The 72,089-nt window shown below is 37.6% G+C and overlaps 3 protein-coding genes and 1 long non-coding RNA gene across 7 annotated transcripts in view; 2 read left to right on the top strand and 2 right to left on the bottom strand.

The window, feature by feature from the left end:
• LOC128625161 (eukaryotic translation initiation factor 4 gamma 1-like) overlaps positions 1–9,665 on the bottom strand; it is a 19,360-nt gene extending 9,695 nt beyond the window's left edge. Inside the window, 9 exon segments of the mRNA XM_053653277.1 lie at positions 1–681; positions 826–865; positions 1,050–1,142; positions 1,549–1,691; positions 3,253–3,352; positions 3,467–3,640; positions 8,785–8,868; positions 9,169–9,289; positions 9,404–9,665. The exon segment at positions 1–681 is cut by the window's left edge and continues 42 nt beyond it. Coding sequence (XP_053509252.1) covers positions 1–681; positions 826–865; positions 1,050–1,142; positions 1,549–1,691; positions 3,253–3,352; positions 3,467–3,640; positions 8,785–8,868; positions 9,169–9,289; positions 9,404–9,423 — 1,456 coding nt within the window. The 5' untranslated portion in view covers positions 9,424–9,665.
• Positions 9,666–19,646: 9,981 nt separating this feature from the next.
• Positions 19,647–24,962, bottom strand: LOC128625356 (uncharacterized). 2 transcript variants are annotated; one of them, XR_008388915.1, is made up of 4 exons: positions 24,247–24,260; positions 24,004–24,055; positions 22,432–22,508; positions 19,647–22,306 (listed from the first exon to the last, which is right to left on the bottom strand). It is a non-coding gene; the product is annotated as an uncharacterized LOC128625356 (long non-coding RNA). The 2 variants fall into 2 exon arrangements; XR_008388914.1 differs by having other exon boundaries at positions 22,432–22,496; positions 24,004–24,962.
• Positions 24,963–39,380: 14,418 nt separating this feature from the next.
• On the top strand, positions 39,381–41,165 carry LOC128624814 (red-sensitive opsin). Its single transcript, XM_053652571.1, has 6 exons — positions 39,381–39,483; positions 39,621–39,917; positions 40,062–40,230; positions 40,338–40,503; positions 40,591–40,830; positions 40,954–41,165. The coding sequence occupies exons 1-6, from the start codon at positions 39,381–39,383 to the stop codon at positions 41,053–41,055; spliced, it is 1,077 nt and encodes a 358-aa protein (XP_053508546.1). The 3' UTR covers positions 41,056–41,165.
• Positions 41,166–44,178: 3,013 nt separating this feature from the next.
• On the top strand, positions 44,179–60,067 carry gnl3l (guanine nucleotide binding protein-like 3 (nucleolar)-like). 3 transcript variants are annotated; one of them, XM_053652569.1, is made up of 16 exons: positions 44,229–44,266; positions 44,356–44,396; positions 45,176–45,281; positions 48,061–48,177; positions 48,643–48,759; positions 50,869–50,952; positions 51,051–51,186; positions 51,394–51,497; positions 52,628–52,772; positions 52,857–52,944; positions 53,030–53,204; positions 58,067–58,209; positions 58,381–58,517; positions 58,624–58,772; positions 59,082–59,250; positions 59,454–60,067. In XM_053652569.1, exons 5-16 carry the CDS (start codon positions 48,691–48,693, stop codon positions 59,519–59,521), a joined length of 1,467 nt encoding a protein of 488 aa, XP_053508544.1. In that variant the 5' UTR covers positions 44,229–44,266; positions 44,356–44,396; positions 45,176–45,281; positions 48,061–48,177; positions 48,643–48,690; the 3' UTR covers positions 59,522–60,067. The 3 variants fall into 3 exon arrangements, with proteins under 3 accessions (XP_053508543.1, XP_053508544.1, XP_053508545.1); XM_053652568.1 differs by lacking the exon at positions 45,176–45,281 and having other exon boundaries at positions 44,179–44,266; XM_053652570.1 differs by lacking the exon at positions 44,229–44,266 and having other exon boundaries at positions 44,366–44,396; positions 45,137–45,281.
• The last annotated feature ends 12,022 nt before the right edge of the window (positions 60,068–72,089 follow it).

Genomic DNA, 72,089 nt, shown 5'->3' with positions numbered 1-72,089 from the left:
CCCCCCCCTCCTCTTCCTCCTCTGCTGCAGAAGCAGGTGTTTTTGCATCAACTTCCTGAACCTCAGCCGCCTCGGGTTCAGGTTCTGGTTCAAGTTCAGCAACCGGCTCCGGTTCCGCCTCGAGTTCCTCACCTTGCAGCTCTTCGGGCTCCTGAGGCAGGCCGTTGTCCACAGGGACGATCTCCTCCTCAGAAACAGGTGTGGCTGTGGGTGCTGGGGTGGGCGTGGCCTCGGCAGATTCCGTCTCCCAGTTGGCTGCTGCTACAGCAGTGAGCGCGTCCTCCTCGGCAGGCGGAGTGTTAGAGGCAGACTCAGGGAGCAGCATTTTGGCGTGTGGCTCCGTCTCCTTTTCTAGCTCGGTGTTCTCGACGTGAGCGCACGGCTGTCCTGCGGGGGCGATGTTAGGCTCCTCCTCTTCCTCCTCCAACTTTTGGGCCATGGTTTCAGGAGGCACAGGGGCATCCATGGCGTCACTTGTTGTTGGCTCCGCGGGGAGCGCTGTAGGAGCGGGAGACGAGGACGGAGAGGGCTCTGAAACAGTGTCTTCGCTTTGTCCAGGAGGCACAGGAACCGCCGGAGGAGCGAGCACGTCTGGGACAGATTTAGGCTCAGGGGAAGGGTCTGAACGAGGTGGAGGAGTCGACACAGGAGCCACAGGGCTCGGGGACTTCACGCGATCATCTAAACAACACACATGAGGAGAAAGTCTGGATTAGAGAAGCTGGATTAAAGCAATTTTTTATAAAGGTTTGATGTCAGAGGAATAATGTAATAAGAGCAGGATATTTTATTTAAAAGCGTTAGCTGCAGGAGTCACGCTTTCACCGTTCATCTGGACAAAACCGCTGACCTCAGCGCCTACAGACTGACGAGAGAAGGGGAGGAGAGAAGGGGAGGGGAGGAGAGAAATGAGAATTACTTCTCTTCTACGACTTCCCAGGTTAACACAAACTTGAAGATCTACATTTTCAAGCACAAAACTAACTCACCAAAGCACCACGAGAAGTGCACTACAGAATCCAAACGTTTATATTAAAAACTACTCTTACGTGAGGAGGCGTGGGTGTAGACGTGGTCTTTCCTCCAGACATGAACTCTTCCGTGATGTCACGTCCTCCCTGAGTAGGGTCTCGTATTCTAATCTGTAGAACATTTAGTGTTTAATTATATAATATAATATAATAAAGTAATCCAAAAATAAATAAATAAATAAATAAAATAAAAACAAGGAATCCAGGATCCCAACACTGGACTTAAAGCATGAAGCATTCAGAGACAAGATTTAAAATAAATAATAAATAAATCTAACTTGAATATTACAACAAAACTTCAAGAAAATTTCATGATGTAGATTAAAAGTAAATAATTTTTTTTTGCACTTCTATTTAATTTTACATCCATACTGAAGTGTTTTGTTTCCTTATTTTCTTTACTTCTTTAAATATTCAAGTCTGACATCTTCTCTTTAATTTTTCCCTTTTAAAGCACTTTGAACCGCCTTTTTGTACAAACGAAGTGTTTAGAATATTACGCTTTTAAATTCATTACCGGTTTGCACTCCCTTTTGTGCTGCTGGGACAGGGCTAGCTGCTGAGGGGGTGGAGCCTGTTGCTGCTGGGTGGGGTTTATCATAACAGGTGCGACGGTCACTGAGGGTTGGTACTGAGCTTGAGCGGGATAATACGCTCCAGCTGGAAAAGAGAGGAGAAAGAAAAGCACACAAAGAAAACCCAACCCAAATCAGAAATATGACATTTTTGTTTTATTTTTCCCCTCCATTAAGTCCCCCAACACTAAATAAATATAAAATAATTTATACACGTCCAGATTCAATCCAAGTCCACAAAGCACGGCTGCTCATTCGCATTTCAAAATCAGTTGGGGGCGGGGGATTTTAATAATAAAAAAAAAAGAAGTTGGGTTCCACCTGCATCAACCACATGCAAGTGACGAGGTCAAACAATTAAACTCAATTTAGTCAAAATAACTCGTAATAATTATATCACTTACGTTACAGCAGCTATAAACACTCGTTCCCTCACTGGACCTCCGAAACCAAAGAAAATGTCGGAAATAACTTAGCTTTACCTCCGACACTGGAGACTCCTTCCATAAAATGTTAGATAAACAAACATCTCCTTACAGAAGACTCCACCGCATCGACGATTTTTTAAAAATCTGTTCATCATCAGTGACACGAGTCCCTGTGAACGAGCCGTTACCATGGAAACGATGGTGTATCAAAACGAGCGAATTAATATAAACCTGCGCTACGGTCAGAGCTGCTGTTATAGAGAATTAAATCAATACCTTCTGATTCTGACCAGTCACAATCCAGAACTCGATAGCGCTGTCAGATCGCTCAGTAACGACGCCAGTTCAACTGGCTACGGGGATCAAACACAAAAACATGCAAAAAAAAAAAACCAAAAATAAAACAAAAAGAATAATAATAACAATAATAATAAAGAAGAAGATCTATGACTCCAAACTCATGAGGCAAAGCAACACGTACAAGAGTGAATTTAAGATTATACCTGTATTATCCTAATATTTTTTTAAAACACCTTCTTTAAAATGCACAAATATAGCACTCTCACTGAATATGCTGAATATTATGGTTTTTGTGAGTAAATCATTGAAGAAAAAAAATATAATAAAATAATAATAATAATAATAATAATAATAATAATAATAATAAAGGAATTATATATTTAAAATCAGCCTCATGTGTCTTATGGGAGTCGGACAGCGAGTGAGTGTGGCCAGAATATAATTTTTTTACTAGTTTAGGGTTTGGTGACCATGCCGTTACAAATAAAAATAAATAAATACATACATACATACATACATACATATTCATATAAATAAAACCAGACAGCCCTGCATCGTGTTCCACACTCACTGGAGTAGCGGTGGGAGGTGAGAGGAACGGCGTGATGAGAGAGACGGCTGTTCGCTCGAACCGCGCCTCTCCATACACCCCCCCGCCCACAGAGCGGCCTCTGAACTCCGCCCAAAGCGGAAAGGCGAGAGAGAATAGAAGAGAGAGTAGAACATGAATTACAGGATATTAAAAATATTTCAACAGCACAACCAGCGACTGGAGAACCTGCGACAGTCAGACAAAACAAAAAATAAAATATGCAAAAAAAAAAGAACAGAAGAGCGCAGGGCGGTGCTGGTAGTCCGGTTGAGATGAGAGGAACGAAGGACAGGGGTGGAGTTCGACAGCATTGAAGAGCTTCTTACCATACGTGGAGCTGTAGTCCGGGTTGATTCCGTGGTAAAAGCCTGCGGGCGCGCTGGCCACAGAATACTGCAGCGTCTGGTGAACGTACAGTGCGTGGTACTGCGACATGGAAACACAAAGATACAGGTTTCACCGCCATTAACTAGAGATGTCGCCAAAGTGGGCCATGAGGACTCAGGTCATAAAGGTGTATTACATGGAGGCGTGTCCTACCTGTCCAGACTGGATGAAGTAGGTGTGGCCCTGAGAGTTGGGCTGGAACTGGAGCTGTTGTTGCTGGATCATAATCATCTGCGAGGACGAGGGGTAGACGTGAGGGGGAGGGACGGGGCATGGCGCGTTACTCCGTGGGGTGTTACTTTGCAAACCGCCCCGAGGGTAATGCGACTGCAGAGAGAGAGATATGTGGGGGTTAGCCTTCACAGCTCTTTTAATGCGATGAACTTTCAGGTCTTACATATAATTGGGGGAGGGGGGGGGGTGAGGGGGGGGATAAAAAATAATAAAAAGAGAAACCGTCTCTAAACATGCCGTTTTAAAAGGCATTGTTCTGTAATTTTTGACGTGAACCTTCAAGAAAATTCTGTTTTTAACAGAAATACGAAAACGTAGCAGGAAAAAAGGGATTTGGGTTTTAAAGAAATTCAGAAATACAAGAAAGATTAATAATATTTGAGAAACTTTTCTGTTGAGATCTACATATGTGCAAAAACAATACTGACATCATGGTATTTAATTTTTTATCTAACAAGGTGGCCACAAGACTACAGAAAAGTCCAAAGAAATTGTATTAAAAAAAAATTAAATTAAAAAAATATATTTTTTTAAAACCATGCAGAACAATAACAAATGCTGCCGTATCATCCAGCTTAATGTAAAGGTGGAATTTATTGATTATCTAACATTCAAGAAAAATTTTATCAAGAAACACTGGACTTCACTTAAATTCTTGTAACCCTGAATATAAATAAATAATTACCCTCTACCTTTATCACATACAGAAGCCCTGAAGTGCAAGAAAAATGTATTTTGACTCGTTTAACATCCCAGATTCACTCAAATAACATTAAATTCTTTGTATTAATTTTAGCCTAGTATTAATGAACACAAGTCAAAATTACAATGAAGCACTTCATGTTTTTTATTTTTTAAATTACTTGCAGTTCCAGGCTTCTGTAAAGACGTGCTAGTTCTACTGCATGCACAAAAACCGCCACAGCAAGCGTCCGGAGCGTCGTTTACCACGAGAGGAGGAAAAGCAAAAAGGAAAGGAAGAAGTGACAACAGAAAATCATTTGTTGTTTTGGGGTTTTTTTTTTTTGTTGTTGTTTTTTTTTTTACCTGCAGTGACCTGAATCCACCCTTCAACCGTAAACCACACAGCAGAAGACAGAGCAGAGCGAGAGAGCGAGAGAAAGGAGGACAACACGGAGCAGTGGTTAATCAGAGAGCGGCGAATCAAGCAAATGTGCATTTAAATAAACAAAAAAAAGCCTAAAATCTATACACAACTAACATGTTTTTGGAATTTGCACAATAAATCAAGACTTTAATTTGAGATCTACGCAAATTTACTTTAAATTCTTCATTTCTGATTTTAAAAAATAAATGAATGAAAAAAAAATTATAAATAGGAAGCGGAATTCCAACATCTGTCCTTTCATCTGGGAAGACCATTTCAAAGAGCAGATGAAGTGTCGTCCTACAGTCACGCTTTCAAACTAAAATTGTTACTTTTTAAAACCACAAAATTTTTAGCAAAACAGTAAGTGTAAAATAAATAAATATTTTTTTAAATAAAAGTGCAAAAACATCCTATGACTACAGTAAAAATAAATAAATAAAAAGTAAAAAGAAAAAAAAAACCCTGTAAATAAGTGCTGAATCAGTTCTTACACAAAATGTAAAAAGAGCCATTTAAATCAAAAAACAAAAATAGTAGCTTTTACAGACGTTTAACTTCAGCATTTTCAAATATATAAAATTACTCTCCCACAAAATTCCTACTTGATATGAGAGATCAAAAGGATTCAAATTAGCAATGCAAAGTGTACAATTCAATACCCAACATTATCCTAACAATAAAAAACACCAATTAACAATTAATGAGAAGTGTAATTGGATCAGGGCCGGATATTTATCAGCTAATTAAGATGAAGAGCGACTGCAGGACCGGCATCTGGGTCGAGATCCGTAAACAAAAATCATCCTAAACGTTAACAATAAAACTGGCCTCCCCCCAAAACGTGGTATCACTAACAAGTCATATCTGAGAGATGTGTGTGTGTGTGTGCGCGCATGAGACTTAAACGTGTTAGTACCTGCTGATGTAAAGCACGAGGCCCTGGTGCAAACTGGAGGACCACAGAGGAGAGAGAGAGAGGTCAAAAGGTCCAGACAGGGAGTAGAAACCGAGGAAAGACTATGGTCCAGCAATGGACAAAAGACGCCCTCGTAACAACTCGGAAGTGAACGAGAGGATTTACACGAGAGAATGAACACACACACACAAACACACACACACACACACACACACATATACACACACACACCACCATTTCACTTACAAACCAAATTAAAGACTATTCCGATTCAAATAAGCTTTATTGCCAAGTACACTTACAAGTGGAAGGAATTTGCAGGAATTTGTCAGTATTGCAGTATTGGGGTGTTTCTCCTAAAGTCCACAAACAACATCACCGTTTTGAGCGTGTTCAGACAACTATTTAATCTCCATTCTGTATGCAGACTCATCGTCATCTCGGATGAGGCCGATGACCGTGGCGTCATCTGCTAACTTCAGGAGGGTGATTGGTGATGCAGTCATTGGTGTAGAGGGAGAAGAGTAGTGGGGAGAGGACATTGCTGGGGGGCACACCAGTGCTGGTTGTACAGGTGCAGGAAGTGAACTTCCCGAGACTCACAAGCTGCTACCTGTCCGTCAGAAAGCTGGTAATCCACCGACAGATAGATGTAGGAACAGACAGCTGCTGTAGTTTGGTCTGGAGTCTAGCTGGGATGATGGTGCTGAATGCTGAACTGAAGTCCACAAAAAGGATCACTAGTCTGTCTAGATGTTACAGGATATGATGCAATCCTATGTTAACTGCATCCTCCACAGACCTGTGAAGGAGATCTAAAAAGGGTCCAGTGATGTCCTTGAGGTGAGTCAACACCAGTCTCTCAGATGACTTCATGACTTCAGACGTCAGGGCGACAGGTCTGTAGTCATTAAATCCTGGGATTTTTGGTTTCTTCAGGACAGGAGCGATGACTGGGTGTCTGAAGCGGTATGGGACTTCACACTGCTCCAGTGATTTATTGAAGATATGTGTTTTAAAATGGAGGCCAGCTGGTAAGCACAGGATCCAAGACACGCGGGTGAAACGCCATCTGGGCCTGAAGCTTTCGTAGTCATTTGTTTCCAAAAGACATGGCACACCTCTTCTCCACAGGTCTTAAGTGCAGGTTGAGTATCAGGAAGTGTTGGTGTTTGTGTGAAGTGAAGCTCGGAGCAGGTGTTGGGTGTGAGATTGGGCCTTTCAAATCTACAATAGAACACATTCAGGTCGTCGGCCAGTTGTTGGTCCACCACAGGGTTGGGTTGGTTTGGAGGTAGGAGTCCTGTAGCTTGTAAGTCGTCTCATGCCACTCCACACTGATGCAGGGTAGCTAGCTGTCCAGCTTCAGTGTATCTTCTTTTAGCTACTCTGATATCCTTATTCAGCATGTTCCTGGCATGATCATAAAAGACTTAATCCCCACCCCTCTAAGCATCCGACGAAGCTGCCTGAGCTTTTTTTTTCTTTTTCTTTTTTTTTAAAAAACAGGCTTAAAGACTTGAAGCAGGCTGGTAGTTCCAGCTCTGCTTCTCTGGTCCATCTCTTTACAGTCCTCCCTACAGGCTGGGCTGATCTTAATTTCTTTCTGTAGGTTTTCAGAAGAAAAACCAGACAGTGACCGGAGAGTCCCAAAGCTGCTCTAGGGACAGAGCGATATGCATCCTTTACTGTTGTGTAGCAATAATCCAGAACATTCCTGTATCTAGCTTGTATTTGGGCAGTTCACCTGTGAGATTTGCTTTGTTAAAATCCCCAAGAATAATAACGACAGAGTCTGTTGTATGGTTAACTTTGTTAATTAAACTGTATCAGTTAACTAATTGAAACAATTTAACACGTTATCAACATTTCATTGATTTAATAAAAGTCTTATTCCTCCTGTTCTTCCTTTGAGATTGTTTTTGTTTTAACAGTTTACGAAAGAAGTTAGAGATGGCACCGAATCGATGCCCAGTACACCCAGTACCGGGACGATACCAGGAAAGATAGTAGATCGGATATCAGAGATAACATAGCAGATATTGGATCCTAGAACAAACAGCGAAGCCTGGAATTGGATGTTTCAGAACTGGAAATGTTTACACTCTCAGAGACTTGAATTCTTTCATTAGGGCTCTATCATATTTATACATTATTATTATTGTTTCAAAATCGGAAAACTGACACCCGGGGTTTCAGCATCAGAAATTAAAAATTGGTATTGCTCCGTCTCTAATAAACAGAAATAAATCGTTGACGATGTGTCCATCTCTTTGACCCCCCCCCCCCCCCATTTTGATGGGAGAAAGTCGACCGGGACGCATAAACTTTTGATCATTACTGGAACGAGGACTAACTGACGTGCTAACTTGACGTCTCCCTCAAAGACATGAAGCAGAAGTTAGAGCAGACAGTTAGCTTAGCTACAATCATAACATCAAAGCTGAATATCACGTACGCACGTGTGTGTGCGTGGCGAATCATATTAAAGGCTTTTAGTTTGTCACCCGTGTTACTGCGACTTTAATTAGAATTAAATTGAAATTGACAATTGTGTGACATGTTTTTGTGTTAAACAACACAAAATAAAGTAATTAAGGTTTTCATTTCACTCACCCTCGTAAACTCAGAGTTAAACAACAAAAACGGGAGCAAAACCTTATCCTGCTTAAAAGTCTCAGTATAAATGGCTCTTAATATAAATATATATACTCATTTTTTTTAAAAAAAAAACAAACAAAAAAAGACTTTTTTTCACTTATTTTATATCATAATATTTTCCTCATACTGAGAATTTTACACTCAATAAATCTCAAGATATCAAAATAGAAAATAAATAAAACAAACGACAAAAATGCCTATAACAGACTATTTAAGACAATAAAACAGACTACTTAAAATAAAAGACAAATTACTTTTAGATTATATAACAAACAAATAAATAAATATAAAAACATACATATAAATAATGCAAACAAATAGGGGATTTTTCATAAATTGTTATATATAATTAGTAATAATTCATTTTAAAAAGTCTTTAAACTGTATTTAATTGATTACAAACTAATTATCATAACTCTTCCATTCAACAAATTCAACTAAGAGTTTATCTTTCAATTAAACAGAGAGGAAAAAAGTCACATAAAATAACATATCTCTCTCTCACACACACTCTCACACACACACTAACAATAAAACTAATATTAATACCTGTCTGGGTTGTGGAGCAGAGTTCATTGGTGGAGATGGAGTGGCAAAAACAACAGAGGCAGGCTGACCGGGGGGATAAACAGCCTATGGAGAGGTCAAGGATCAAAAGTCAGTCATGTGCAAGAATGAGGAAAATCTATCGTAAAGTATTCAGAAGTAACGTAATGAGTAAACACACTGACTAATCCATAATGAGATTCACTGACAACGATTTTCATAATCGATTATTATCGATTAGCTGTTGCAGCTCTAATTATTATTATTATGTGTTTATTATAATTATCAGAATTAGCCAATTATAAGTTATTTAGCATCAGCAGCAAACTGTCTTTCAAACCCACCTACTTTAACCCAATTTAAGCCTGTAATGTGATTGGTTCTCACCGATGTCAATCCTGGTGAGGGGGCGGGGTGAGGGACAGAGAGCGGTCCTGTGATAGGCTGAGGCGGTTTATTCATTTTCCCGTGGTTCTGCATGAGGGGGCTCTCGAACCTGCCTGCCAAACTGGACACAACACACAAACGTTTTAAATGCAGTAATGTGTTTGATTTGATGCCAAAATATTTTTATACATAAATGTATTTGTTTTTTCATAGACACTGATTCAGGGAAACATACCCGTGTTTAAAATAACACATGATTTCGGTCACATGACAGTGAAGTCAGGTCACCGCAGTTTGGGTCAATCCCAAATTACTCACAGTTTAAACATCTAGTGCACCACATGGGGGGGGGGATTTGTTTGGTCTGAATACTAAATAGAGAATTTAACACCAACAAACAAATACTTAATTACTAATTAGAGATACTAATATTCAAAATGTTATTTTAAGATTTGATACTGGAGAAAATAGAAACAAACCAGACACTAAAAACAGATACAGAAACTTGATTAAACTGATATAGAAAAACAAATCATACAAGTACCTAAAAACTACAATCAGAAATTGGAAGTCAAATAAATTGGATGTAGAAACTAGAAATAAAATAATCTAAATTAATTCTAGTATCTAGAAACTAGACAAAATACAGGATCTAGAAATTAGTTTTACAATGTAGGAAGTTCAAAAATTTAGAAATAAATGTAGAAACTATCAAATTAGATCTAGTACCTAAAAACTAGACAACATTGGATATAGTATCTAGAATATAAATAAAATACAGAATCTAGAGACTAGGAAATTAGATACAAAATCTAGAAATTTGATTTTAAAAAGTATATACAGGATCTAGAAATTAGAAAACACAGATTCTAGAAGCTAAATAATCTACAGAATCAAGAGACTAAGAATTAGATATAAAATCTAGAAACTAGATAAAATTATATATATTTATATATGTACATATGTAGTGAGGGAAATTATTCATTTTTACTTTGTAATAATTTTGTTCATGTTCATCTGAGGATAACACCTAAGAAGGCCATGTCACATCACTGAGATCAGTTCTGTTCAAGGTTCATCTGCACATTTTCAAAGATCCTAAAACAAAGCCTGTTTGAACGGCCTCAAACTGCTTCTTATCAGTACACAGAAGTGTGTCATGCTCTGCGTTTCATATATATGGTAGTGGTTCAGCACAAGCGCTTCTCATTATTCTATCCTGCTTTATTCTATCCTGTATTAACCATCTTTCTGTAATAAAACTTTTTACGTTCAGAGGGCGAGTCTGAAGTCTGAGTTGTCTAATTTCCATGACAATTTGGCATCTCCTGGGTGGGCTTCGCGAGTGTTTCTGGACAACACGCAAACCGGAGGATGCCTGTGGAAAAGTTTCACCCTGAAATCTGTATTGAGGTGAAGGCGGTTTGCCTTTTATTGTGCAGACCGAAAGATCTTTACCAGCAGCCTTACCACTGACTGGTAGGAATATCACAAATTTAGAATTAGAATTAGAATTTTATAAAGTTATTATGTATTGCTGTCTGTGTGGAAGGGAGTCCATGATTTAGAATTTAGTCTGTCTGACTGTTTGAGCTTTCTGTCTGTCTGTCTGTCTCACTGTGTGAGCTTTCTGTCTGTCTGTCTGTTTGCCTGTGTGAGCTTTCTGTCTGTCTGTTTGCCTGTGTGAGCTTTCTGTCTGTCTGTTTGCCTGTGTGAGCTTTCTGTCTGTCTGTTTGCCTGTGTGAGCTTTCTGTCTGTCTGTTTGCCTGTCTGAGCTTTCTGTCTGTCTGCCTGTCTGAGCTTTCTGTCTGTCTGCCTGTCTGAGCTTTCTGTCTGTCTGTCTGCCTGTCTGAGCTTTCTGTCTGTTCCGTCTGCCTGTCTGAGCTTTCTGTCTGTCTGTCTGCCTGTCTGAGCTTTCTGTCTGCCTGTCTGAGCTTTCTGTCTGCCTGTCTGAGCTTTCTGTCTGTCCGTCTGCCTGTCTGAGCTTTCTGTCTGTCTGTCTGCCTGTCTGTGTGAGCTTTCTGTCTGTCTGTCTGCCTGTCTGTCTGTCTGTGTGAGCTTTCTGTCTGTCTGTCTGCCTGTCTGTCTGTCTGTGTGAGCTTTCTGTCTGTCTGTGTGAGCTTTCTGTCTGTCTGTCTGCCTGTCTGTCTGTCTGTGTGAGCTTTCTGTCTGTCTGTCTGAGTCTTCAGGCTCACACTCAGTGCTTCTGTGTGTGTGTGTGTGTGTGTGTGTGTGTGTGTTTTCACCTTGGGTCACCCTGAACCTACAAACAATTTACTGCAATCAGACATGTAAAAGCAACCAGGCAAACGAGGAAGAGGAGGAGGCAGAGGAGGAAGATAAGGAAGAAGTCCAGTACACAACTTTTAAGATCTATATTAATAGAAACCATTTTATATCCCAGTGTGAGTGTGAGTGTGTGTGTGTGTGTGTGTGTGTGTGAGAGAGAGAGAGAGAGAGAGAGAGAAACTCAGCAGTAAATCTAAATTGACTGAATGAATGTGTGTTTTATAATTGAAAATGTAATAAATTATGTATAAATAAAGTGTGATGTAATGAATCTTCACCGTTGAGTGATGATCTGGCCAAAGCTGCGATCTCCTGGATACTGAGGGCTCTTCTGGATTTTGGGAGCATTTCAACAGGCTCATCAATCTGAAAAACACAAACAGAGACGTCAATCCTGCGCTAACCGCCTTCGTCACCTCCAGAAACCTCCAGAACAACTGAACAACCGCCTGTAGCTGCTACAACAACAGAACAGGAACCGACTTTCCCCCACGTTCCACAGCATTACATCTAATATTACACTCAACATAACACACACACACACACACACACACACACACACACACACACACACAAGCACACACATTCAGTTAATTAATTAAAAAATAATGTATGTAGAGAATGTGTGTTGAGGCAGTGTGTCGAGAATATGTGACGATGCAGTGTGACACAGAGCATATATATATATATCTATATATATATATATCTATATATATATATATATATATATATATATATATATATATATATATATATGTAGGTGTATGTGTGTGTGTATATATATATATATATATATATATATATATATATATATGTAGGTGTATGTGTGTATATATATATATATATATATATATATATATATATATATATATATATATATACACATATACATATATATATAAACACAAACAGAGTAAATCACTATGTGTGAAATCTGTAGCGTGGGAAATTAAATCCGGTTATTTCCAGTCATCATTTTCACTCACGTGACGCCGCTGGGATGGAACTGGAGTGAAAGGTGAGGTGTGCTGTGATCGGGGATTTAAGACGAGGCGCGCGCGCCGGTAAACGCGTCTGCTGGCGGAAAAAAAGCCCGAGACGGCTTTGGGATTCAAATAAGGCTGAAATCGGCACGCGCCGCCACCTGAGCTCGTGACGTAATTAGTGTCGCTATGGCAACAGGTGAGAAGCGGAAACAGCTGGTCCTGCTGCAAAACACGTCATTAACCTCCGTTTACTAGCGCGCGCACGGAGCAACAGCGGGCGAGAGCGCGCGCGCGTACACAGGACTGGAATAAAGTTGGTTTGATGTTGGAGGTTCGATATTCGCAGATATGCGGAAATTAAGGGACCGTCTGTAAAGTTACATACGACATTGTTATGTACGTTTCTAACTTCAATAGCATTTGAAGGGAATGACTTACAGTCATATAACCAACTGTAAAGTGTTCATCTAGGTGTCAGGTATGAGAAACACCTTTTAGATTTTTGATATTGAACAAAATAAACTATTAAATCATATGAAATTTTGTCATGTATTTTATTACTGAATGGGCCCATAGACAAAATATACCATTATTTAAAGCTCAATAGAATTTGAAGGGAATGACGTACAGTCACACACCCAACTGGAAAGTGTTCATCTAGGTGTTTCACTTAACAGGTCCGAAAATAATTGACAAGATTGACCTGATTTCACCCTTTAAAGATGAATTTCTAAAGTGTGCTAATACTTTTGCACAGTTTTGTATGTAGAGTCCCATGTGGAATTATGAATGAATTGGCTTTCCATTAGCTTTGTTACCCATTTCTTCTCTGAGACCCGGATGGGTTTAGTAGTAGTTGTTGTTGTTGTTTTCCCCAGCGGTAAAGCAGCGAAAAAATGTCCCAATTTAACCTCCAAACCACCACTGCCTGTGATGCGTCTCGCTTCAACAGATAGACAGATATGATGAGACATATGAGATAGCTCTTCTGCTAACCTTTTCGTAATATTAGCAGCATTTTATATGCTTATCGCCAAACTGACTGAGAGGGAATGTGTCGGTAAGTACTAATATAGCCCTTTTTTACATTTGAGCCCCTTCCCCTGGGGAACTCTCTGCACGTCCCTGATCATGAGAGAATGCGCGCTCACACATAGCTTAATGTTACAGGACGTAAAGGATGTAACTTCCATGTGCGAGCATAAGCGCCAGTTAAAATACATGCTGTGAGTAACGTATATGGTCTAATTGACATTTTTGTGGTTGTAAATTATTTGTTCAAATTCAAAGTCATGTGGTATTTTAACTAACAGTATTTTATCATCTTCATCAGCTTCATTCACACTTGAGACTTTAAGTGACCTCAAGACAATAGGTAAACTTCATCTTAATCATTTCACCATAAACATTTCATTTTGATGAACTGTGTGGGAAATTTATGTTTGAGATACGACTATATTTGGATTACAACATTTATTTTCCAAGAAAAAGTGTCTTCAAACACTTACGGTATCTCCACTGCATTTGGACGATTGAGTGCACAATTACGTGGTATTTCCCGCATTTAGCCTACTGGGCACTCTCATGCATTGACAATAGTAGGACCCATTTTTATGGTGGTCAAATTTATATTGACATTTTCTTTTCAGATAGACTGAGTAATGCTAATTATTTTTCACTATTAAAACTAAATAGTATGTGAAAATTTCAAGATAAAGCTTTATTTAGAGCTTAAACCCCCTGTAATTCACACCCGGCTCACCTGGCTTTTTTAAGTCGTAGCAAATAAACAAATCAGAGATATGACACAAAACAATTTTGTTTAATAGCTGAAATTTCTGGGTTTATTAAATATACCTCAAACAAATGGGATTTTTTTTTTCCAGCTCAAGTACAAGAAAAAAATATATGGAATCAATCCGTGTTGAGGAAAAAAATTACGGAATCATCAAAAAAAAAAAAAAAAATCACAATTAGTACTGAATGAAAACAGTAATGAAAACCAATATTTTCCATCAAGCTGCTTCCAACTTTCTCAAATAGCAATAGACAGATCAGCTTTGCAGGATGGAGCCTTGTCATGGACCAGTTTTGAAAAAAAAAATTCACCATAAATTTTCAATTGGATAGGGATCCAGACTGTTTGCTTGCCATGTTATTGAGTTGATATGGCTTTCCTGAAGAAAAGCTTTAACACACAAGATGGCAAGATGCATTATCATCTTGAAAAATGACATAGGTGGAATGAGAAAAGTGTCCAAAATTTCAATGAGCACCTGTGTATTGACTGTTAAGGTCTCCTCTGGTACTTTGCCTGACATGCAACCCCAGATCATAAATGAGTGCGGAAATTTGATTGTTTTGTTCAGGGAGTAATGGTAATGGTACCATATGGTAATATGCTCTATGGTAATAATTTCTTTTAGGAGCACTTGTGCTCCTTATTACAAAAATTTAATTTATTAGTCAAATGGAAAAAAAAAAAACAACCACCGTTAACCTGTTCCACCTTGTAAACAAATATAATAAACCTCAATGTTCAGTGTCTGAAGTCTGCTCCTCTTAAATATATTTAAAGTTACACTATTAGACATTTTCCACTGTCATGGTCCTGGGCTGGAGTCAGTTCTCGAACCGCTCTGTGTATATTGTGTATATATCTGAATAATCTCATATAGGATGTGATTGGGTGAGTTCATTTATCCGTCAGATGCAAAGCACTTTAGTTTAAAGATGTTCATTAGGGATGCTCCGATCAGGATTTTTATGACCGATACCGATCCAGATACCAATCTTTTTTTGTTTAAGCTTTAATCAGGAGGTCATAAACAGTTAAATGTAAGCTCTATGCTCATGGTCACTGATTGAATTAAAATAATAGCAATGAGAAATACTGTGGGTTATTTGATAAATAAACAAGCATAAAATATTTATTTTTAAATATCTTAAACAATAAAGAGTCTTAAGTAAAAGTAGACTAACACAAAAATGATCCATATTATTAAAAAGAAAGCTAATAGCCTTCTAAGCAAACTAAGCTTAATGAGATAGCAAACTAAGCTTAATGTCAAACTGATAAATCCAACCCATAGTAAACATTATTTAATTTATCATTTTATTTATATTTTATATAATATAATTTATTATAATATCTATTTTTTATATTAAATGATTTATTTATAACTAAGCACATTTTCTGTCTTTACATTTTATAAGTATTGTGTTTGTTTATCAATTGTTCCTTTTAGATTCCCTCAGTACAGTGTTGCCATGTCTGCTGAGAATATTGCGTTTTTTGGGGGTTAAATTACAACATGAAAACTGGAGTTGACTTTTCTAGTGATATCTGGCAACCGTGAGTTTAAATGAAGTGAATTTGCTGTTTATTATAGTTGGTGAAGGGAGAGTAGCAGTGTACTGTATGTTTGCAGACTGAATAGTCGCTACTCTTGATTATGATTGGTGAGGAATTATTTAATACAGAAGTTTGAATTACACCCAATCTTGTAGTGTTAGCATTATTATTAATTTGCTGGTGCCCGACGCTACTGCGGCTACACATGTTTGTCACAGTCGCAGATTCAGGTCATTCTGCGTGATCAATAAAAGATGGCAGTTTGTGAGATCGGCGAGTTGAGAGAAGCAGATGATGTCCAGTGTTACACTTGTTTATATACAATTTGTTTATGTACAAACTCCGAACAGGTCACACAGTTGCACAAAGTGCTTTTTAGCCACTGTAAAGCCCTGGGGAGTCATCTTTATATGTTTCATTAGATTGGCACCAGACAAAAGTTCCAGCATCATCTCCTTGGCCACTCCAGATTGGTGATTCATCACTGAATATCACTTTCATCCAATCATCCACACTCCATGATTGACTTCTCTTTAGCCCATTGTCATAAACATTGACTACTGTTTCCATCCATTTGTTTTTCATTTGTTTTGTTGCATATAATTTAATTAATAACAAAGGCATATTGTTTTCTAGCCTGATTTTTGGTGTATTCCTTGGTCTACCCTTATGTTTTCCTATTATAAACTTCCAATTTTGTTTATATTGCACCCAATTTTAGACACAGCTGACTGGGAACAACCAACATCTTTCGCCACATTCTGTGTCAGATTTCCTTATTGAGAGAGTTTTATAATCCTCTTGTCAGGGCATTTGTTTTAGAAATGCAAATTACAAACTGATTCTATAAATTTTTACTTGATCTTACAAAAAATATCCCATTCATTAAAAGAATTTCATTTAATTTGTTTGAGGTATGTTTCACAAGGGGTGAAACAGACTTTTTGCAAGGGGTTGTACATAGACTACATTAGAATATTATTACAGTGACAATTATAATATTATATATAGTTATATTAATTATAATATTATATTTCCTATATTATAGGTAAGACCTTATAAACAACTATAACTATATGGAATGTAACATAATACTTATTTACATTAGGTCAATGGACTTATCACAAAAAAAGGCTCTGTATAATTTTACATACATAAATACTACAATACTACAATGCTAAATAGAATAAATTGCAAAGTGGAAGAACTGGAGTAAAATCAGACATTCAGTGCTGTGAAAAAGTATTCTTCTGATTTCTTTTGTTGTTCTCATACTAAATTGTTTCAGACATTAAAACAAAATCTATAAATAAGATAAAACAAAAGCAACCTGAGTAAATAGAAAATACAGTTTTTAAATGACAATGCTATTTATTGGAGCAAAAAAGTTATCCAATACCAACTAGGCCTGTGTTAAAATGTATTTGCTCCCATAGTTACTAGTTCCCCAAATCTACAAAACTGCATTCATAATGGGGTTCAGCTGGTCTAGACGCAACCAGGCCTGATTACTGCAAACCCTGTTCAATCACATCTACACTTAAATAGAAGTTTTTCAACAGCATGAAGTTGGTTAAAAGATCTTACCCAGTAACACACTATTCCAAAGTTGAAAGAAATTCCTGAAATGAAGAGGAAGAAGGTGATTGAAATACATCAGTCTGGGAAGGGTTACAAAGCTATTTCAAAGGCTCTGGGACTCCAAAGAATCACAAAGAGAGGCATTATCTCCAAATGGAAAAACTCGGCACAGTAGTGAACCTTCCCAGAAGTGGCTGACCTTCCAAAATTCCTCCAAGAGCACAGCAACAACTCATCCAGGAAGTCCCAAAAGACCCAAGGACAACATCAAAGGACCTACAGGCCTCTCTTGCATCAATAAAGGTCACTGTTCATGACTCCACTATCACAAAGACACTGGGCAAAAGTGCCATCCATGCAAGGGTAGCGAGGAGAAAACCACTGCTAACCAAGAAGAACATTAAGGCTCGTCTGAATTTTGCCAAAACACACCTTGATGATCCTCAAACCTTTTGGGAAAATGTTCTATAGATTGATGAGCCAAAAGTGTAATTGTTTGGAAGACAGGGGTCCTGTTACATCTGGAGTAAACCAAACACAGAATTCCGCAAAAAGAACATTATACCTACGGTCAAGCATGGTGGTGGAAATGTGACGGTGTGGGGATGCTTTGCTGCTTCAGGGCCTGCGCAACTTGCAATAATTGATGCACAGAGCTCTCCCAAGACCTTCGCAACCTTATTGTTGCAAAACATATTGATGGAATCAGATACAGACGTATTTTAAAACTTCTGAATCCTCCAGTAAGCATGATGGGGGCCTTTACCCGCAAGTGGAAGCAACATCACTCCATCATCAACCGGCCACACACAGGAGCTCCTTGTAAGATTTCTGACCAGGGAGTCAGAAGAATAGTCAGAAGAGTAGCCCAAGAGCCAAGGACCACTCAGAAAGAGCTCCAGAAACACTTTGAGGCAGCAGGTATCATCGTCACAGAGAAAACAATAGGCAAAATTTCATAGGTGAAAATTTCATGTGAATAGCCTCATTGGAAATATATTTCCTGCAAAAAAAATGCTGACGCGTTCAACACTTATTTCCCCCACTGTATATGTTTTCTAACTGATGAGTGACTCAAAAATGCCTTAAGTGTTTCTTTGACATGCATATACTGACAGAAATGCTCCTTACCGTTTGCATCAATGCCCAAATAAATATCAGTAGGCTCAACATAAAATAAATTCTTCTTAAAAAGGTCTTCCTAGTTTGATCCGACCTAAACACCCCCCCGTTGTACATCTTCAACATATCTTCTTTTGACAGCCCATAAACTATTTCTTAATAATAATAATAATAAACTTTATTTTATAAAGCGCCTTTAAAATCAGATTCTCAAAGCACTGTGCACAAAATAAGCAGTACACAGAATTTTTTTAAATAAACGTTAATAAGAATAACAACAACAACAACAATAATAATAATAATAATAATAATAATAATAATAATAATAATAATAAAAGTAGACATCAACAGTCAAATGCAAGTTTAAAAAAGTATGTCTTAGGTTGAGCTTTAAAAATGTCAAAGGTCTGAGCTTCCCTAAGTTCAAGAGGAAGAGAGTTCCAAAGTGAAGGAGCAGAGACAGAAAAAGCCCCGTCACCCGTAGATTTTAAGTGGGTTTGTGGAACAGTTAACAAATTACACTATGAGGAGTGCAGTCTGCGATTTGGGGTGTAAGGAATTAATAAAGCAGATAAGTAATTAGGAGCCATGCCATGTAATGCTTTGTATGTCAGCATCATAATTTTAAAATCAACACGGAACCTGACCGGGAACCAGTGTAAGGACTCCAGAACAGGAGTAATATGACTGCATGTCCTGGTCCCATTCAGGATACAGGAGTTTTGTACATATTGCAGTTTATTGATTGTGGATTTAGACACGCCGGCTAAAACGGCGTTACAGTAATCCAACCGAGTGACAACAAATGAGTTAATCAGCTTTTCAGCTTCAGAGAAGTTTAGCATAGGGCGCAGTCTTACTATATTTCTGAGGTGAAAAAAAGGATGTTTTAACAGTGCTCTGAACAAAAGAATCAAATGTAAGGCTGGTATCAAAAATTACTCCAAGGTTCCTCATCTTACTTTGATTCTCTAGAGCAGAGCCATCAACAAACAGTCAGTGGACCAGCTTTGAGAATATAATGACAGGAACCTATAAGCATAACTTCAGTTTTCCCGCTATCCAGGCACAGAAAATTATTATTCATCCATGTTTTTATCTCAGAAAAAAAAACATCAAGGTTTTCACCAGATTTTGAGTGAATGTAGATTTGGGAATCGTCTGCATAAAAGTGATAATGGAGGCCAAGCAATCACAGCAGATGCCCAAGTGGAGATAGACAAATATTGAAAAGTAAAGGGCCTAAAACCGATCCCTGAGGAACACCAGTGAGCACAGAGCTAGTGTCAGACCTGTAGCCACCCATAGAAATAAACTGGGAACAGTCAGTAAAATAGGATTTAAACCAGTTTAAAACTGTCCCTGAAACACCAAAAACACGTTCAAGGCAGGTAAGTAAAAGACCATGATCCACAGTATTGAAAGCAGCTCTAAGCAGCTCTTCTCTATCAAGAAGAATGAGAATGGATGTAGCTCCAGAATCAGAGGCCATCAACAAGTCATTGGTAACTCTGACCAATGCCGTTTCAGTGCTGTGAGATTTATGAAAACCTGACTGAAGGGGTTCAAAGAGGTTATTAATTGTAAGATGATTACACAATTGAGAGGCAACAACACGCTCTAGTATTTTTGCGAATAATGGAAGATTTGAGATGGGACGAAAATTGTTAAAATCATCCACGGCAACATTTTCCTTCTTTGGTACAGGTGCAACAGCAGCAGTCTTTAGTACTGCTGGAACGACCCCAGTCTCCAATGATTCATTTATAATGCCGAGGATAGCAGGGCACCAAACATCGAAGCATGATTTAAATAGGTTTGTGGGAATTGGATCAAGCAAGCAAATGGTTGATTTCATGCTGGTACCTCCCTTGTGAGAGCCTCAGAATCAAGCAGTGAGAAATGAGTGAAAGAAACGCCATTGAACCCAGATGCACGAAGGAGTGAAGTGTCATCAGGTGTAACAGAAATTTCTGTGCTAACATTATCAATTTTAGAATTAAAAAACTGAAGAAAAAAAATTACATAGAGAAAACATACATGAGAAACAGGCAAAGTGGTAACAACATTAACTTGAAGCAGTCTGTTCATGGTTTGGAACAAGTGTCTGGGATTAATGCTCTGTAATCAACCAGAAGATCCTTCCACGCTTGATAGTAGACATTCAAGCCAGTAAGGCGCCATTTACGCTCCATTTCTAGAGCGCAGATTGTCAGTATACCCGGGAACAGAGTGGGCGAATGTAACCTTACAGGACCTTAGGGGAGCAAACAAGTCAAGATTAGCAGCAATAGCAGAATTTAAATGCAGGACTTTCTCCTCCAGCGATGAGGGATGAAGATCGCTTAAGGTGGAAACAACCGAATTGGAGAAAACTGTCTGATCAATAGACTTCCACTTCCGGAAGGTTACTGTTCGGATGGTAGGCTCACATGGATGATACAGTTCCAGGTTAAAGAAGACAGCTGAATGGCCTGACGGTCCAAACGTCAACAGATGAAAACTGCGATACAAACGAGCCGTTTGCAATCACGAGATCCAGGGTGTGGCCCTTGTTATGAGTCGGGTCAGTTACAAACTGTGTGAAGTTAAAACAATCAAGTAGCGACAGAAATTCCTTAACCACCACAGAATCACTCCGGTCCACATGAATGTTAAAATCTCCCACAATTAGAATTCTGTCAAACTTCATTCTCAACATTAACAGGAAGTCAGCAAATTCTGATAAAAAAGCTGCATGCGTCTTAGCCTTAGGTGGTTTTTAGACTGTAGCGATGATAGCAGATATACAGTGCATCCGGAAAGTATTCACAGTGCTTCACTTTTTCCACATTTTGTTATGCTACAGCCTTATTCCAAAATGGATTAAATTAATTATTTTCCTCAAAATTCTACAAACAATACCCCATAATGACAACGTGAAAGAAGTTTGGTTGAAATATTTGTAAATTCATTAAAAATAAAAAACAAGGGGAAACCGGACTGACATGAATGGTGGCCAGACATTCCTATGTACACTGGCGTGATGCTCTCCTCGCTCTCCTGCTGCATCCATAGAGGAGGTGAAGTATTCAAGTATTCAAGTCACTGTGTTGAAACAGTCTCTATGTACTGTGGAGTGAGTGTGTGTGAGATTGGTAACAGGTGTGTATGATTAGCACTCCGGAAAAGGTGAACTCCTGGGAAATGGAGTCACTGGTTTGCTGTGATATGACACATGCGCACACAAACACACACACACACACACACACACACACGCACGCACGCACGCACGCACACACCAGTTCCTGTGAATGAATGTCCCTTATTCATTTGGTGAAAGTTGTCAACTAGTGTAAATACACAAAAAGATTTCGAAAAAAAAATGTAATTTGATTCAAACCTAGAAACAGTTCACTATAATACTAACTGGAAAGCCCGTAGTATAAACGAATGCTATCTAGCTAAATTGTTTTCTGAGGTACACGTTACGAAGTAACCAATTATATTTAAAATTACAATGACTATTAAATGGGGTGCACGGTGGCTTAGCACGTTCGCCTCACACCGCCAGGTTCGGGGCTCGATTCCCGTGTGTGTGTGGAGTTTGCATGTTCTCCCCATGCTGCGGGGGTTTCCTCCCCCAGTCCAAAGACATGCATGGTAGGTTGATTGGCATGTCTAAAATGTCCATAGAGTATGAATGGGTGTGTGTGTGTGTATGTGTGTGTGATTGTGTGGCCTGTGATGGATTGGCACCCTGTCCAGGGTGTACCCCGCCTTGTGCCCGATGCTCCCTGGGATAGGCTCCAGGTTCCCCATGACCCTGAAAAGGATAAGTGGTATTGAAGATGGATGGATGGATGGATGGATGACTATTAAATGATGCCAATCATAAAGAAAATAAATAATAAAATTGTTTAAGATAGTAAATGTGATTTTTGCGCTTACCTTTCTTGTCCAATGGATTTAGATTACAGACCGCGATGCTGGCCTGGCCCCCAAGGCTGCAGTGCCTGATGAAAAGTCTTGTGTTGGCAGGTGTATTAGCACGCAATTTACATACGTGTTATTGTCAGAGATGTTTCTGGTTATTGCAGTGAATAATAATTAGAGATGCACCTATACTAAATTTCTCAGCTGATACGATAACCGATTATTCAGAGTGATATCGGCCGATACCGATAGTTCTGCCTTTTATACCTTCTTTTAAAAGAATAATAAATAATTCCAGAATTCTGAAGGAAATGCAAATAAAAACTTTATTCTCTCCATTTCAACAAGATGTTTCACAGTAATTGGTCTCTTAATCAGGACACATTACTTTAATTAACATTAACACATGAAGTAAATTCTGAAGATCAAAGTAAGATTATGAACTTATTGAATGTTATTAATTCATATTAACAGAATTAAGTGACTGAATTCTAAAAAAAAAAAAAAAACCCTCCTGTTAGTCTCACATTCACTCACCACAAACAAAAGCATTTCTACTTCATCAGTGAACATCAAACTGGTAATATATAGGCCTAATATAAACCTTTTTTGATTATATTAACTCATATTAACATTAACTGGATATGAAATACACTACTCTACAAATATATTTTTCTGTGCAATATATACTTTTTTGTCAACTCAGCTTCATTTAAATCTTTGAACGGTGTACTGGCACTTTAATTCAGCGTGGGAACAGTGCGCGAGTGGGGGAGGGGGTTGGGTTTCAGGGGGGGATTAGACCCAGTGCCGCTTCACTGCTGCAGCATCTGGTGTAAAATTTTATTAGTGCAGAGATTATAGACATTAAAAATGGCAGTTTTGTCATCATTCCACACAAGAGACATCATCTTGACACACAGCATGAAATCGATGTGTTTTCTCACCCTCTTTTGATTGACAGAATATAATCCACCCTGATCATCGGATGTTTTTGAACTATTGGCCGATAGGCAATAGCAGAAAAATAGCCTTTATCGGCCGATACCGATTATCGGCCGATACATCGGTGCATCTCTAATAATAATAATATAAATTTATTCTAATGTGATTACTGAATGTGAGCACATCATCGAATAATAGGTTACTATAACGTTTTCGTGTAAAAGGCTATTTTAAGGTAGGAGATGGGTCTGGGAACTGCAAATACACAACAAATCATTATTAACTATACGCCAACATGAGTTACCTCATTTTAAATTATTATTATTGTAATGTCTCAAGTATGAATCAACAAAAATATAACCAGGAATATGTCAAACGTCTTCTGTGTAACATGTTTGTATGTACAATTGTAACTGGTTGTTGTCTGCGTTGTGTTTTCTTTTAACCAAATAAATAGGTAGACGGCAACTGGGTCAACTCTCCATTTACTCTCTGACAAAGAGATAACACAGTCTTATACAGTGTGTGCTTTTGCCCTCAACATTTTTCTCCCATGCAAACAGTGTGGAAAGGGAGAAAAGAGGAGGTGCAAAAGAATAAAATCAATAAAATAAAGATTTAGCAAATGACAAAAAAACATACCTGACAAAGAGATTACACAGTCTCATACAGTGTGCTTTTGCCCTTAACATTTCTGTAAAATAAATTTCAAGTTCATGGATGACGCATAAAACTAATCATAACCTTAATTAAAGTGAAAACATGAAATAAATCATATATGGCAAATAATGTCATAAATATGATTTAGAAAAAGAACGCTAATTTTAAAAGTGATTTTTAGGGCAAAGATGAAATTGGATTTATCAGAGCTTATTAAAATCCTACCTCTCCCATGTAAACACAGTGCGGAAAGGGAAGAGGTGGTGCAAAGACAGGAAGTTAACATTACACGCTGCAGTCAGAAAATTAAAGGGGAAGATGCACACATACAGACAGTCACTTCATGTATACATTTTTTGTGTAATTCTGTATATTATATGTATAGAATACTTTCCATACCCGTTACACAATATTACATGTGTTCAAATTATTACTATATATTGCTGTAATTATTACTGAAAATATTACTGTAATTATTTTCACACTCTTTTTTGAAGAAAATAAATTACAGTAAGTCACTGTAAAAACAATTTACAGTACGCCAGAGTACAAAATACAGCAATAATACTGTAAAAGCAACATGCTGTAAACGTTTTTACAGTAAAAAAAAAAAAAAAAAAAGATGAAAATATAGTAGAATAACACTGTGAAAACAAGAGAAATCGTTTACAGTGTATAGTTTGGGAACTACTGTGGTATGTCCTGAGCGTTATTGACACAGACATCTTAATACTTTGTCTTTGGCATTTCTATTAAGCTGCCAGTGATCTTAATATCATCAATGGACTGTAGCATTGAGCGTTGGCAAAATGTCCTGCAATATCCATACAATACCCAATACCCAGCAACAGTACTTAACCCAAGTGCTATGATCTAAATCAGAGGTTCTCAACCTTTTGTAACTAAAGGCCCCCCAAGCCTCTTCTATCATGTGGCATGCCCCCCCCCCCCCCAATATTGTAGGAGACCAGGTATAATGATATGGACACCCATGCATTATTAATTTTTTTTTCTGTTGTTTTTTCATGATATTGACATAACAAAAGCTGTTTTCTCACGATGTAATTTTATTGTAAGAAAATCTGGTGCTTTGTGAATGGGACTGGTGTTACATGCACGTTGGCATCTTCACCATCATAAATGTAATAATTGCCTGCTGTAGAGATGGACTCTACCTCTGCATTAAGAGAGAGGGATGTCCCCTTCTCAAGTGTCGGACACTAATGTTTAAGTCGGCAATCCTGCAGGGATGACGTATTTTTGTAGGCTACCCCAGAAGTAGGGATGTCACGATACCAAAAATATTGTAGTTGGTTCCTCGATACCACCAAAAGTACACGATACTCGATACCAAAGTCGATACCTTGGTAAAATTTAATTAAAAACTCTCCTGGCGGACATCCTTCTCTGGCTGATACAGACAAAAATACGGGGGGGGGGGGGGATATTTTAGTTATCAAACACTGTCTGACAATGACTCATAAATTAGTGGAGCCTACAAGTGCTAAGGTGCACTCCTAAATGCGCGCACACACACACACACACACACACACACACATATATACACGCCTTATACTCTGAATGCCAGCATTAGTTTAAATTCACTGATATGGTTGCAGGACAGAAAGATTTATTAAAAGCATGAACATTTGAATAATTATTAGTGACAGTAGCTACATTTAGCTACTAAATAGCTAAATTATTTTAGCTATAATAATTAGACAGGACATGGGCTGAATGGCGATGCATGGTGGTCCATTAGGAGTAAATGGTAAATGGCACACTTATATAGCGCTTTTATCCAAAGTGCTTTACACTGTGTCTCATTCACCCATTCACACACTCACACCAATGGTAGCAGAGCTGCCATGCAAGGCGCTAACTTGCCATCGAGAGCAACTTGGGGTTCAGTGTCTTGCCCAAGGCATGTGGAGTCATGTGGGCCGGGAATTGAACCGCCAACCCTACGATTAGTGGACAACCCGCTCTACCACCTGATCCACAGCCGCCCCAGGAGTTAGTTTATAACATTGCAATGCGTTAGCATTGTTAACAAATAATTGGCTATCGCTAACATTACATGGAGCATAACGTTAGCTGGTTTCACGGCCACAATGCCAGCTGTCTCAAATAAACATAATATAGGGCCTGTGTTTCAGGTGCTTCGCCAAATTCCAGGTGTTTCCTTGCTGTGCACACCAGCTTCACAGCATCAATTATATGTTTGTTGTCATCCGGCTCGAATGCGAAGTATTTTCATATTCCATATCATCTTTCCTCTCAATGAGTCGGGGCAGAACTAAACTTGTCGCCATTTCTGTAGTTTTTCCCGTGTGCTTGTAGGCGTTCTTCTTCTTCTTCACCACTTGTGGACCGACTAAAACACTTATGTGTATTTGCTGCCTCATCTGTTCCGGAAGAATTGCAAACCTCGGTACCTACATTAACAATGGTAACTACGCTACTGCAGAAAAACAAGTACCGTCACGTTTTAACAATGTTGGTACCGACTTAGTACCGAAGTATCAGTTCTCGTGACATCCCTACCCAGAAGTTAGCATCACCCTGGTTCCCTCGACAAAAAGCCAATAGAATTTTTCCATTGGATATTTTGGATTATTGCAGAAAATAAACTCTGTGACCAACAAAAGTTTATGACTCTTACATGTTTTGTTCATTAAGATAAGATTCATTAGATTTTGAAGACTATACACTCACCGGAAGTGTATATATATATATATATATATATATATATATATATATATATATATATATATATATATATATATATATATATGGTTTCGTTTTATTGTACTTTTTCAATTACTTTTCATAACTTTTATGATTTTCTAAAAATATTTTTTATGACTTTTATAAAACTATATAACGGACAGGTATGGAACATGAATGATCAAAAATGTTTCTGAACACTATAACTAATTTGAACAAGAGAACTAGGTTGTAATAGCATGGACTATTTTACATGTAAAACATGTTGCATTCTATTCATCTTGCGTTCTAAAAAACATTCGCATGTGAATGATGTAAACTGGGAGGAAGGGCGCGTCTCGTTATCCGTGACTCCGGCTCTCAGCCCCTCACTGAACAGAGCAGACAGAGAGAGGTGAGAGTGCAGCGGGAAAGCAGGACCTCGCGCTTGCAGGACAGAACTGGTGACATTTGGAAAGTTGCTAAGGTTTGTCCAAAAAGTCACTAGATTTGTCGCTAGGCGCTTTTCTTTTATTTTGTTTTCTGCAACAAAAAAGTCGTTAAAGGGGTCTGAAAAGTCGCTAAGTTGGCAACACTGGTCTGCACTGACGGCTAGATAAAAGGCAGTTTAAGCTCCGCCTCTCCCCAGCAAAAAGATAATGCAGAGGGAGAGGGAACGCGGAGTTTTTCCATTTATACACATTCTATTTGAAAAGCAATAAAATACACCGAGAACCCAAACGATGCCCTGTCTGTGTTTTTTTTTTTCTTGAAAACAATTTGCACCCCCTTCCGATCTCTCGGCGCGCCCCCGGCGTGCAGAATTACCTGCAAAACAGAAGCAAGTGTGACAGTCAAAGGCTCCAGGTGAACTGTGGCAAATTCTCCAAGATGCTTAATAAAATTTACGAGTCAATTTCCTTATAAAACGGCACAAGGTATACCTGAGACTATTGGTGCATTTTTAAAGACAGAGGGTTGACACACCAAATACTGACTTTGTTTATTGCATTACTGTTTACTGCTCCTTATAGTAGATTTTGTTGTTGATTGTTGACAGTTATAATTTCATTGTTTTTGAAGGCATCTTTTCTTTACAGCATTTTGCACAGTACTGAATGTATTTCAAATGTTTCAATATCCTACAAATGGCAGAACAAACAATTTATTTAAACATAATTTATTGAACCCAATTTAAACACGATTAAGGTAAAATCTTATTTCTAAATTGTTTTTATTCACCATTCATTATATTCATGATTCTCCGTCTTTGTCAAAAAGCTAAGGTAGTAAGGAAGGGACAAACTAACAGTTTGGTTTCACAAGTTTATTTAATTAAATATTTTTTTAAGGAAAAATCAAATATATATTTAGATGCATAAATGTATAATTAGACGGAGGAAGAATTAATATAATATATTTACATTGTATTACATTGTTGAAGCCCTTATTAATTAAGCACAGATTACTTAAGCAGAGATTTGAAACCCAGTGAAATAAAAAAATTAAAAAACCTCAAGAGGAATGTCAAATGAATGTTGAATGGCGTTTCATTCAGTCTCTGTCATAAGTCTGTTCTTTCTGCTGACATTCAGGTGTAAATTTAAATTGTGCTAGTAGTGAAATTGTACCTATCATGAATGGTTCAGAATTAGCGGACTTCCAGACTTACCCCTGATAGAATGTACCAGATGATGTTGGAAAGGTATATTTGATGTCAATTCCTATAATTCATTTTCAGTTTTAGATTTTTATATTTATGCTGTCTGTAAACAACTAGTGCAAAAAAAAAATCTGTTAAAAATAATAAAAATTTAAAAAGCTGAAGAACACCTTCAATAGTCTAGAATGTTGACCTGAACATTGTTGTGAAAATTCCAATCTTTTGATTTTCATTAATATGCGGCCAAAAACATACTATTGTTTCTTTAGAAAAACAGGTGCTAATTACCTCAGCTAAATAAAACATGTACTGAACTAAGGATCTTAGTATAAACTAAAATATGTAAAGGATTAAATTAAAAAGTATACAGACTGTTCTCTGTACATGACGTGATGTGCTCCCATGGAGTCCCTGTGTAATAACTCCCCAAATTCACCCTCCCACCCCCACAACTACTTTGTGATAGATCACAACAGGATGTAATAAAGGATAACACCAGACCATGCCATGCTTTTCAGTTAAACCCAGCTTTCCCTAACCTGAACCATCAATCTGCAGGGATTAGCAAGGTTTGGACTGTGTCCTTGTCAATAGTAATTAGTACTTGGTGTACAGAGTAACCAGGAAGCCCGAGCTCCCAATAAGCTGCTTTGCACCCAACAGAAATGCCATTCCTTGACCCATGTTTTGTCTCTTAATAAACTGCCAATTAAAAATCTAAAATAAACTTAAAATAATTCCACCAGATACAAGAAGTGTGATGAGAATATATTATATTAATACGTTATATATAAAATAAATTTTTGTGTTGATAATAACATTGCCTAAATTTCCAACAAAACAGCAAAAGGCAAACCCTTAGTTTTGATCAATTCTGTGTATTACTAAATATATTTATTTTATTTTTAAGCACATGCCATTAGATAATCAAGTTGGGTGAGGAAAAAAACAATACTGCATCTTGGATGATCCAAGGGCTAAAAGAGTTAAGATTCACACTGACAAACTGAAATTAAAACAACATGCTTACTATACACAAAACCAGAAAAACTTCAACCAAGAACTAGGAAATAGGATAATAATAATAATAATAAGAAGAAGAAGAAGAAGAACGACAACGACAACAACAATAATAATCATAATACTCGTAATAATCACAATAATCATACTAATTATTGTTATTATTATTACTATTATTATTATTATAACAATAACAATAATAATTATTATTTTTCAAACATCCAGGCATCCATTTTCTGTACCGCTTATCCTACACAGGGTCACGGGGAGCCTGTAGCCTATCACAGGGGACTTGGCGGGGGACACCCCGGATGTGTGAACCCTGGAGGTGTGAGGCAAATTATTATTATTATTATTATTATTATTATTATTATTATTATTATTATTGTTGTTGTTGTTGTTGTTGTTATTACTATGGAAAAGAGGAATTAATTCAACAAGGAACTAGGAAAACTTAGAGACAGGGCACAGAGTTGCAGAGAAACACGCAAGCCAGATTACACAGCTCATTTTTTGTTGCTCTGTATAAGAGTCAAAAGACTGATTATAAATTTCACAACTGTGCAGCGAATCACAGCTCGAATCACATCATCAAGTTTGCCGATGACACAACCATGGTTGGTCTTATCAGCAAGAACAATAATTCAGCATACAGAGAAAAGGTGCAGCGGCTAATGGACTGGTGCAGAGTCAACACATGTCTCTGAACATGGATAAAAGAAAAGAGATGACTTGACTTGTTAGTGGTTGCTGTATAGCACAAGGCAACCACTCTGTGCTATATATGGTATAAAATTTTCTTCTGAATACTATGTCATAGTATGTTATGTTTACATTCACAGCATTTTTATTAAATTGTTATTCTATGCACTACATGTTATATCTGACACTTCCATACTGTCACTTAATGTGCCTATTGTCCTGTTTTAGTAGTTACTGTACTGTCTTCTGTTTTATGTAGAAATATGCAGGTCTTATACAGTTCTGTGTAGTCTCTTGTTGTCCTGTGTTGTTTTATGTAGCACCGTGGTCCTGGAGGAAAGTTGTTTCGTTTCACTGTGTACTGTACCAGCTGTATATGGTTGAAATGACAATAAAGCCGGGTGCACGGTGGCTTAGTGGTTAGCACATTCGCCTCACACCTCCAGGGTCATGGTTCGATTCCCACCATGGTGTGCGGAGTTTGCATGTTTCCCCTGTGCTGCGGTGGTTTCCTCCGGTTTCCTCCCCCAGAACAAAGGCATGCATGGTCCAAAGTGTCCGTAGTGTACGAATGGGTGTGTGATTGTGCCCTTTGATGGATTGGGTGTACCCCGCCTTGTGCCCGATGCCCCCTGGGATAGGCTCCAGGTTCCCTGTGACCCTGAAAAGGATAAGCAGTATAGAAGATGGATGGATGACAATAAAGCCACTTGACTTGAAATTTTGAACATAAACATGGACAAACATAAGGAAATATATGTTTATAATAAATATACACAGACAAAATGGGAAATAAGGATTCAGATACGATTCTTTTCAGGAGGTGATATATATGCTCAGTTGGAGTAAGGTCCTATGACTTACTTGGGTGAAATTGAAAGTGGGTGGTCTGATACAAAATGTGCTTTGTTCTATTTCTTTTAACACATCTACATATAAATACCAGGAAATAAAAGCTGAAGCTCTAAACACTCTTCTCATATTCATCTTTTGATCTCAAACTCAAACGTCTTAAGACTACAGCAAAAAAAAATTAATTGGCCTTGCCATTCCAATAGTTTTGGAGGGGACTGTATAAAAACTGTTAACTGTAATCCGTTACAGTTACGCCAAAAAAACAAAGTAATCATATTACAGGTACATTTTGTAAAAAATGGGAATACTACTAGGATTTATGTTTATTTTGTTTATTTAAAACAAAGAAATGAAACTTTTGACATAACACAATATAGACAGCTGCTTGATTATAGTTCTGGTTCTCTCTTGCCAGTCGTGGCTCACATGAGCAACCTCCTGGTATATGTGCAAATAAACTTAATTTGGAAGAAATTAACAAAAATTGTTTTCTGAAATGCTCTTGTTAGGGTGACCATCTGTCCTCATTTTCAGTCTTTTTCGGACCTTAAAAAAGCGTTCGACCTGGAGTTCTATATTTTCGGCTTTAGTTTCATTATGATGTGCTTATGGTCTGATACTGCATCATGTCTGTGAATTGTTTAAATAAAAGTATTTTAGATCATATTGCTTTTCTCCTAAGTTTATTTACATATGTGACTTTGAAGTATACCAAAAGTAATCAGATTACATGACTTTCATATTGTAATACTTGGATTACGTTACTGATTAAATTTTTTTATGAAGTAATTTGTAACTGCAATGAAATATTTTTTTTAAGTAACACTCCCAACCCTGGTGATAATGTAAGTTTAATTTGGCTAATGTTAAAGGATTGATGGGAAATTGATTTCTAGACGCAATCCTTCAGCTTTGACTAGGAGTAGAGATCAACTCTGTCGACTCTGTGTTGATTAAAAATGAAGTGGAGTCTAGACAGTCTCAGAATCATGATCATTATTGCTGAATCTCAAATGGCTCCCTACTCTCAGTGTAACATTAGTGCACTAGGTCATAAAATAGGTCATAAAATAGTACTTTCCACGTGCATTCTGTGTCTAACATGAAGCTATTTATGTTCTTCCACTGGATGCCTATTTAAAGCTGCAGTATCAAACTTTTTGGTTAAAATGAACAAAAAGCAATTATTGATCAAGTACATAAAATAATAAATAATATAAATATAAATAATAATAATAATAAAATAATCAGTGTTCACAAATGTCTCCCTTCCATACCCCGATTCGCAACAGTAAGCTTAAAATAATGATTTATAATTTGAATTGTTGGATCGGATTTCATGGAAAATGTCAGTTGACGTCATTCATGACGACATTAATCTTTGCCTGGTTACGTCACGTCCGTAAACAGAAAGAAGAAGACCCAGCTTCTATAGTGCTGTGAATAAGTATTTCCTGATTTCTTCTTTTTTTGTGTGTAAATCTCATACTAAATTCTTTCAGAAATTAAGGCAAAATCTAAAATAAAACAAAGGCAACCTGAGTAAACACAACATGCAGTTTTTAAATGATAATGTTATTTATTGGAGCAAAAGTTATCCAATACTAACTGTGCCTATATGAAAATGTATTTGTCCCCTTAGTTATTAATTCCCTAAATCTATGAAACTACATTCATAAAAGGGTTCAGCTGGACTAGACACAACCAGGCCTGATTACTGAAAACGCTGTTCAATCAAATCAATACTTTTTCAACAGCATGAAGTTGGTTAAAAGTTCTTACCCTGTAACACTGTCAAAATTTAAAGAAATTCCAGAAATGATGAGGAAGAAGGTGATTGAAATACATCAGTCTGGGAAGGGTTACAAAGCTATTTCAAAGACTCTGGGACTCCAAAGAACCACAGTGAGAGACGTTATCTCCAAATGGAAAAACTCAGCACAGTAGTGAACCTTCCCGAAAAATGTCAACCTTCCAAAATTCCTCCAAAAGCACAGCAACTACTCATCCAGGAAGTCCCAAAAGACCCAAGGACAACATCAAAGGACCTACAGGCCTCTCTTGCATCAATAAAGGTCACTGTTCATGACTCCACTATCAGAAAGACACCGGGCAAAAATGCCATCCATGGAAGAGTGGCAAGGTGAAAACCACTGCTAACCAGAAGAACATTAAGGTTTGTCTGAATTTTGCCAAAACATACCTTTATGATCCTCAAACCTACCACACACACCATTCGATATATTTTTTACCTCTTCCTACAGCAATACTGGACAATTTGCTAATTTGTTTTAGCAAATTAGATAAACCATCATAATTTTCTTGCCTGAAATTGCTGAATTTTAGTATAGTTCAACTATTTTGGTGCTCTAGTTTGAGTATATTTGTATAAATGCCTGATACTGCTATGAGAAATGACTGTGGTATAATTTTAGCATGGACGGTTGCCATTGATTTCTTTACTGAGAAATAATGTTAGCTTCTTCTTTGCCGGCTTATTATTTGCATTTTTCTTTCCACCTTAAATGGTGGGTAGGCATCTGAATGCAATTGTTACTCCTAGAGATGTTGTTGATCAACATTAACCATTAATCAATAAATAAATAATTGTTCTGTCAATGCTTTTGATTAAAAAGATTACTGAATTTCCAATAAACTATGGTTGATAGGGTAATTGCACTGTTCTCTCTCAAACTAGAAATCTAGGAGAAGTCTGAAAATCCAGGATCAGTGGTGGACTTTGCTGTGGTGCTGGGGGATACCATTGTCTGTGAGTGCCTTATGGATTTGCCAACTGCTTTTGGAGGTATACCTTTGAGGCAATATAAAAGATCTTTATGGGTCTTGATTAGGACTGCTCTGCTAGGGTGCAGTTTCTGAGAATGAAACTCAGAGGTTCAGATAATATGCAAGCAAAACATTGAATTATTTATTTTAATTCCGGACAGTTTATCGTTCTTTTGGCTGGATGATTGCTAATTTGATGATTGTTAATTATCTTTAAAAGCACAAGCACTGAACTCTGTCCTTTTGGAGCTATATTTAAGGTGCTGCCTAAAACACTGTTTTCAAACATCAGAATGAAGGAAAAGTGTGATCTCTGTGACATTGATCATGGCATGGATATTGGTACCAGTTGGGCTGGTTTCAGTATTTCAGAAACTGCTGATCTCCTGGGACTTTCGCACACAACAGTCTGTACAGTTCACACAGAATGGTATGAAAAACAAAACATTGAGTGAGAGAGAGTTCTGTGGGTGGAAACGTCTTGTTACCAGGAAAGATATTGTAACTCATATAATCACTCTTTACAACTGTGGTGCTCTTGACCTATATCTGCATGATTTTATGCATTGCGCTGCTGCGACATGATTGGCTGATTAGATAAATGCATCAATGTGCAGGTGAACGGGTGCTCCTAATAAAGTGGATGGTGGGTGTATTCTCACCCATGTACAGAATATGAGCTCTTAAAGTTGAACCTGATTTTGTGATACAAAAGTGAAAGAAATTGAGGAAAGAAATTAGCATTGACACCACGATTTTTATCGATTCATATATTTTACTGTTATTTCTTGATTAAACAAGGTTTAACAGCAGATCTGTTCTGAAAGAGATCAAATTGATAATTGGCAAGAAATTAATACTGTTTTGTATAAATGTTGGGTGTCTCCTTTGCCATATAAGTAATATATTTTAAAAACCTAACTTGCAATTACTTAATATCTAGATGAACAACATATTTTCAGTTAGGAAACCCAGTATGAAATAATAAGTTGGTCCACCTAGACCATTTAATCCAGATAAAGTTGAGCCAACAAGTTGGGGAAAATGTCAAACTAACCTATTTTTAAAAGATGTCTACCAGTTTGTCCAACTGCTTGTCAATGTTTATTTTTAAGTCCATGGAACAACTGATCAATTTCTTTTTTGGTAAACTCAAAAAATCTGTGCAACCAGTTACTAAATTATTTTACATTTGGCCACCTTCATTATTTTTTACAGTGTAGTGTAAGTGCATGAACACACACACACACATTTCATGGCCACTGATTAAAACAGGGAAATTTAAACAGAGCTAAATAAAATTTTCAGTGATAGTCTAATTGTAAAGGTCAGTTTACACTAGACATATTGTGAATTGACCTCATTAGTTTTTATTTTGTTTTATTTTATTTTTTCACGCATGTCTAGCTCTTGAACTATGCTTATTACATTAATTAATAAACATTTAATTAAACATTAAACAAAACAATAACAGGAAATTTAAATTCACCTGCTTGTAACTGATGAATGAAATTCTGAAGCTGCCAAAACAGCTTAAAATCATGCACTGTTGCACTTTCTTCTGCCAGTAGTTCATATAGAGGCACAGTTGAGATGCATCCAATACCAGTATTGGTGAGTACCAAGAAACATGTACTCATACTTGTATTCTGTCTGAACATAATGGCATCAATTTCATCAGACTTGCCAGTTTGCCCATCTCAGCAGCGTTCTTCTTCAAGGAAAAGAAAGATGGAAATCTCTGCCTGTGTACTTACAACTCAAGTCTTAATGAGCTCACCATCAAGTATCACTACCCCCTGCATTTAACACCTGGAGCTCTGGCCAAACTACATCCTGTCATTTTCTTTTCCAGAGAACTTACCCTAGCAGAAAGAAATAAAAAGAGTCAGTAACCTTGAGCTCCTGGCTATCAAGTTCATTGATAGATAGATAGATAGATAGATAGATAGATAGATAGATAGATAGATTCACCTACTGTATTACAGTAGCACAACAACATAAATGAAACAAAAAAAGAATAAATATTTACTGTCCCCTTCAAAACTATTGGAACGTCAAGGCCAATTCATTTGTTTTTCCTGTAGACTGGAGACATTTGTGTTTGAAATCAATAGATGAATATGATAAGAGAGTTTTGAATTTCAGAGTTTATTTCCTGGTATTTATATTTAGATGTATTGAACGACATAGTATCGCATCTGTTAAATTAACTGTTTCTATTAAGATTTTTGGCTCCGTGAAGACTTTGTTAACTGACCTGAGGTGGTCTGATTGGTCCTGTGAGCATGTGCGCTGATAGAGAAGCAAGATTGAACCAAGATTAACCTCTACCAAAGTGATGGAAAGTGTGGAGAAAGAAAGGATCTGCTCATGATACAAAATATACAAGCTCATCTATGAAACATGGTGTTGTGTCTTAGACTCGTACAAGTAACCATAGAAAGAACTGCAGTAATAACAAAATGTGTTCTCTTCACTCTTCCACTTTATTCTTCTCTTCTCCATTACACACATACACCTCAACTTCCCTACTGACCCCTAGTAACAAAGCAAGTGAAGTTAATATGTAACATTTTCCCTTTTTCTTTAAATGATGTAACCTCCTATGCTAATATATTTTTGACAAATAAGTCATTTCCTGAACAACATTGTAAATCCACAGAACAATTGTCTTTAACATATCTAATCCACCAACATTAACAACATAGGCAATCACATTATAGTTTCTTAACCCATAACACAAGGAAATGTTTTTCCCATCCAGCAATAATTGTTATGGACCTCAATAAACACATTTTAAACACAAGCACCAGCGATCACAGATGTGACAGAACAGTAAATGCCTTAATGTTTAAACTTCAAAAGTTTAACATTTAAAATCCCAATAACTCAATGTGGTGATTAGTGCATGTGTAATGTTCATGTAACATAGTCTTTGTGCCAGACAGGAGGGCATCTGGTTCTAGACCGCCTTGGAGGCAGATTCCGGTGCGGAATCTGATTATGGCACCTCTCCAAGGCCACTATCTGAATGGCTTTGGCCAGGAGGGTGTGAAAGGTGTGTGACGCTCCACACGTTCCCATCATCCAAGATGTAAGTGTCATTTTTTCCAGCACAGTAAAGGGTGAACAAAATTTTGACCTGCCCTTTTTCATGAGTGGGAAGATTTCACTTGGGACTGGTGGGCCCAGACTCAAGCTTGCACTGTAGCATCATCACAACCTGAGGGCCCAGTGGGTAGAATATGAAAGATTGTTCTCATTTTGCAGCCAAGTAAAAGTTCACTAGGTGCAACACCTTTGGTGGCATGGTGTGTGGCACAATAATGCAGGAAGAAATCTCTCACAGAGGCTTTCCAAGGCTTACCCTCCAAGCTTGCCATTTGAACACAATCCTTCAGAACACGGTTCATGTGCTCCACAGCCCCGTTAAATTGGGGAAATTACAGGTAGGTTCGAGCATGTTTGATATTCCTACTTTTAAGAAAATCAACAAAGGCAAGGGAAGTAAATTGGACACAATTTTCAGTTACAATTTCTAACGGGTTTCCAAAATGGCTGAATACTGTAGCAAGAAAGTCAGTGATGGTATCAGTAGTGACACTACTGGTGAATGCTATTTCTGGCCACTTGCTGTAATAGTCGACTAAAGTGAGTGCATACCTGCAGTCCCAGGTCCCTAACTCGAATGGTCCAACAATGTCTAGTCCAACCTTCTCCCATGGTGCAGACGGGATTGGTACCGGCAACGGGGTGGAAGGTGTGTTTTGGCACTTTTATTGTGGCTTTGAAAAAGGTGGCAAGAGGAGATTGAGGACTGAACTGAGTGGTCCATGCCAGGCCACCAATACAAATCACGAAGGCACTGCTTGGTCCTGACGATGCCCTGGTGACCCTGATGAGCTAGATTAATTAGGGCCCCAAGCATAGATATGGGCACCACCATGCGGTATGAACCCCTATAGACCAGGTTGTCTCGCACTGCCAGTTCATCTCTAACATGAAAGTATGAAGCCAGCTCAGGTGCCACATTTTTCTTGTTTTTAGGCCAGCCTGTGAGTAGTTGCAGATGCAGCGCTGTCAATTCAAGGCTGTCACGTTATTGGCTGATTGGATAACTGAATAAATGTGCAGGTGTATACGTGTTCCTATTAAAGTGGATGGTGAGTGTACACAGACTAAATGTGAATACATCACATTTTAGACGTCATTCAACATAGATTAAATTAGCTGATTCTCTAAAAACCAACTACCTTGGTTGTGTAAATAAATCTTGGGAGTTTGCCTTTATTTATTTAAAGTATTGAAGAGCAAGCAAAAAAATTAAAATAGAACTAAAAATAAACTAAAATCTATTTTTACCTTTAAAGATATTTTGTTTTTGCTCATTTAAAAATAGTAGAACATGTGTTTAACATTTCTATGGGTATTCCTTCCACCCAAAAAGTTGATACAAGGATATCTAACCAGAACCATTAGCTATAAGGGATTAGGAAGGTTTTACTCCATCCTTGTCAATACTAATTAAGATCAAATGTGCAGGATAACAAGGCACCCTAGTTCTCCCAATAAGCCAATTTGAGCTAAGCTAAAACTTAACCTACACATCTGGTTTATATGAAACAAACAATTGGTGAAACAAACATGAATTTGATAAATTAGAATTATATGGACATGGGAATTTGAAATTATGTTCAGTGTAATGAAACACTTATAATAGTCTTGTTATAATGGTAGTAAATAAATTACACTACCAGCACAGATTATCACTTGAAAATTAATTTCACTCCAGGCTGGTATTGTGCCTTACAAGATATATTAATAATTCAAGCATATGTCACTAACTGAATCCATCAGTGCCCATAGGGTCAACGGGTAAATTACCTTAAAACCTACTTTCTTAGTTGCTAATCAGATTAATGAACTATTATATGAGGCGCAACTTAAACAACATCTTTTTACCAAAACGTTCACTGAAAACCAGCATGTATACAAATAACACATTCAAAATTGCTGATTTGTCTTCATATTATTTATATCAAACATTTAGACCAACCATAAAAATAAAAATATGAGATTAACAAGCCTTAAAAGTCTAACAAATCCTCTGCTTCACTTGGACAAAGTGCAGAGTTACTTAGTAATTGCACTGCTACACATAAGGTCATCTTAGAGAACACTCTTCAATCAGTGTAAAGAGTCTTTGCTAAAGCTCGATGACATGATTTTTAGACTTCACCTATACTTTAGCAATCCTCCTTTCTGGAAGGAAAAGTAGCTTAGACCTTTGTAAGTTAATATATTAATTGGAGTCACCCTCCCCCACCCCCACCCCACCATTCCCATTACACATGCCCTCACTGACTTCATCCAGGCACAGGTACCAATCCTGACCCTGTTTGTATGTTAGTCTGACTCCGCCTAGGTATCGTCAGATACCATATAAAAGCTCATAGAGAACAACCAGAAATCCACAGATGCCCTTCAGAAAGACATACTGTTGCTGAGAGAATAACAAACAAACTTAGTTAGAATAAGCAAGTTGTAAGAATTGAGGAAGAGGTAGGAATCACTAAACAAGCAATTCCAGACATCACTCAAAGACTTTCAAATCCTCACAATGGCAGAGCAGTGGGGAGAAGCTATTTTTGCAGCCAGGCGGCGAGGTGATGAAACAACACAGGAATCAAGCTTCGTTTACACCAACAGCAATAATACCAAAGGTGAGAGGGCTATCTAAAAGAGAAAAAAAAAGCAGATCAAAGTTTTCCAGCTTCAGGCCCTCCAATACAAAACTTTCTGTTTACCTGCTCTAATATGCTTCATTGAACTTGCCAGAAGCTTTCTCTTTCTTTTTTAGGTCCATTTGAGGGACCCAACTACCACATTGCCCCAAGATGGGTGTACCATGTTGCAACATTATGGATGTTTTTTGTGGTTATTGCCTCAACCTTCACTAACGGCCTGGTACTGGTAGCCACGGCCAAATTCAAGAAGCTTCGTCACCCTTTGAACTGGATCTTGGTCAATCTTGCGGTAGCCGATATTTTAGAGACATTGTTGGCCAGCACCATTAGTGTCTGTAACCAATTTTTTGGCTACTTCATCCTTGGGCACCCAATGTGCATTTTTGAGGGTTTCACTGTTGCTTGCTGTGGTAAGCAGACTTGATTAAAAATGAAAGCACTTATCTAGTATTAAGATACTAGTACCAAACTGAAATGTCTGAAATGCATATGTCTAGCTTTTTATTTATTTATTTATTTATTTATTTAAAACGTTTTAATAATTAATTCATCAGGTATTGCTGGTTTGTGGTCTCTGACATTCATATCATTTGAGAGATGGATGGTGGTGTGCAAGCCTTTTGGAAATGTAAAATTTGATGGTAAATGGGCAGCTGGTGGCATTATCTTTACTTGGGTCTATTCTGCATTTTGGACTATACTTCCTGTCTTTGGTTGGAGCAGGTAAGTTCACTGTAAGGTGTCTTAATTGCTGATCTTAACTAATCATAGACTAATGTAAACTAATGTAAAATAGAATGCATGATCTCTACAGTTTTCATGTCCTACAGGTATTGGCCTCATGGCCTCAAGACCTCTTGTGGACCAGATGTATTCAGTGGAAATGAAGACCCTGGAGTCCGGTCTTACATGGTTGCACTGATGATCAGCTGCTGCATTATCCCCTTGGGATTGATCATTCTCTGCTACATTCCTGTGTTGCTGGCCATCCGTGCTGTAAGAAATCCCATTTTTAAAATACAGTGTAAATTTTTGTTTTTCTCATAAGGGCTCAGTCATCTTTGGCCTATCTATCTCTAACAGGTTGCAGCACAACAGAAGGAATCTGAATCAACACAAAAGGCTGAAAAGGAAGTCACGAGAATGATTTGTGTCATGATTGCTGCTTATGTTTTCTGCTGGGGACCTTACACTTTCTTTGTCTGCTTTGGAACTGCGTACCCTGGTTATGCCTTTCACCCACTTGCAGCAGCCATGCCTGCCTACTTTGCTAAGAGCGCCACTATCTATAACCCCATTATCTATGTCTTTATGAACCGACAGGTAACAAATGAACAGTCATTTTTGCAAATGTGTCTCCTTTTCACTGTCCTCTGTAACTTTACCGTTTATTGATCTATGTTTTAATTCATGCAAATTTTTAATAAATGTTCTCTTGCCTTGTAGTTCCGTTCATGCATCATGCAGCTCTTTGGAAAGAAGGTTGATGATGGCTCTGAAGTGTCTTCTACCTCCAAAACAGAAGTCTCCTCTGTGGCACCTGCCTAAATATTTTCTGACTTGTGGCAAATGAAAAAGATTTTAGACCACTGAACTTCTTGATTTCTTCACTTTTTGTTACCCTGTAATACTCAACAGTCTAAAATATCCAAGAATATGGAATCAAACTTAGTACTGTATCAGCTTTAATGTATTTTGTAAGAAGACCAAAATTTTGGTTGAAGTGAAAAGCTGAATTTAACCCAGCAAGACATATCTGTAAAGATTATTTTTACAATATAATATTATGCATGTGGATGAAGCAAGCCCCCATGATCATTTGTTAATGCAAATGTACTTTGAAAACCATGCTACTCAGTATAAAAATGTATTGTTAATGGATTTGTGTAATTGCTGTCACAAAGTTTTATAATTTAGGTAGGTTTGCAAATTACCAAAAACAAAGGAAAAAAAATAATAATAAAATAAATAGAGAATATACACTTTTTATGTAAACCTGTTTTATGTCTAAAATAAATATGCAGCAGATGGCTATACTAAAGTGGTCTGTCTATTTTAAGTCCATTTTAGAACTATTAGCACCCTGTTAAACATGCAAAAAGAAAAAAAAAAAGGCTACTGTGACCCAGGCCTCCTGTCCGGCATCAGTGTCTGACCTTTTAGTTGTTCTTCTTGGCAGAGGCAGCCAGATTATAATTTAAATCTCCTGGTTTATGGTGTCCACAATGAAATGTACCCTAAAATGCCTTTGTATGTAAAAAGGCCTTTGTTGGGCCTTTGTAGAAAAGACAGACCCACAGCATCACTCCTCCACCATACTTAACAGTGGGGTTTAGAATCTTTTCTGTATAGCCAAGGGACTAATTTTTATATCACACTGAAACACTGAAATGGGAAGTCATGAATGAGCTCTTATGGGCTCCTAAACACTCATCTGAAAGTTAAATATAAAAGGGAGCATGCTTCTCCTGTCTTTCCTGCCACACCCTGTCTTCTGAAACTTTGCAATGGGGTGGGGTCAAAGATGTCAGCATAAATTGTTATTTTGTTATGACCGAGTATAGGTTAGGCCACACAGAGTCATCAGCTCATGATTCAAAGGAAATGATCTCTAAATAAGAGAATAAGGTTTCAACAAAGTTGTGGTATATTGTACAAATCAGCAAGTGTATATACACACAACTGTACATAGAACACAACACCAGGCGTATCTTCAGGGTGGGCTAAGGCCAAAATAATAAACAAAAGAACTCTTGGTTTAGAGAGCTTTTTTTCCTAAAAGAAAAACATCAAAAATACAAATGTACTTCCCTAACTCCCTAAACCAAAAACAGAGACAAAAGGACCCCTCTCGCAAAGGAAATGGCAGTCACACCCCTACTGCTGATAATCAAGTGAAACATATATACAGTGATAATTAATAACACTTTTATAATTGTTTTTTAATTATAAAATTATAAAACAATATTCATATTGGTGATAGTGGTCTAATAAATTAAACAAATGTTAGCACTAATATTTTTAATACATTGTAGTGGTTTTAACCACCATGTAACCCCATCCCATCATCTTCACACCACCCTTGAACACAAAAACACCTACAATTTATCTTAATATTTTATTATAAAGCATAACCTTTTTCCATAAATATTAACAAGACAATTTCACAAGTTGTATCTTCAGCAAACGAAATGTTTTCATTACCGACGCTGTTCCATTTTCTTTGTTTTACTAAAGATTTATTTATTTTTTGCTGGAACCCTTCAAATTTGACAATCCGATTATTACAGAATGTGCTGTAGTGAGCTATACTGTGTGAAACCATAAAGTTTTCCAAATCACTCTGTGAAAGTTTTCACAAATCCATTTTTACCCCCAGATTTTTCCTGTAAGCTGTGGATTAAAGAACTCAAACAAGAGTTAAAAGACAAAAATTGAACTGTGAAACAATTCACAAATCAAGATAGCTCATTTGAGTGTAGCATGACCCATCTGGTCGGTCACTTATGAGAATATTAAGGCTTTATTTCCTTTTTTGGTTAAGAACACAAATATTGCACAATGCCAATATTTGTGGAATCAACCAAAAGAGTAAAACCAATAGCCTATGTGAAAGTTTTCACACATCCAGTTTTGTATGAAATTAGTGTTTCTCCATGATTTATACAGCGTGTTGAATTACTGGTATTGTTAGGCCAGTAACAATGATTTATCAAATCACACTCAGGTTAAACAAGTGTTAAAAGAAAGGGGGGAAAAAACGGGACTGTGAAAAAATTCACAAATCAAGACAACCTATCTGAGGCAAGTATGACCCATATATGAGGTCAACTGCAATAAGCTGTAATAAGAAGTTTTAGGCTTTATTTCCTTTTATGGCTTAGAAGATAAATATTTCAAATGCCAATATGTATGAAGCCACAAGAAAGAGCCAAATCAATCTGTGAAAGTTTTCACAAATTCAGTTTTGTCTGAAACTAGTGTTTTTGCTGTCTTATAGGCAGTGTTTAATGATAATTTCCTGTAACACTGTTTTTTTTTCTGATAAGCTGTTGACTCAAGAACTCAAACAAAGGTTAAAGGACAAAAATGAACTGAACAGGTCTGTATGACCCATTTAATTTGGGGGGGGGGGGGGAGAATACACTCATAAATTAAGCATTCTGATGGCATTTTAGTGTATGGATTTTGAGAAAACATAACTAATGTTTTATTAGCGGAAAGTAAAAAACAAAACTTTCTTAACCATAAGTTTATGCAGCGTTTTGGGGGCCCTTGGTAGCTCAGGGCCCAAGTCAATTGCCTACCTTTGCCTAATGGTAAGTCAGCCCTTGTTGAAATAATCTAATGCTTGAAATTCTCCTGAAGGTGTCTACAGTGATTTGTGGAATAATAGTTGGCGAAGTAAGCAATGCTTTTATCAGCTTCAGAAAGCGTGGATAATGTCATTTGTTCAGCTTGATTAAAATGAGCATGTAGCCTTAAATGCTTAAACACAAAATCTTTGGAGTCAGTAAAACTGAATAGTCTGAATATATTCAGATAATGGAGAAATGCGATACAGAATGATGACAAATGTTAGTCATGTACTACCAGAGTTGACCTCTCAATACACACTTCCGTCCAGTAGATGGCAGCAATTCGTTCCGTTAGTAGTCATCCGCTTCAACCGGAAGAGGTGTAAAAGACTTTTATGTTGCATTAGATTTTTTATTTTTGGAGGAATTTTCACGCACGTGTGAAGCCATGACCAAAGCTAGTGAGTATGCTGCTTTATTTTTGTCTATTTGTCAGTTGTAGTTTGACGTATTATAGCAAAGCTTACGTTGTTTTTTTATCTCGTTACAGGACAAAAGCGTGCAAAAAGACTGGGGTTCTGTGGTAAAAAGGTGCGTAGTTTGTGTAGCTAATGCTTACTAGCCTCTTGTGAAAATATGGGATGAAAATATTACAGTAATGTCCTGAAACCGTATTTAATTACATAGCGTGATTCTTAAAGTTTAAGGGGACACTCTCCTTCTGAGGACCGATTCAGACGTGCCTTTCCCCTGACCCGTTTCTCTCTTCTATTTGTAAAAAATAAATAAATCAAATAGACGTACACAAGTGATAAAAGACGTGTTTTCACTCTGGACTGGACTAATCGTTGGCGGTTCAACAAGCGCTTTGTGGAACAGCTTTAAAAAGGGTTAAAAAGCGCTTTATAAGTGCAGACTATTTACCATATATTTCAATACGTTCGAGGGTTTCAAATTCGCACATGGTTTTCTGTCTTTAGAAGCATTTCAGTGGACCGGAGTAAAGAAACTGAAGTTTACACACCAATGTAGAATCTGCACAATCTTAATACTCTTAACAAAATAAGATTGATCATAAAAATGACATGTTGCTTTTTTATTTAGTCCTGTCCTGAATAAGCTATTTCACATAACAGATGGTTACATATAGTCCACAAGACAATATAATAGCTGAATTTATAAATATTACCCCGTGAAAAAGATTACACACCCTTGATTATTAATACTGTGTGTTGACACCTGGATGATCAGCGACTGTGTTTATATTTTGTGATAGTTGTTCATGAGTCCCTTGTTTGTCCTGAGCAGTTAAACTGTCCAATGTTCTTCAGAAAAATCCTCCAGGTCCTGCACATTCTTTACTTTTCCAGCATCTTCTGCATATTTGAGCCCTTTCCAACAGCGGCTATATGATGTTGAGATCCATCTTTTCACACAGAGGACGACTGAGGGACTCGTACATGACTATTACATAAGGTAGAAATAGTCACTGATGCACAAGAAAGTAACACAATACATTAAGAGCCAGGGGGGTGTAAAGTTTTGAACAGGATGATCAGTGTAACTTGTTAGTGTTTTGTTTTCTGGGAGACATGTAAATATATTATTTAGCATTTGAAGGGCAGTACTAAATGAAACATTTCTTTAAACAAAAAAATTTACACGATCATCCTGTTCAAAAGTTTACATCCCTCTGTAAAATAACATTTTAATGGGTCATACAAGGATCAAATAGACCTGTTCAGTTCGGTTTTTGAGTTGAAAGCAGTGTTACAGGCCATTATAGTTGAACACTGCCTATAATACAGTAAAACACAATTTCAGACACAACTGGATTTGTGAAAACTTTCACATATTGTCACACAGGTGGTGACATGGCAATGTACTGTTACGGCCCAGCCTAGGTTAGGCCGCAGAGAGTAACCAGCTCGCGATTCGAAGTTAACTGTAGCAGACACATGTTATAAAAAGAGAACGGAACGGAGAAACGCAGCAAGCTAACAGGGTTGTTTGAAAGGACGGGATAAATGCATAAGCATTCGATGAAAACCACTCAGTGACTAAAAAATCCTTTACTGCTGCTGTTATCAACTGCCTTTAGATTTAATGTTTGACTTTGTTTTTTTTTTTTTTTTGCTGCCCGGTTATCTGTTCTCTCTGCCATTTCATGTGTGTTTGCGTCTGTGTTTTCATGAAAGCGATGTCATACATAAACAACCCCCCCACCACCCCCCCCCGCGACGTCAGCGGACCAACTAGTCGATAATGACTTTCATTGCCAACGATTTACATAATCAATTTTGTCGATTAGTTGTTGCAGCTCTAAAGTAAGCTGTGTTCAATATGCCATAGAAACCATAGAAAGGCTTAAACAGCACCTAAGTGTTTTTGCGGAGCACCTTAAAGTGTTATGAAACACTAAACTACATTTTCTGAGATTTTAACAGAAGTGTTTGTATCGCACATCATAAAAGATAATCTTAGCAAACGTTAATTTTAATTGTAGGAGAAAACTGGTTAATTTTGAGCTTTTCCTGCTATTTTCATCTTCCTGGTTTAAAATCTCGTCCTGTCACAGGCGGTGACATGGCAATGTACTGTTACGGCCCAGCCTAGGTTAGGCCGCACAGAGTAACCAGCTCGCGATTCAATGGAGTTGACCTTTAAAATGAGGGAGCCAGGCATGACAAAAACAAACAGGTTTGTTCCAAAAGGTTGTGGTATATTGTAACTCACACCATTATATACATATAACTGTACAAAGAACCAAACCAGGCGTAACTTCAGGGTGGGCCAAGACCAAAATAATAAACAAAATAATTCTTCTGTTAGGTAGCTAGCTTACCTAAAAGGAAAATAACAAAGAAAATACAAGTATACTTCTCTAACTATCTAAGCCAGAAACAGAGACAAAAGGACCCCTCTCCCAAAAGAAATGGCAGCCACACCCCTACTGCCGGTGAACTGAGTGCAAAATATACACAGTGGTGTATAGAATAGCCAAACAGGTACAGGGACAACCAAACTCAGGCAAGAGTCAAAAACCAGAACAGCAGTCAGAATATAGAATACAAGCCACACAACTAACACAATCTCTAAATACCAACACACATGTAACCACCTCCAACATCCCACGACATTCTCACTCCTCTTTAAATAGGGTTGTCAATTAGTGATGTCCTCCTGGGAGGCGGGAGCAAGGCAGGCTAGGGCAGGCTGGAAACTCTGGGAGGGAGTTCGGACCTGCGCACACAAATATGGCACCACAGAAAAAAACTTCCCGTCCCAAAGATAGCAGGTTGTAACAATACTATAGTACTTCGATGACATGTCGGTGTTTCATAATTCTTCATGAGCCTGCGTGTTCTTATCCTATGAGAAGATGCTGTCTCTTAATTATTCATGAGCCTGCGTGTTCTTATCCTATGAGAAGATGCTGTCTCTTAATTATTCATGACCGCACGTGGTGCTTTCCTACAGATATAGTAGAGGAGCAAGGCGTTCAAATGGGTCGCAGGTGTTTTTCAGTGGTGTAAGAGTGTGTTTTCTCGGGAGAGCTATGAGAATTGGAGAAAGGTGGACTTCGGACTTGCTCATGAAAGCAGTTTTCGTCTACGCAATGATGCGGTACTCAGTCCTGAGGACTTTTCCATCCCTTCAAATGAGTTGGCTGATTTTTAACCGACAGTTTTACTTGCCTTTTGAGCTAATTAAACCACTTAAAGCTCCACAGGCTAATGTGGTGTGGTAGCTAAACAAAGTTAGGCTGTGTTCACTGCTCAAAGTTTTTTCTCAAAAAAAAAACAACAACCTGCTGTTCCAGAATGCAGTTGAGAATATCCCCCAAAAAAGCTCATAGGATTATGATAAAACAGGTGCTGACTGCTTCAAAAAAGAAATAAATGTTAAAATAAAGCAAGAAATTGTTTGTCGTCTTTGTCCTTTGGATGCATCAGAATAATTACAAATGTATTTCAACATGTTTATTCTTCCTATGTGCACGAGTTAGTGTAATCTACATATATTTTCAATAAATCTCAAATGTTATTGTACTTGTAGTCAAATGTCTATTCTTTTCTCCAAATAAGTGTTGCCAGCTTTCTTTCACAAATATGGAAAGGGTGATGATTGAAAACATGAATAAAACTTCCCCCGCCCCCGCCCCATCCAGCACCACCCCTGGAACCCAGACAGCACCCTCTGAAAATCTAGGGAAAACCCTGATGTTAACCCTGATGTTATTCTCTCTGTAAAGGCCAAAGCCTTTGAACATCAGACAAACCCAAGAGGAGGAAGAAAAGATCCTGGATTGCCCAATGTTTGTGACTTCAAGGGACACAATCAGAAACAAGCTGAACTTCGAAAAAAAAGGGTGAGTATTTATCTTTTCTAGTACTGGAAATCTTATAGATTAGGTGATTTTCATGTGTCCAATAGGTTTTTGTGAGATTGATTTTTCCCTGCTCATGATTTACCATTTTCAAAAATCACAATAACTGATTTATTCAGCCACAACTAATAGCTTAAAAACAAAGACAGGAAAATGAACATTTCTACCATTTCAAAAGACTGCTCTTTGATGTATTTTTGAGTGATAACCAAGTTCTTGTGAACTCTGATGTTAAATTGCAGTGCTCTAACAGAAAATGCGAAAGGTAAAATGATCAGAGTAAACATCACTGGATACTGAAGAAATGTAAGCTTGTATAGTGACAATAAAATCATTAACACACAAGCCTAGTGTCCAAGTTTCCTTCTGAGCTACAGGTGTATTTAACATTTGGTTAGAAATGTAAAACCACATCAGTGTGTCTAAAGGTTTTCTGATGTATTTCAGTTGGAGGAGCAGCAGCAGAGGCAGCAACTATCCAGGGATAGGGAACTTATGAAGAGAAGGAGTCTTGATCTCTTCCAGAAGGACATCCAGGAGCGACAGCAAGAGTTTGAACAAAGGGTTGGTGGCCATCCAGGTGTACAGTAAAACTACTGTACTTCATGACATGTCACTGTTGATTTGATTCCGTGGTTATGGGTTGATTTAGTTTCTTTAGTCCTATGTTGTGATTAAGCCTAATGCAAGTCTAACTTGCAATATTTAAAGTTTAAAGATATTTAAATTGCGATGGCATATGAAAGATGCTTTTCCCATGCCATCTACCCATTCGATACTACTCAACACCACTGTTGTAGGTAAGAGATGTTCTATACAGGAGCTGAAATTAGGTGTGCATTTTGCCTAATTTTTATATTCAAATACATTTTGAAAAGTTTACAAGAAGTTAATGCTTAACCACTAAGAGAGGAGAATTGTTTTTATTAAAGATGCTTCGTTAATATGGCGTATTAAAATATAATTTTCACACTGCAATTAAACTTTCTTCAGCTGGTGTAATTGTTAATGTAATGAGCAGGTAGTCATGTGAAAAAATAAGTACACTCCATGGAAATTGTTGGCTTTTTTGACATATTTGGACAAGCAAACATTTGAACCTCTTTGAAACAGTGCTTATTAATAAAGTTTATACACTATTAAATGGCACACAAATGACATTTTGTAGTAATTTTCAAAATTTAACTGAACAAAAAACAGATTATTCACGTGGAAAAAATAAGTATACATTTATCACACCTTCAAATCCATAAAAATTAGATTCAGGTGTTCAGGATCGGATGTCAGTGATCAGAACCTGCTTAGGGAGTGCAGGTGGAACCTGTCTTAATTATACCCCTCTCATATCTAGTGTCTGGTGTTCCCTTTGCTGTTGAGGTGCGTGTGTGGTGTCATCATGCCAAGATCTAAAGAGTTCTGTAAGGCCTTCACAAAAGGATTGCGGATGCCTATGAGTCTAGCAAGAGATTTAAAAAGTAAAGAAAATCTACAAATGATGCAGATTTCAAACAGCAGTTTGTCCAGGACTGGCCATCCAGGGCAAACCGTCTGATGTAAAATGAAGTCTCCAAGAACACCAAAATTTCATAACAGGATCTGAAAGAGGAAGATGTTGACTTTAATTTCATGTTTTTTATTTTCAAACTATATAATGAAATATTACTAAAAGCTAGAGCTACAGTTCAATTACATTGTAAATCATTGTTAATTCTAAAAACAATGGGACACACTACGGACTTGTAGACTTTGTGAGCATGCGCAACTGATGACCACGAGACCGCAAGTCCATATTGAAGTGCACTATTTGGGACTGGGCCACTGTAGGTTGCTTGTGTGTCTCTTGAGGACCCTAATTGCACTTTTGGGGTGGCACCAGCTGACTTTCACAGCATGCTGCACACCACCTGCATGCATCACCATTCTAAACTCTGGTCAATTTGTCCCCAAAATGAGTGGCTGAATGAGGCAATGACTAACTGCCACCTCAACACTGTGTTGGACCCTGGGAATGTATCAATATGGGCACCCACAAATATTCATGAATATCCCCATGCACACATGTTACCTCCACCAATCGTGCATTTCCCAATGCCTTGACTTGAATCAGGCTTCAAGGGTCCTCCAAAGATTGATGTGTACTCCCTTAGATACTCACTTGTATATGGTATGTTTCTGCTTCATTGAGGGCAGGCCCATCAGGGTTACGGATCAGTGTTCCCAGTTCCATGAGAGAACACTGATCCTGGAAATGCCCTGATTCCCTGCAGCACCAACAAACCTGCTTAGGCTTTATCCCAGTTCTGGTAGGCACAGAAGACTCCCTATGTATAGAAAGAGATGGAGAGGCGGGGGGGAGGAACAGCAAGATGAAAACCGGGTCGGTGGTGCTGGATCTGGGGCCCCGGTTCCTCAATCCCCGGAAGTTGGAACAGAAGGGGGAGAGAGGAGGTAGAGTACGGTGGGGGGGGGAGTTGCCTTGATCAGGAACTGCTTCAGGGTGATATTCTGCCAGCTGAATGGCTTTGAGGGTGTCGTGTGCAAGCTCCACCAGCTCGGTCTCCCTCTCTCAGGCTCACAATGGACACTAAAAGACCACGCTAGACCATGCCTCTGCTGCCACACCTACTCTTGCTTTTTAAAAAAGTAACTATTAATATAACTTTTTTTGTGCAGGAAATGGAAAAGAGAAATTTGAAGAAACATGTCAGTTTTGAAAATGAGAATTCAAGGAAGACGTATTACAGAGAATTTAAAAAAGTACGTACTCCCATGCCTGACGGTCTTCAGTTACAATTCCCAGTCTTTTTTTTTTTTTTTTTGATTCAGTAATACACTATTTGTCCATGTTCAACCAGGTGATTCAAGTCTCCGATGTTATTTTGGAGGTTTTGGATGCTAGAGACCCGTTAGGCTGTCGCTGTCCTCAGGTTGAGCAAGCTGTTGTCCAGAGTGGCACCAATAAGAAAATTATTCTTGTTCTTAATAAAATTGGTAAGTGGAAATGAGAGGTTCTAAATTGCTTAACATATCTTAATTTAAACATCAGGAAATGAAACCTGAAGTTCTGATCTATCATCTAATATTCATTTTTTGATCTTAAACCCAAGTGTCTTCATGGTCTTGACCTTGCTGTTCCAGTATTTTCAGAGGGGACTGTGTAGTGCAACAAATAGTTTCTAAATGTTTGTATTCCTTAAGACCTGGTGCCCAAGGATATTGTGGAAAAGTGGATTAAGCATCTTCGCAATGAGTTCCCCACAGTGGCCTTCAAAGCTTCCACCCAGCAGCAGAACAAGAATTTGGTGAGAGCCCTGGATTAATGGAGTGCATTCACATGCAATGGGATAAAATAAATGACTATGTATGAGTGGACAACATGGTTGGTAGCTACTGTTATTTATATGTAATATGCTAAACTGTCATAATTCACCGGTTTTGATTTTAATGTCAGGAAAAGGTTGTAGAGCTTTAGTTCATGATCAACTGAGCTAACATTTGCTAACCAGCTAACATTTATACTTACATTGCATGAATAAAATGATGGATAAGTAGTTAACATAAGATACCACAAGGCTTGAAATCACGATCATTTTGGTCGCGTATGCTCTCAAAATTTAATCTTTGCGACTTTAAAATATATTTGAGAGCATTTGTGCGAGTGCAAATAATTGCTGTGGTGCGACCTATGTTCATTTCTCTACAAAACGTTCGCTAATTACTACACAGCATGTGCCTGCTGTGAGCTGGTACAGTGACCGGTTCACCATTCGCCACAGTGGCAGGCAGCCAATCAGAACTGTGTCCCAGAAAAATTTGTTAGCCAATGATATTTGAGGCTACAGTCAAGCCAGTTGGGCCCGCCCACTGCTGACAAAAAAAAGAAAAGTATTTGCGTTAGCAGAGCATAGAGATTTTTCCTTGCATGCATGATTTCTCCCCTTTCTGCAGGTAATCTATTTTCCGCTTGTGGTTGTAATTTACCGCAGAGTGAACCTCAGAGTTTTGCCACTGATTTGCCGCAATTGAGAGATCAATTGTAGTTATGGTGCTCCTTAATTTTTGGTGGTGCTCCTAAATTTTTAAAGTTGGGAGCACTAGTGTTACCAAGTAAAAAAATATATATATTTCGAGCCCTGTACCAACTGAAAATATATTGGCAAACAGCAGTCAACATTTACACTTAAACAAACTAGGGGAAAAATCACTGCTGTAGCGATTTTCATCTAGCTCTAGCACAAGTTAATAGCTCTATCATCTGTTCATATTGTCAGTGTAACTTAAATGGAGACATTTTGGCTTCACTTTTTAGTCCCTGTAGCAATGTCCACTTGTATATACAGTCATTAGCCAAAAGGTTGTGTCTTGTTGTTTGTACCTGATTTGTAGTCTTTGGGGTAACAGACTAACTAAAGATTGGATATGCTTTATATAGAAACTTAGCCATGTGCCTGTGAGCCAGGCCACTCAGGAACTCCTGGGCAGCAGTGCATGTGTGGGGGCTGACTGTCTCATGAAGCTGCTCAGCAACTATTGCCGCATCAAAGACATTAAGACCACCATAACCGTAGGAGTAGTTGGTGAGTGCTGTATCATATTACCTCAGCAAAGTAATTTCTGTTAGGTAAAATTACTTTAGTGACTACATTCTTTAATTGTTCTAGGATTTCCTAATGTTGGAAAGAGCAGTTTGATTAACAGTTTGAAGAGGGCACGAGCTTGCACAGTAGGAGCTACCCCTGGTGTAACCAAGTAAGTAAACTCCTTGATACAGTGTGTTCTTGCAACTGTGGTTGTTTGTCACATGTTTTTGTCTTGGCATAACTCTTGTTTCCAGGTGCCTACAAGAAGTGCATATAGACAAACATATCAAGATTCTGGACTGTCCTGGTATTGTCATGACCTCAGCCAGTGATGCTGCTGTGATTCTTCGGAACTGTGTAAAGATTGAACAGTTAGTCGACCCAGTCCCAGGTGTTGAAGCAATTTTACGACGCTGCAGTAAAAAACAGGTGAGTAATTCTCATGATAGTGACTTTATTCTGATTAGGTTTTAAATTGCAGATTACAATGAAAAACCCATTTATTCAATGTCTTTCACTTTGGAGCATAAACAGCCATATGTCTATGACCACATTGAAAATCTGGGAAGGTCTGAAATATTTAAAATAATGAAAGTAATGTTCGGTATCTTGAATATTTAATTTTCAAGGTTCTGCACTATTTATTTGTCCCTATTTAAATGTAAGCAAGCTTGTGATATTGGCTATGTTGTGTACTAAAGGTCAGATTTTTCTAATCCCTAAACTCTTCTATTGAAGCATGTGTTCAGATAACACTCAAATTGATTTGCTCTAAAATGGATGTATACATGTATGCAGATAAATGGTCTAGAGTTGATTTCAAGTCTGGCATTTGCATTTGGAATCGGTTACCGTTAACTCTCAATATGAACTCCAAAGAGTTGTCACTGTCAGTGAAGCAAAAGTCATTGGAGTACCAGAAATGATGATTGACACTGATTCAGTTGGCTTCATGACCAAGCTGCTTATGGACATTTTTTGGCTTCAAACTGTTCCTGTACCAACCAGTTTTGGACTAGCACATAGACTGGGTTGCTCCGTTACTGATGGGTACTGGTACAAAACCAGGGCTTTCATTGTCCTTTTTTACACTCACCAGGACAATGAACTTGTGTTGATGAAGTCACAACATGCTGTTCTTTCTCGGTTACAATGCTGACCTTTTTTGGAGATGGGGAATATGGTGTAATCTAGCTAGTTAATTCATTTTAATTTAGCCATAACTATCAGTATAACAAGTGAAAAACAGCCTTGTTTATGTTAGCTAAATTTTATTTTAAAAGTTCCCATTATCAACTGCAAGATTGTTCACACTGGACGTGACGTTCACATTGTGCACTACAATGGAATGTTAAAATCTCTCAGTAAATAATATGCAAGTTTTAATCAGTTACAGTGTGGATTCATTTGGACTCATTATAGATAGATTTATAATTTATTTGTCCTCAAAGAGGAAATTTGTTTCCACCATGGGTGTGTAAAAAAACAAACACAACACCGTACATATTAACCATCAAAAACAATCACAGACTTGGAGGGGAGAAGAGGACTAAAAGAAAACATCAGGACACCAGGATTATGCCATGTGGAAATAGTTTTAATGAAACTATCATTTGATCATAAATGCTTGTGGATGGTAGATCGAGGGATAGAAAAATGGATAAGCAGAGAGAAATTATGTAATGAAATTGCAGATATGACAGACTTTTTTCAGTTTTAGGAAGCTAGTCACGTGATGAGGATGAGGGTTAGCTAGTGGGTGGCCTGGACAGATAAGCATTAAGTAATCATTTTTATTTTTATTTTTAATCATAGAATTTTTATTGGAAAACCGCATTTTACATATTATCCAACGTAATCCAACAACCCCCACCACACCCGGCCCCAACAAAATAATCACAGCCAAAACCAAAAGAAAGGAGTAAACAAAAAACAGCAAACAAACAGAAAAAAAACAAACAAACCAAAAAACAAACAATTAAAAAAAGATCAAAAGTAAGATGATTAGTATTTACTGTCTACCTTCCCTCAATCCACCTCCAGGGTGCGTACGTCATTGAAGTAGGTAATAAATTGTTGCCATTTTCCCAAAAATTATTCACCCCTCCTCTGATGTTGTACTTGATTTTTCAAGTTTTATAAAGCACATTAAATCTCTAAGCCAGACTGATATAGAGGGTGGTTGTGGAGAGGCAGGCTGAATGACGAGGATAATTCAGAAAAATTTGCAAACACATTAATGAAAAGATCCTCAAAGCATTTCAGACCCTTCTTTTCCCAAAAAGAGAATGTGGAATCTGTAAAGGAGGGGGGAAAGAGGTGGTTATTACATATTGGTGCCATGGATGAGGCCGAGATAGATTTAAAATGATGGCGAAACTGATACATTTTTTAGAGAGATACATACTATTGGATTATCCATGTAGTGTGAAAGGGGTATAGGAAGGGAGGAGAACACCATAGCCGGGAGGGAAGTTGAAATACAAGACTTTGCTTCTAAGTGGCACCATGGAAGAGAGGGGGCCTGCACCCAGAGCACCAGTTTCTGAATATTAGCCGCCCAATAATAATACATGAAATTGGGCAATGAGAGGCCACCACTTAGTCGACTCTTTTGAAGTGAAAATTTGGAAACCCAGGGAGTTTTTCCTGCCTATATAAAAGATGTGATTAATCGGTCTATATTCTTGAAGAAAGATTTGGGTAAAAACAAAGGAATGGACTGAAAAAGGTAGAGGAATTTTGGAAGAATGTTCATTTTTACCATATTTATTCTACCAAGAGGAGATAATGGTAGAGCTGCCCATCTTTGAAAGGCTGACTTCATGTATGAAATTAAGGGTGTAAAATTCACCGCCATTAATGCAGAATAGGAACGGGTGACATTAACTCCGCCATTAATGCAGAAGCGGTGACATTAACTCTGAGATATTTGAATTTTGAATCCTCCAAGTGAAAATGAATGTCAGACTGTTTTATTTTTTGGCCCGATTGGTTTATGGGTAAGCATTCACTCTTTTGTAGGTTCAGTTTATACCCAGAAAATTTCCCCAAGTCATTTAATATGCATATTATCCCTGGAATAGATGCAATTGGATCTGTAACATAAAGTAGTAAGTCATCAGCATATAGGGCTAGTTTATGTTCCCTTGCGGATTATACCCTGAAATACAGTAAGAGTTCTAAGCGTTATCAAGAGAGGCTCAATTTCTATGGCGAAAAGTAAGGGAGACAGAGGACATCCCTGCGCGTACCCCGTGACGAAGTAAAATAGTCAGATTTAGCATCGTTGGTATATATGGAAGCTTGCGGTTCCACATATAATAAACGGATCCATGATATCAGTCCATCCCCACAGCCGAACTTCTTTAGCACCATAAAAAGATATTCCCATTCTACCCTATCAAACGCCTTTTCAGCATCCAAAGAAATGACCACTTCAGAGGAGTTGCTGTTTTGTTTTGAATATAAAATTCTAAGAGGAGTACGAATATTAGAAAAGGAATGCCATCCTTTTATAAATCCGGTTTGCTCCTCTGAAATAATGTTAGGGAGAATCCTCTCTAAATGAGAGGCCAAAAGTTTGCCTGAAATCTTGACCTCAACATTGAGGAGGCTAACAGTTACATAATTACATAATGTTGGGTCCTTCCCATCTTTAAGCAATAGAGTTATAGATGCTTGTCTCAATGTTTGTGGTAGCGTACCTAGTTCTAAGGATTCCTCGAATACAGCCAGAAGTAATGGGGCCAATGTAACATGAAATTTCTTATAAAATTCAGAAGGAAACCCGTCCGGGCCTGGTGATTTCTTAGATTACATAGAAATGATTGAGTTCATGATCTCATCTAAGGTGATGGGGTTGTCAAGTTCAGATGCCAATAGAGGGTCAACTCTGGGAAAATCAATATTTCTAAGAAATGGTCCATGTTACCTGAATTGTCCGGAGATCCAGCTGTGTATAAAGATGAGTAAAAACGTTTAAAAGTTTAATTAATTTCTACAGGATCCGAGGTTAATGCACCACTGGACTGCATAATCTGAGTAATAGAGCGCGAAGCCGCTCGGTTACGCAGTTGGTGAGCCAACAACTGACCGACCTTATGCCCATATTCATAATAATTGCCACATGTATGTAACAAAAGCCTCTCCGCCTCACCTGTCAATAACAAATCGAACTCCGCCTGCAAATTAAACCTTTGTTTATGTAGCTCAGGGGTCGAGTTGAGAGCATATAAGATAGTTCGAATATTATCAGATAACTTTTTTTTTTTTTTTTTTTTTTCCCTTATCCTTACGTTATTGGCATGAGCAGAATAAGAGATTATCTGTCCCCTTAAGAAGGCCTTTAGAGTTTCCCAAAGTAAAGAAGAGATTGAATCAGTTTTATTAGTAAGAAGAAAATCATCTATTAAAGTAGAAATATACTTGCAAAATCCTGAATCGGATAAAAGTAGAGAATTAAGCTTCCATGGTGGGCGAAAGGTGCGATGTGAAGGTAGAAGAATGTCAAGATTTAACGGGGCGTGGTCTGAAATAACAATTGGTAGATATTCAGAGTTTATAACCCGAGAAATTAGAGAGTTATTAATAAAAAAGTAATCAATGTGAGAAAAAGATTTATGTACGTGAGTACAGTTATTTTCTGGAAAAATTGTGACATAAACGTTACTGGATCGCTCCCTTCTTCTCGTTCCGGAATACCGATGACCCGGAGATTGCAGCGCCGTGAACGGGACTCCAGGTCTTTCACTTTATCGGTGAGTAGTTTGTTAGCCGAATTTAGCTTCAGCACCGTCTGTTCCAGTGCTACAGTGCGGTCACTGTAATCGTTCCGGTGCTGGTCAAGCTCGTTAATACGTCGTCCTTGTGATTCAATGCCTGATTTAAAACTCTCAAAAGACGCAACAACTAGGGCCAGAGCAGAGTCAATAGCTGCTTTCACCTGTACTGCGATGGTAGATGTTAGCTCTGTGATCAAAGCGGTGCGGAGGTTTTCCAAGTCAAACGGTAGCTTGTCGCCATGACTCACTGTCATGCTCGGTGAATATTTAGGTTTCCGTAGTCTTTCAGAAGCCATAAGTCCTTTCTGGTTATAATTGTAAACAGAGTAATTGAAAAAGAAGGCACCAAATATCTTAGAAAAGATTCAGGTTACCTGAAAAGCACAATTAAAAGATAAAATGCTCATGAGCTCACTCCACTCGTGTCTTCTAACTCACATGCTCAGCCGGAAGTCAAGTATTACTTCTCTTCTGATGGAAGTCATTGTTTGTATCTGTTCTTTATAGATTATGGAGCACTTCGGTGTTCCAGACTTTCACACGACGCTCGACTTTCTGGCACTGCTTGCCCATCGTCAGGGCAAACTGAGAAAAGGTGGGGTGCCTGACAGCGACCAAGCTGCCAAGAGTGTTCTGATGGATTGGACAGGGTGAGTTTTGTATTAGTAAGCTGTTTCAAGCAGAGTAACTGTTATATGATTTTATGTATCTAGTTTTGTTGGTAGAGGACTGAAGATTGGTTTGTGTGATGAATTAGATAATTTAACTGTTGTAAAATTAAGTTTAGCATGTTATTTAATCATTTTCATTTGTTTCTTTAGAGGACGTATCAACTACTTCACATATCCTCCAGAAACACACCTACTACCAACTCATGTCAGTGCTCAGATTTTAACTGAGATGAGCAAGGAGTTTGACTGGGATGAACTCGAGAAGGGCAACCAGGAGACCTTAGCTGGTATAGAATCATTAAGCTGCAAAAAGTAGCAATTTATATTTTACAGCACTTCTGCCATTCTGGGTTTAGTAGTCATCTAATGAATATTTAATATAATGTATTTTAGAATGTAATCCAGGAAATGTTGAAATGGCCTTTTGCATGAGCACATCTGGACTGACTGAAATGTGCCATGAAGAGCCTGCAGAAATGGAATCCTTGGATGTAGATTCCCAACACACTTCTGAATCTGTGGATGCAGATGATGATCCAGAGGTGCATCATTATATAATTACTACCTCCACGTTTCTGAAAGCATAAATATACATTTTACAAAGCCAGTCCACAATCGTGTATTAATGTAAACTATTTTAGGGTACAGAGTTGTATCTGGTAAGAGACTGCAGATGAGTGAGCCTTTTTTAGGCCAACTCTGGACCATACTCCATTTACAGTATAGTTAATACTGTTCATTAATGGGCAGAGTCCCTGAAAATAAATTAGTAAAAAAGAAAGAAAGAAATTAAACTACTTAGTATTTTTTCATTTTTGTAAATGTCGAATTTATTTTTGTCTGCTTTTAAGTTTGGATCCATGACTGTAGACCTCAAAGCAGGAAAAAGAAAATCTGGTGCAGTGGGGGTTCCAGCTCCCAAGCCTGTGGACTTAGATTTTCTAGCTGTTGACCCGCTTCAGCAAGGCCAGGCACTTCTGGCCGCTAACAAGAAAAGAAAGAAGCAGCAAAAAAGAGCAGGTATTTATTCTCTCTGCCACTTGCAAGTCATATATTTGACTTGCAAAATCTCATTTATCATGTCGTGAAGTTGGCAAAAAAATTGGTGTACTGTATAAATGAATTATTTCTAGGAACAATTTTGTTATCCTGTCAGTTAATGAATCTGAACACATTTTGGGTGTAAACACTTTATTCGTATTTCCTCTCTGCTTTTTCCATAGACAAACTTGCAACGAAACTCTCAGATTCTCTCATGTCAGCCATGAATTTTGCCTTTCTGGATAGCTGAAATTGAGAAACAAGTACAACTCACCGGCAGCAGCTTGAAATGCCTCTGTTGCCAGCAAGTCTAGTCCTTCTTTTTGTTCATTTGTATGCCACAAATACCATCAAAATATACTTCAAACAGGAAGGAAGCTATTGAAGAAAAACTATTTCTGACATTTGACCTTGCTGTGACTGTGACCCTGTGTGGATGAATTCCAAAATCTAACTAGTTCATATGCTGGTTACAATAATTTCATATTCATAAATCCTACAACCACTTAACCACTCTTTTCTTGAGAACAAGTGTTTTGGACAGACCTGAGAACATATTTAAAAAATAATAATGATACTCCACCACCTAGTGGCAGAAGCATAAATGTGCTGTAGGGTGAAATAATTAGATATGCTTTAGGTATGTATATTTCAGTGATGTACATGCGTTTAAATGCTAATAAACATTAATGCTCTTTCCTTATTTTATTATTTTCTTTACTATTATGTATGAATGCAGAATTCTCCATGAGTAATTGAAATCATTTTTAAGAAGTAAACTTCACATCCACCACCACTTTGAGTCATGTTCGAGTTCCTTGAGGTTTTTTGTTCTGTTGGGTGCATGGTAAGTGTAGACATTTCTCTTGATATATCCAAAGTAATGTACAGAGATTACGATTTTAAGCATACATTTAAACGTTTGGGGAGTAACTCAGTCCCTTCCAATACATTTGTTAAATTGTATGATGGTGTACATTATAAGACATCCCTCAACCCCGAGAATGTGGCTCTTGTACTCCTGGCCACTGAAGGCTGTAGCATCCCAACTATAGGGTAAACAAGGTGGCCAGTTCAGAGATCTTGTGTTTTCCCACCTTTTGGAAGTTCTTAGGAAGCCAGAAGTACCTCCTTACTGTGTCCTTAAGCACCAGACATGTTACTGCTCCCCTGAAAAAACTCCCCTGAAGAAGAGCAGAGAGAACCATGCTGAGTAATGAACCTTAATTAAAAAGGTGTTTATTGTGCCTGAGAATCAATGAAAATATATTCCAAAAGAATCTGATACAAGAACAATTCATGTAACAGATTGGCTTAAAATCAGACTCTTCATATACTGCAGAATTCTAGCACATGATTGGTTATTGGGAAAATGAGGAGCCAGCCACATCTTATTAATCTAAATGATCACCTCAGTCTAACAAAGGAGGAGTAAAGACAGAGTTACATGAGGTTACTGGAGTGAAGGTGCATGGTAATCTCAAAATGGTTTCTTCTATGGCACCAAGCAATCAGAAAATAAAACCTTGGGGATGTGATAAAAGGAAAACATCTCATCACATATGAGGTCACTTCACTGTAACCTCAAAAATATCATGAAAACTAAATCATGAGTTCAATGTGTGTGCAGACAAATCAAGTGCAAACTGGTCAAAACAGAAATCAAAATGTAAAAACATAATATAGATATAAAATACTGTTAAGTAAAGCTCTGATTTCACTGCTGTATTGAATTCAAAAGCACTTCAGATACACGTCATCACAGACAATGTAATCAGCTCCCTAACCTGTTCATGGTTATATTCTAATTAATTAAACTCATTCTTACTCAAGGTTTGATAGTGTACATTAGACTGGTTAGAATAAACTACAAAGTTGTAGGTTTTTAAGAAAGTTTGGTTTAAGAATTAAGATGTTAGTTTGTGAAACCCAGTGGTTTTCCAAATTGATCTCTTGGATTGTAACCCAAATTTTCTTAAAAATTCTTTGACAGTGTCCTTAACCAGTCCTTTTTCCAGCCTTTTTAACTGAACTAGCAAGTTTAATTGAATGCAGTACATATCCTGGCTGGGATTATTAACTTCTGTACATCAGATGAGTGAGATAATTTGAGAAATTTGAGATTGCATATTTTACATATAATAATAATAATAATATTTCTCATTATTATTATTATTATTATTATTATTATTAATGGTCCAAGTACTGGAATCCTATTGTTTTTGTTAGGCTTTTTTATCCTGATTCTCTGCTGAAATGAATCGAGCAGACCAAGCCATGGGTCATAGAGACATGAAACTTGGTCAGTGGTAAACTTGGCACTCCCTCCTACTACTCAGGCAAGTGAGATGGGGTGATGTGGCATGATGCGTCTTGGCCCAAATCTGTGGGAATTTGTGGTAATTTTTAAAAATTGCAAGCCTCTCCAAATATTTTGGAGTTTGCTTGATTTTGTGTTCATTTCTGTGATCACAACATCCTGGAGGGGCCTAACTATTTCTGGATATCTGTAAAGCTGCTTTGTGAAAATGTCCATTGTTAAAAGCACTACATAAATCAAAAAGAATTCAATTAAAATGTAAGACTTTTTAATGTCATTTCAAATTTAAGACCACATTTACAATATGCAATGCATACAGCTGTGGCTTCCTTGGGAATAATTTTTGTTGTCGAAGGATCTGTCCATATTGTGTTTGAAATGTCAGTTACTCAGTTCTTTGTCATTGATTATAGTTCCCAAAGAAGACACAGCTGGATAGAATGTTCTATGCTGCTACACAGACTGACTGATATGGGATTAAAATTGTTTCATAGTTCCAAATAAATAGATTACAATCTATGAATGTAGTGAGATTCACAAAAATTAATGAAATTCACAAATAAATAAAATATTTGCAAATATGTCATAAATACAACTCAAAAACAATGCCTGGCATTCATTTGTAAATTGTGACCTGTGCATTTGTTGTTTTTTAAGCCTTCCTAGCGGCAAGTACACACATAGTTGGACTCCGCCCACCGTCTACTCAAGCCAACTGGATAACAGCCACATTGCGCTGACCAATCGTAGCACGCTCTCACTCCAACCAGTCATGTTTTGTTTTACAATCAGGGCGGAAATTTGTTTGTAAATTTGTTTTTTTGTGAATCGCACTACATTTTTTGGATCGTAATCTATTTATTTGGAATTATGAACCAATTCTATCCCATATCAGTCAGTCTGTCTTGCAACATACAACATTCTATCCAGCTGTGGCTTCTTTGGGAACTATAATCAATGACGGAGAACTGAGTTTCATTTCAAACAGTCATTGCACTGAACTCGCATATAAAGAAGGCTCTGCAACATGGCCAATCAGGAAGAATCATGATAGGCAAGTGGTTTTAACCATCTAACACAGTGGTTCTCAACCCGTGGGGCGCAAATTGTTTTCAGGAAAAAAAATCATTTGGGTGCTCGGTGTATTTGATTGCTTTTCAAATAGAATGTGCATAAATAAATAATGTATTTTTTCTTATTTATTTTTATTTTAAATGTATTTTTTTCCCTCCCTCTGCATTTTATTTTTGCTGTGGAGTGGTGGAGCTTAGCCTGCTTTTTATCTAGCTGTCAGTGCAGATCAATGTTGCCAACTTATCAACTTTTCAGACCCGTTTAGCGCCTTTTTTTTTTTCTCAAAAAAGTGACTTTTTAGGCAAATGTCTCCAGTACTGTCCTGCAAGCGCGTGATCTTGCTTTCCCGCTGCACTCACACCTCTCTGCGTCTGCTCTGTTCGGTGACTAGGTTTACATGGACAGCAGTAATCTGATTATTGACCTTATTCTGAATAAGACACTATTGTGATTAAGGTGTTTACATGAGTCACTTTTAGAATACTCCTTTCATGTACCCGTTTTACATGTTATAGAACATAATTAGATTAACAGCACACGTCATTACATCACCATGCCATGCCGTCCGACGTCCCTCCAGAATTTCACATATCAACATACAGTTGGTCTTCGTTATGGTACCGTATACGGTTTTGGGTGTTTCTATTTTTAATTTTACGAAAGCTTCAAGTGCAGTTAATTGTCATGCTGTACGTGCAAATAGACGACTGCTTGAAGCCATGGGCTGCATCCGAAACCGTGTACTTATCTACATGTATTTTGCCTATTATATATATACACATTACGTGCCTTTGACGTCTTGCATCAATGACTGGGAAACGGCTTATGTGTTCGGTTAGTAAAAAACAAAAAAAACCCTCTAGTGTTCTATTTGATGATACTACCCTTCTAAAATCATGGTAGAGTGCATAGTGTAAGTGTATAGTCATTTGGTACACAACTTTAATATTTACATTTACGTAATAAGTACATGTGCTCCATGGCATGCACAGACCAACCAATTCAATAATAGCATTAGTTGTCAACTATTTTCATAATCAATTATTATCGATTTTATTTATTAGTTGTTGCAGCTCTATGCATCTCTCTTCAGGAACACCACTGAGCTGATCTTAGTTCGAGGATAGTGACATTGACGCGTGTTTCTTGATGAACATGATGATCAGAATTTGTATCATATGTGCTACACACGGCACATGCTCGAATGGTAGACTCCTTGCAGCGGCAATCATATTGCGAGTGCTGTCTGTTCCTATAGTTGTGACCTTGCTCGTTATCTTCCACTCATTTGCAACTTTGAGCAACTGGCTGAACTCATTTTAGGGGAGTCTTTTAATTCACCATGCTTTATCACTGAATATGTCATCTCTGAGTCCACCAAAAACATGACACTCTGCCCATTCATTACAAGAGGTATGCATGGTAATTGTGGAAAGGATGAGGCATTGTATTTAAAAAGGTTAAGGACTGTAACTGGTTTAGGCATTTGGGAATTATTAGTCTGACCAGTGTTGGGTGTACATGTATGTGGATATGTCTGCTCTTTATGAGCTAACTCACAGTTTGGGTGTCTGATGTTCCCGCTTTTGTTCCCAGGCGCCTCAATCTTCCTTTCCTCCTCCCCTCAGTTGGCCTCCTCTTGCTTGTGCTCTGACAAACTCAAAATGTCCAACTTTTCCGCATATAAAACACGTGCAGTTGTGTCTATGGGGGTTGCCTCCCGGCCTTCCTCGTCCACGTCCTTTTGGTTTTCCTCTCCACCCTGGGCCTCTCCCTCTGCCTTCCATTTGCTGTGGTTGTGTGCTGATGGCTTGCATCATGGTGAGAGAGGCTGTGTCTCTTCCTCTCTTCTCCATCTTTCTTTCCTGCCTCTTGTAGGAGCTTCTCCACATGCATTGCATATCATTCTACCGGAGTCAGATTTCCAGTGTCCCAGGTGATGCGTTGACGTTTTACGAGAGCAGCGATCTCTGGTTTCATACCATTCCCAAAGCTGTTTCTGAGACGTGCTTCCCTTGCTGTGACTTCGGCTGCTTGTCCATCTGCCAGTGCTACTAGCCTTACACTTTATCTTCCCTTTTTTTTTTCTCTCCCGCAAAATTGACTTGTGCGTTAAATTTGCCAAACACATCATGTACCGCTGGTATGATGGAATGAGTCAATGGGGCATGCCATGACTGTGATAATAACCTGTCGCAAAAATACTGCGCGTCTCGCGCTTCTGGAACTTCTTATAAGAAATCGCTGCATGTAATGCTTCTCTCGATGTAATACACGCATTTCTTATATCATTGACTCCCTTCCATGCAGACAGCAATACACAATGACTTTATAAAATTCTAATTTACCTTAAGGCTGTTTCTTGATGATTCCTACCAGTCATTAATGAGGCTGCATCAGTCTTTCGCTCTGCACAATAAAGGTCAAACCACCTTCGTGTCAACACGGACTTCAGGGTGAAACTTTTCACGGGCGTCCTCCGATTTGCTTGTTGTCCAGAAAAGCTGAAAGACTTGCGCAGCCCAGCCAGGCGACGCCAAATTTCGTGGAAATTAGACAACACTCGCAGACTCGTCCTCTCAGGTGAAAAGGTTTATTACAGAAGGATGAATACAGGATAGAAGAATGCAGGATAGAAGATGAGAGCGCTCTGAAGCACTCGTCTCTCACATGCCCTATATAAGTTTTAAGATAAGGAGAGCTGGACATCTGTGAGTCTCAATAAGGGAGTTTTAGGTTTGAGCCAGTTTGATGGTTTCAAGGTCTTAGCAGATGTGCAGACATTCCGGAAGACAACAACATGTTTGTGTCAATGTAATAGGAAAGAACCTTCTGTGCTAATCTCCATAACATGACCACAACGGCATTATTCACTGATGAACTTGAACAGAGCTATTACAAAGTAAGAAATTAATAATTTCCCTCACAGAATACACACAACATTATTTATCTTTGAACTAGACCTGTCAAGATAAGGTTTAACAAAACATACAAACCATCTCTCTCTAATCCTGTGTCCCATTTTCAATTCAAATTAAATCCCTTGACTCATAACAGGGAAAAGTTTCATTCCACTGGTCCGCTATAGCATGCCACTCTGCAGTGATTTCCAAATACTAACGGAGAACGGATTTTCACAACTGAGTCCCCTATCATAACATCCTTACTTTGACTTAAAACAGGACCAGGGCACTGATGTATGTCTCCTGCCATAAGGAGACATAACACTATAATTAGCAGATCACTTCACTGCCTTCCTTCCATTTGGCTCTTGTTTCTTTCAGAATGTAATCCACGGGCAGTACATTAGCATATATAAAACACTCTAACCAAAACCAAAATGTTCACTTTCATAACGGTCTTGTGTAAAATAACTACCGCTGTATTTAAAAATACCATCATCTTCATTTAAACAACAGAACGAGGTATACAAAATTGAAAAACTGAATAGCATGATTACTACTTTTTTTTTCGGGGGGGGGGATGACTAAATATTGAAATCTGTTTTGTTTTTATTGCCATCTGAAGTTATTTGTTTGTTTAGGTGAGGACCACCCAATTGTTATTTAGACCCTGATAAATATAAAACATGAAGGAAGATGCATTTTCTTTTTCCCATGAATGTACAGCCAGGTCCATAAATATTTGGACAGTGACGCATTTTTTTTGTTGTTATTTTGCCTCTGTACACCATGGCAATGGATTTGAATTGAAGCAATCAAGATGTGATTGAATTGTAGACTTTCAGCTATCTTCAAGAGGTTTAACAAAAATTTAGCATTACATGTTTAGGAATTAGTCTTTTTTCTTTCTTTCTTCAAAGTCCTTTCATTTTCCCAGGCTCAAAAATAATTGAACAAACTAACAATCATAAATATTAAGATTATTTTTCAATACATGAATGCAGATCCTTTGCAATCAATGACTGCCTGAAATCTGGAGCCCATTAGCATCACCAAATGCTGAGTTTCCTCCCCGAGATGCTTTGCCAGGCCTTTATTGCAGCTGCCTTCAGTTACTGCTTGTTTGTGGGTCTTTCTGCTGTCAGTTTTGTCTTCAATAAGTGAAAAGCATGCTCAACTGGGTTGAGGTCATCAGACATTTAATATCAGTTTTCCTGTTACTGTCAAATCAAATTTCTTGATCTCTCTGGAACATAATTAATGCTGGCAAGAGTGAAGACTGAATGCAAAGCTGAAGCTCACTTGACAAATGTGAGCTGTTTAACTTGCTGTTTATCAATCAGTGTTGGCTTATTTCTCTGGACAACCAGCAGTCACACTGGCATATTGCAGATAAATTTGGAGACATTTTTATATAAGAACCAACTTTGTTGTGTTTCTTAACGATGTGGCATGAGAAAGACAAGAAATCATCTGTTCACAGATGTGCAAGTAATTTGCCATTTATTTTCCTATGATTGTAAAGAAATCTATTGATCCCCATAGCAATAGCCTACACATTCTCTTGAAGTATTCAGGATTTACACAAATCCATATTTAGACCTCAGTTGTGTGGGAAATGCACATAGGATAGAGTTTGCTGGAATCAGATATGTGTCTCAGTTACACTCGATTCCAACACTGCACATTTTCCTTATTCAGTTTCAGCTTTGAACAACAAGCAATATTAAGTCCAGCAGCACCTGTCACATCCAACACAAAAATGCAATGAGTTTTACAACATGAATAACTAAAGAATATGCCATTTCCTTCAATGAAACAGTTTTACTCCACACTGCAGAACCATAAGGAAAATAGCACCCTCAGGTGTGAGTCCTTCTAAATGAAAAACGATAAGCTTGTAAATACACTGTCAATATTTTGGAATATTCTATAATAAATTGTGGAATGACATTCTAAGGTCATAATAAATATATACGTAGATGTGACATTATGAATGAAGTAATTCATTGTTTGAAAGCATGGAAATGTACATTGCACATTACAACTTAAATTTTGTATCTCATTGTCACATTAGGTTGTGTGTCTGGTTTACTAAGTCAGCACAAATAAAAATAACCTTTCTGCTACTGTTAGTAGCAGAAGTACAAAACAGGCTAATTCTAGTTCATCATGCAAAACAGATGTGTTGTATGTAATAAACAGTTGTAAAACGTATATTAAATGTATACTGAACACTTTCTACATCCTACTCATGTCAATCATCCTAGACAACCACTATTCAATGTTTATTTGAATCTTTGCCTACTTTTCATTTTTATATTATCAAATTATTTATTATTAACTATTTTTTAAAACAGCCTTTATGATACATCATATTGCAATTGATAGTTGAGGGGGGATATTGTTTAGGCAGTCCACGTTTTCTATCACCCTACTATCTCTTAATTAAAAGTACATGTCTTTAAAGGAGATGGTCTGTACACAACTGAAAAATGCCTGTTCCAAGAACTAAATGCAAGGAACATCAAGCAACCAGGGACGTGCAGAGAGTTCCTCAGGGGCAGGGAATCAAATGTAAAAAAAAGGGCTATATCAAAAGAGCAAATTTTACTTTAACAACTTTAATTTAACTACATATTCTTATCACCTTGGTAGACATTGTAAACAATGTGTGTGGTCCCAATAATGAATATGAGAATGACACTACTAATATAACCTAATGGTATTTTATTTTTACAATCATAGAAATTAGAGCTGCACCCATGTATCGGCCGATAAAGGCTATTTTTGATGCTATGGGCCGATAGTTTAAAAACAACCGATGGCCAGGGCCGATTATATCCTGTCAATCAAAAGAGGGTGGGAAAACACAGATTTCGTGCTGTGTGTAAAGATAATGTGTCTTGTGTGGAATGACGACAAAACTGTAGTTTGTAAGCTCTGAAATCTCTGCACTGATAAAAAAATTTGCACCGGAAGTGAGCAGTAGTGAAGCGGGAGTTTCGGCGTCGAGTCTTTTTTTTTTTTTTTTTTGCTGCGCTGCTCGAGCTGAATTAAAGGGCCAGTACACTTTTGAAAGATTTAAATGAAGATGAGTTGACAAAAAAGTATATATTGCACAGAAAGATATAATTGTAGAGTAGTATATTTCATATCCAATTAATGTTAATATGTAAAAAAGTTGATATTATATATTACCAGTTTGATGTTCAGTGATGAAGTAGAAATGCTTTTGTTTGTGGTGAGTGAATGTGAGACTAACAGGAGGTTTTTAGAATTCAGTCAATGTTAATATGAATTAATAACATTCAATAAGTTAATAATCTTACTTTATGATTAATGTTAATCAGAGTAATGTGTTTTCTGTTGATGAAACCAGTTACTGTGAAACAACTTGTTGAAATGGAGAGAATAAAGTTTTTATTTTCATTTCCTTCAGAATTGTGGAATTAATTATTATTAATTTAAAAGAAGGCAGAACAGTATCGGCCGATATCACTCTAAATAATCAGTTATCGTATCGGCTGAGAAATTTAGTATCGGTGCATCTCTAATAGAAATAATTACAACAAAACAGCCAGTTTTATTGGAGAGATGAATCCAAAGAATCACTCACAAAAAAATTAAACATTATGAAATAAAGCAAAAAAAAAAAAAAACTAGCGTTACCATCCACAAATGTAGTGACACACCCATGTATGTCATTTACTGTAAAGGTCAGTCAAGCTATTCATTTCACAATTAAATTTACATTTGGCAGCAGCACTCTGATTTCCATAAAACTGCAGCACTGCTTGCTGAACTGGCTTTTTAGTCTCAAAGCTTGTCATTTTTGCCTTCTAAATTTCATTTTAAAAAGATACATTTAGATTTTAACAATCATATTACAATTTTTTCATATCACTTAGGCTACAGGACTAAATTTACCATATTAGTTAACAAGAGGCAAGTTACTATATGTATATAGTATAACTATATTCACGATCTTGAAAAGTGGGTTCATTATTATTCTGTGCTGCGACTCTGCAGCTCATGCTGACTGGAGCAGACACTTCCAGTTTATAGTGTCTGCTGAACGTTCTCCAACTGAACTACATGGTTTTTATTTATATAAAAAAGCAAAACGACAGTGGAGGTGGTGCCGCGGGGGGCAAGGGTGATCGGTGTATGGCCGAGCGGAACACAGTGTAACACGACTATCACTCTTTGTAAACAAATGATGCCTTTTTTGCAACTATCTGTCTCATATTAGCTCACCTTTTTTTCACCCATGTTGATACGGAAGCTGTCCCTTTCACTGCCTCCTTCTTCATTTTTTCTTAAATTTTCTGCTGTCTCTGTCTGTTTAGCATCATACCTTTACTGACTATATAACATACATATAATATAACAAGGTTACTTGTATGACTGGAAATGTAAGGAACTTGAGGAGCTAGTACAATAGGCAATAAGCATATGAAATGCTGCTAATATTACAAAAAGGTTAGCAGAAGAGCTAGTGGTCTCAGCAGACCTGCTTGCCTGTCGAACCGACATGGATTGCGATTGAATCATGACAATGAGACTATCTGACTGCAGACTCGAGTCGGACAAGTAAATAGGAAAATTCTCAGACTTTCTTGTGATTAATTTGCTACTGTTTTGTGCACGCTCTCATTTTAATTTGAATTCAAATGTTTTTTTGTTTTTTTTACATAATATAATTTTAATTAATTAATTAACCTGTTTATATAATTAAAAATAATTTTGAAAAAGGGCAGGGGCTTGAACCCCCAGAGCCCCCCCTTCTGCACGTCCCTGCAAGCAAACATGTTGGTGTGAACTGTATGCAGGTAATTTTGATAATCAGCGGAATATTCAGACATATTGATGTTAACTTTTAAACTTAAAAAGTTGCCAACTCTGAATACATCCCTCAGAATTTGTTCATGCAGATGAATGAATATTGACATGACATATGCTTACAACAATCTAGTGGACAATGGTGCTGGAATCAATATTTATTAAAACAAGAAAAAATGACCGGCTCCACCTCAGAATTGCAGATAACTTCACTCACGTCTCTGGCTTAACTGCTTAAGCAACATGTAACTCCCAGGTTCCGTTTGAGGTCTGAATATAGACATGCACAAATTCGGTATTAACTCACTACGTGCACATAACTCAGCTCAATATATGACCGGAAGTTTGCATTTACAAAGAACATTCTTGTATTAATGGCTGGTTATTATCTGGACAATTATCAGTGGATGTTGCTCTTCTTTACTGAACAATGCATAATGTAGTGCAATGCCAGCCCACATGACCACGGTAGAAAAAGTTAGCAAATTAAAATAAATACAGTATTTTCAAGACAATAAGACACCATAATGTACAAGACATACCCACTAAATTTTGTCTGCTTAGAAAAAAAATGCTTGTTATTTTTCAATATTGGCCTTATGGGATTTTCATTGTTCCATATACTATATGGCCAGAGGTTTGTGGACACCTGACCATCACACATTTTTTTAGCATGGCTGTGGGAATTTCTGCTCATTCAGCCATTAATTATTGTAATTTTTTAAATAAACAAATATGGTTTTATATTATTTTAATTATTATTATTAATATTCTTTAATATTAAAATATTACAATGAATTCTACAGTGAAGATTTCTACAATAGGTGCTCAGCATAGTCAGTGCTTCTCAAAACTGCATGCCTCGGTCATAATAAGACCTGTATGGTCACAGGTTCATGATTTCTACTTGCTATCCTAAGTGTGTTTTGTTTGCAAATGTAATAATTATTGAAGTATGTGATTTGGGTTGCCTACCAATATCAACCCTAACAAATAAGCAGGCCATCATTAAAATGCTAACAAATATTACAATCAGGCATACTAAAATTAGACCAATACCAAATCACATTAAAAGTTGCAGCACACAGTGGAAGGCAAAACAATGTACACTATAGTCTGGAAAACATGGTAGTGACTTTTTAAGCCTGCTTGCAGGCCTATGTATTCATAAATGCATTTCACCCAATAACTATTTTCCCAAGTTTTGAGGTTCTCTTTTTTGACTAGTACATTGCATGTTTAAAGTTACATATAGGTATTAAACCCAAATGTAGTCTATACATTCAAAGTTTTATAATACATTAAAATACACAAGTTCATTATTTATTGAACTCATGTTCATAATTCTGTAATCATATTAGTTTAAAAATAGCAATTTTGAATGCATACATCTATAGCTACAGTGCCCTCCACTAATATTGGCACCCTTGGTAAATATAAGCAAAGAAGGCTGTGAAAAATTGTCTATTGTTTAACCTTTTAATCTTTTGTTAAAAAATATTCACAAAAATATTCTGCTCTCATGTATATCAAACAATTGCAAACAAAGCACAGGTACATCCAAAATAAACTCTTTGTAAAATATAGGTGTGCAATAATTATTGGCACCACTATGAGAAAAATATATTTGAAGTATATTCCCATTCATATTTTTAAAAAATAATAATTTTAATACC

Source organism: Ictalurus furcatus, chromosome 21 (assembly GCF_023375685.1).
Source record: "Ictalurus furcatus strain D&B chromosome 21, Billie_1.0, whole genome shotgun sequence".
In the NCBI taxonomy this organism is placed as follows: Eukaryota; Metazoa; Chordata; class Actinopteri; order Siluriformes; family Ictaluridae; genus Ictalurus; species Ictalurus furcatus.
Note: the sequence above shows the minus strand (reverse complement) of the source record. Positions and strands in the feature narration are given on the sequence as shown.

Coding starts and splice junctions, on each gene's coding strand:
- LOC128624814 (XM_053652571.1), top strand. CDS start 39,381: ATGGCAGAGCAGTGGGGAGAAGCTATTTTTGCAGCCAGGCGGCGAGGT. Junction 39,918..40,061: donor TTTCACTGTTGCTTGCTGTG/GTAAGCAGACTT, acceptor TTAATTCATCAG/GTATTGCTGGTTTGTGGTCT. Junction 40,231..40,337: donor CCTGTCTTTGGTTGGAGCAG/GTAAGTTCACTG, acceptor CATGTCCTACAG/GTATTGGCCTCATGGCCTCA.
- gnl3l (XM_053652568.1), top strand. Junction 51,187..51,393: donor TCTTGTTCTTAATAAAATTG/GTAAGTGGAAAT, acceptor GTATTCCTTAAG/ACCTGGTGCCCAAGGATATT. Junction 59,251..59,453: donor GAAGCAGCAAAAAAGAGCAG/GTATTTATTCTC, acceptor CTTTTTCCATAG/ACAAACTTGCAACGAAACTC.